This window comes from Rhinichthys klamathensis, unplaced genomic scaffold (assembly GCF_029890125.1).
Source record: "Rhinichthys klamathensis goyatoka isolate OS25496 unplaced genomic scaffold, OSU_Roscu_1.1 h1tg000323l_1, whole genome shotgun sequence".
In the NCBI taxonomy this organism is placed as follows: domain Eukaryota; kingdom Metazoa; phylum Chordata; class Actinopteri; order Cypriniformes; family Leuciscidae; genus Rhinichthys; species Rhinichthys klamathensis.
In genome coordinates this window covers 358047-430135 of record NW_026606839.1, presented here as the reverse complement: position 1 = coordinate 430135, position 72089 = coordinate 358047, and the positions used below count along the sequence as shown (strand labels likewise).

Here is a 72089-nt window from a genome sequence, read left to right as displayed (position 1 = left end):
GAACGTCTACTTGACCCGCCCTCAAACACACTGTAGTTGTAGCTGAGGCCTGAAAGAGTTTGGTTTGTGTTGTCAACATGTGGAGAAGACGCTGTCTTCTGTGCTGCGAATGCAAATCCACTTTGGATAAGGAGTTGGGCTCGAATTTATACTGTAAAACTGACGCCATCGCTACTGTTCGTATCACTGTGTGTGTATACAAGTGCTGAGGAAGGTTTGGATCTGAAATTCAGATATGGTAATGAGCGTTTTGTTTCCGACACGCGCTGTAAGCGGTGAACCAATCACAACAGACTGAGCCATCTGACCAATCAGAACACAGTAGGCTCCCAGAAAGGAGGGGTTTAGAGCGACCGAATCCCTGATTGAACCGTTTCAGACACTGTGAGAAAAGAGCTGATGCTGCAAATGCTGAAAATTAAATGTTTTTTGACCTTGAATGCAATGTAAAATTATTGTAGTAGACCTCCGCAACAAAATTAGGAACCTTTAAATTGTATAATAGCCCTTTAATAAAAAAAAAAAGAGTGCTATCATTGTTTCAACCCTGTAAACATCTCAAAAAAGGTTTCATGATCCTTTAAGAAGATATTTTATGCTCATGATTGGCATAGTACCATTTTCATCAACACATAGAATGTAATGCATTTATGAATTACGTCATGTCGGAATGCAGCGAGGATGACTCTACCAAACTACTCATCCATTGACGAGAAGCCAAACTACACCTCCACTGAAGCTTGTCTGAGAAACGCTGATATATTTAGTCTAAAATATTGCACAGGCAACTGTCAACACAATATAACATGAAGGTGCAAGTTTCCTCTTGTAGCCCAGTGACTTACATCAGTCTTCAGGAGGATTGAATGTGTTCTTGCTCTCCATTTGTGTTGCAGAAGTTTGGATTAACAACTACTTTGGCTTCACTGCAACTACTGGCTATAACTCACGGGCTAAACTAATTCTAATATTTCACAGAAATCACTGTATTTTAGTGCAATATTACATCTGCATATGTGATAAAATGCAAACGTGAGAACTGTTAACCGTTAATATGTATGTAAACTACATTAAGAAAAGAAACAAAATTTATAAATGGGCTGATGGGGGAAAATAAATAAAATTCAGCAAATGTGGATATGGCTGCTTAAGCTTTTGAACAACTTAAGATTCTCTTCCATAGAATTACAGTTTTGTTTACAATCACTAATAAAAGATAATAAAAGTTGGAAAATTTTGTTTGTGATAAGGAATGAAAATCTTATGATCACTTATGATCTTATATATTATATTATGATCTTAATCTTATATCTTATGATCAATGATTACTTGGTGAAGCAAATACAAATCGATTAAGGAAACATAATATCCCAATATTTATAAGGACATAAAGGGGCGTGGCCTGGTTGAGTTAGTAGTGTGTTGAAACTTGGGGTTAAAGTAAGGGGCGGGACATTTCCCAAACGCTCAAAACGCTTGACCAATCACGACACACTCCTCCAGCCGACCAATCAGAGCACATTGCGCTTTTCAGAAGGAGGGGCTTCATAGAGACAAGAACTAAACAGAGCGTTATTGAAAGACTGGGAAGAGAGGAGCTGCAACAATGTTAAATATTGGAAAAATTATGTTCTTTTTGAACATTTGAGGATGAAAAAATTACTCTAGTAGAGCCCAAAAACAAAATCCAGATAATAGTTCCTCTTTAAAGCTTGTTTTGTAGGGTGGTTCGGGCTGTGCACTCTTTCCTGCGCTTGAATACCAGAGATGATTGTTAAGGAAAGAGAGAGGTCTGCCAAATCACCTTTCACTGCTGACACTGTAATCGTTTCTCTCTCTTTCTTTTTTTCCCCCTCTCTCTGCATTTTTTTCTGATGTTTCTTCTACAGTCCCACCTCATCTGGCATTCCACATGTCAAATATATTTTCCCCTCTCCCGCTCTCATTCTCTCCCTCCTTGGCCGCTCTTTCACTCCAGGCCCTTCCTGTCATTCTTTACTGGGTTCTTTCAGCACGGCTTGTTTTATAACACTACATGTGGCTCATTCTTGTTCTTCAGAACATGCTGAACTCTGTAACTCTGAATGTAATGTTTAATTTAAGGAAGTACTTCAATAACAGGGTGTAGCTGAGTTTCAGATAAATGTCCGGTCAAGCTCAGACTCTTTATTCATTATAACTTAACTACAAGGGCACAATGCTACAATTTAGGGAGTATTCTTTTATCAGCCCAATTTTTACAAAACATTAAATAAAAGCTTGGACAAATGGAATAAGTGACCAATTAAAGGGATCATGAACTGCATAATTTTCTCTCAGGTCAAAGAGAAAATCCAAAAACATCAAAATAGGCGAAGTAATAGTCTATCCTGTCTTTGACCCTCTCTTTGTTTTAATGGGCATTCAAGACGCCCACTGCTATGATTGCTTAACAGTTTTGCATATTAAAATAATTTTCAATGTCCCAGCCATTACATGTGTGGAATTGTTTTGAAAACATAGTTACATAGTTGAAACATTTGCCAACAACGTGAAACATTTTTGCGTATTAAATATGCTTTATAAGTCTTGGTTGTGACAAATACAGTTTAAGTACTTGGAGTTACCACAGTTATAGTTGATAAATGATAACTTACGTTGTTTCATGTAAACGGAATTATGATTGAATCTACTGATATATCATTTGCCATTCTTATAAGCTATTAGTTCATCTTTTTCGATAAAGTAAAAAACTAATGACTGAAATGTTGCTGACCGAAGCTTTTAATTTATTCAGCGAATGGCTTAGATCAATAACAAAAGTGTTTTCTACATGCTTTCTTCCGTATCCGGGAACACTCGCATTAACCACATAAATATCCGAAACAGCGAATCACAATTTTAAGGTTTCCATTTCCATTTAGGTTTAATTTATTTAATTTAATTCATTTATTTCAGGTTTTAGTAAATTTAGTACTTTAGTACTTTAGTACTAAACTTATTTTATTTAGTTGTCAAGGCTTTCAAGTTTAGGTTTTTCATGAGAACCATTTTTAATATTTTTAGTTTTAGACCACTGTTTTAGAAGTTTGAAAAGCATGCCCTATGTTCAGGTAATTGTGATATTGTGTTAGAGGAAAACTAATAGGATTTACATCTTAAAAAAAAGAGATTTTTTTTTCTGTCCTTCTGATCTTCTTCTGTCTCACTGCTCCACTCTCCCAGGCCTCTTTCCATTACACTGCTCTTTTCTCCAGCATGTCTGAGTGATTCTTTTCCATTCATTTCGTAATCTTTCCTCTACTATCATTTCCGTTACTTTATAGTGCCTCCATTCTCTCCCTTTTCCCGTCCGATTGCACCTCACTTGTGTTCACGCCCTGGTGCAGAAACAGGGAACACTCCAACAGATTCCAGACGTTGATGATGTCACTGCTTTCCTTTAAAATGAACCAAACCACCGTATCAAATCCTGGAACTGTGTTTTCATCCTCTCTCTCTTTCTTCTCAGAGGACACGGTGTATATGGAGAGTGAGAAAGAGCTGAAGGAGTACGTCTTAAGTGATACTGGGAGAATCTACTACGGCACTGAGAAGCAGATCGGAGCTCGCACGTGGAACTTCGGCCAGGTGTGGAGACCAGAACAGAGCACTTTCTCTGGGGAAATAAAAACATGTTAATGAAAATTTCTTGTGAAAACCTATCTTATACAATCAAGAAAGCACGAAGCAAATCATAATTGACACATGGAGTCTCAAATAAAAATTTGACCACAAATGCCAATGGCGGGTGAACTTAGAACTTACTGGCCATGAAGAAATTACCTGCCGTGAAACCGTGTTTTGCATTGTTTTTGTAAAATATATATATTTTTGTCAGGGTGAATTGTTTTAGTAATTTCCCCTTTCCACAGCATTTATAACAGTCAGTGTTATTTTAGTATTATTAATACACTATTATAGTATTTATTAGGATTCTGTTTGAATTAGCTGTTGTTATTTTTTTTATTTTAGTTTAAGATTTAGTAATTTTGTTATGTGCTTTTGTCAATTTTATTAGTTTTTTTATATTTCTATTTAATTTATTTTTATTTCAGTTTTAGTTCATCTTCAACTTCAAGGCAACAATTTTCATTTAATTAAATTAATAAAATTAATTTAAGTTTAGGTTTTCATTTCAAAAACAATTTTTAATACCTTTAGTTTAATAATAACAACACTGATACTAGTTCGTTTTTTTGTTGTTGTTGTTGTATCACAAAAAAAATAAGTATTTTCAACTTATTCTCGCAAAAATCGCCCACTTAGACAGGAAAAAAACATCTTATCAACACATAAAGCACCAAACCACAGTTTGTATTGTCTTATGTGACATTTATGGTAAATCTGACATCAATTATACCACAATTATAGATTGCATTGAAAAAACAACGGGGAAACATTAACTGGGAAATTAGCAGAAAATGTGTGTCGACTTTGCAACCAGAATTTGTTTACACGACAAAGCTAATATTAGGGAGTGTTAATTTTGGACCATGTTTAGACCATTGAAAGTTGTCTCTCGGGATTGTCTCTCTCACAGTTCGATGAAGGAGTTCTGGAGGCCTGTCTGTTTGTGCTGGATAACAGCGAGGTTCCTCCTTCAGGTAGAGGAAATCCTATCAGTGTGGTCCGGGTCATTTCTGCCATGGTGAGTCCCACCTCGCCTGACAATATTAATGGAACACATCTAGTAAAAAGTGCCGTATTATTCTTTTTGTTATCAACTTTTTATTCAGTTTTAAGATAAACCGCACACAGTTTTATTATGTGCAAAGTAACATACATGTATATTTAGGCATATAATATATATTTATGAAAAACAATAACAATACTTAACACAATCTATTTACGATTGCTTTTTTTCACAGAAGCATGAGTGTGAAGACCTGTTTAAAGGCCCCAATATACTCACGCCGAGTTCGTTTACGTTGTTCGGTTAGGAGCAAAAAAAAGCGATATACTGTTAGCAAACATCCCAATGTTGCACACACTGCTGAGAGCGGCATTTAAATGAATATATAAATATGTGATGTGCGCTTTCCTCTCATGAACAAAAACACAGCGGTGAGAAAACAGCAGTTAAGAAAGCATCTGATCATAGCGATTGATCACAGCTCTGCAATTCATCACTCCAGTCAAGTCACGTTTATTTTCATTGTTTATTTAAAGCAAGCAGCTTTACAGTATTAAGAATGAAAACCCCTTAAGAATTACAACTTCAATTTCTACTCTGACGCAGCTCTCCAGTGTGTTCATGTATAACTCAGATCTGACTTCAACGGACTGAACAGAAGAAATGATCCAGAGTAGGTTCTGCGTCAAAGAAGGCGGAGCCTCAGAGCCACACCCACCTATTATTTAATCAAAATGGACCAATCAATTCAAAGGTGTTTTCCAGTAACTTAGCTTCAGCAAACTGTTCCGAACTACCGAAACGAACTTTGTTTTGGCCTGATTTAGTTCGAAATGTCGTCACATCAATTCGTACTTCAAACTGGCTTAAAGTATATCGGGGCCTTAAGTGATATGCTAAATCTGTGCAATAACAAGTAGCTTTATCCCAAGCCTCTATAGTAGAAACTTGTGCCTTATGAATCACAGCTTATGATCTCTCTATGAAAACGACTCTTTCTTTACAAAGACCCTTTACCCGCTTGACCTCAAGAGACCCTTGAATGAACCTTTTCTAGATCAATGCTCCGGATGACCTTGGCGTTCTGGAGGGAAACTGGTCTGGGAATTACGCGGGTGGAACGAGTCCCACGGCCTGGAGCAGCAGTGTAGAAATCCTCAGGCAATACCACAAAGAAGGAGGAGCGCCCGTCAAATACGGGCAGTGCTGGGTGTTTTCTGGAGTCACGACCACAGGTTTGTGTGTGTGTGTGTGTGTGTGTGTGTGTGTGTGTATGTGTGGAGATAACAGCCACATCCTTGTGGTTAGTGATTCAGGATTCCAGCTTCTAACATAAAAAACTTTGACTGTGAAAAATCACATGTAAGCATATGTATGTAACGCTCTCACCAAAACCCCTCCCTCCAAAGACACATCGGCCAATCCGATATCAACGTTTGTGATTAGCTTTGTAAGGGTCCGTTCACACAGTTTTCCATTGCACTATGATAATTTGCCATGTTTTTCTATGTAAACAACATGCGCTAGACAGACATGCGTTCGCGACTTTTGTCTTTTGCATTCTTAAACGTTCAAGCTTAAAGAAGTTCAACTTTTAGATAAAACGTTTTTTTCATTTCACTGCCCTGCGTCACACATTTTTAACCGCAAAAACGCTCTGTGTGAATGACCCCTAAAATGTGCAATTATTTAATACAAATGACTAAATAAAATAGTAATGTATACATAAATGTATTAATCTTAAAGTCTACACAAAATCTAAATGTTTGATCAGAGATCAAGTTAAATTGCTGTCCTCTAATCAAAGATTTTCTCTGGGGAAAAAAATGTTGCACATTGCAAACCATATTAGACGCATTAAGTCCAAACTTAACTTTTCACCACACCTGCCAATGGCAGATAAACTGAGAATATAACAGCCATAAATATTTGACCTAACACGAAACTGTAACCTGAACATAAAACTGAACATTTGTGATTAGCTAAAAATAAGTTTTATTTTTACTCTTTGTCTTTTTTCTGTTTATAGATTCTAGTGGCAGTACAGAAAATCAGATTTACTGTAATTAAACAAATGTTCCATAAATATTCAGTGAAAATTACTTACAGTAATGTGGAAAAAATAATAATGCATAAGTCAAATTAAATGTGTTATTCTTAGTCAACACAAAACGAAAATGTACATCATAGTCTTTTCTATAGCATGTTTTTGGTGTTATTGTGTACAAATGATCAATGCATTTCATTCCACATTTCAAAAACATTTGTTTTCATAAAAACTGATTTGTCAAGACACTTATTTCAGTGATATCTGTCAGGTAGTGAGGACATTCTATGAATGATACAAAAAAAATCTGCTTTTTTTTTTGGGTTGCAATTCCTAAAAAACTAGTAACTTCACAATTCACAAACAACTGAAAGACAAAAATAAGTCCTGAAAATTTCCTAAAACAGGCTAATTTATTGAAATTATGTTTCCAGCAATTATATTATGATGTTTTGCAAATCAAAAGTACAGGGTCACATTGTAATATCAGTGGATTTCAGGAGGGTATATGATGTCATAGGACAAAAAAAAAATGGTATTGTTTACAAATTGAAATAACCATCGGAATCAGGAGTCTCCAGTCACACACCATCTTTACAGCAGTGCGAGTGCTGTGACATTCATAGCTGACCCCGTTTAACAGTGGTGAACTTCAGCTTCAAATACTCTCGCCTGCACACTGTTCATTCCACACACAGACATTAAAGTGTTTGACTCTTGCACTCATTACTACTCGTCTTCAGTGAATTGCCTCAGGTTTCTCTCATTCTTTCCTCTTCCTAGTTTGACATAATTCACTCTACCATTCAAAAGCATCATTACTCCAGTCTTCAGTGTCACATGATCCTCCAAAAAATCATTCCAATATGCTGATTTGATGCTCAAGAAACATTTATGATTATTATCAATGTTGAAAAAAGTTATGCTGCTTAATATTTTTGTAGGAACCATGATGCATTTGTTTCAGGATTCTTTGATGAATAGAAAGTTTACAAGAAAAATGTTTATTTGAAATAGAAATTTGTGCAACTTTTGAATAATAGTATCAAAGTATAATAGTATCGTACTGACCCCAAGCATTTGAACAATAGTGTATATTACTATATTGAATCTCTACAGATAAATAACTCTCTCTATATATACATCTGTCCCAGTGTTGAGATGTCTAGGTATTCCTGCGCGCTCCGTAACGAATTTCCAGTCTGCCCATGATACGGATGTCTCCTTGACAACAGATGTGTATTTCGATGAGAAAATGGAACCGATCCATGACCTTAACTCTGACTCTGTATGGTGAGCATTTGTGTTTTTTTATGGAAGAATTAATATTAGGTGTGGGTCAGTATAAAATGATAAAATCCAATACTGCTGTTGTATCGGTCGGTCAGTGTTCCAACGATGCAGCAGTGATAATGGATTTGATCATTTTATACTGACATATATATAACTACACATAAATACTACACATTCTCTTATTTCTCTTTCTGTATCCCTGATTTCCTCTGTTTCTTCTGTTCCTACAGGAACTTCCATGTCTGGAATGATTGCTGGATGGCCCGTCCGGATCTGCCCCCTGGAATGGGTGGCTGGCAGGCCGTGGACTCCACACCGCAGGAAACCAGTCATGGGACGTTCCGCTGTGGGCCGGCATCACTGGCCGCTGTGCGCTCCGGACAGGTCTATTTGAAATACGACACACCTTTTGTGTTCGCTGAGGTGAGTCCAGACTCATGAAATTATCATTATATCCATAGAGCAGTCATCCACGTCCTTTCTGTCTACAAAAGTGCTCATTAGTTAGGTCAAATTGACTGCAAACAAATAAAAGTGCACATTCAAAGACAATTACTTGAAAATTGGTTATGATTTTCTTTTACCACATTTTATGGAATGTTAACATTTTACTAGAATATTATTACCGGCAATTTACCTTATTTCTGAATGCAATCATAAAAAGTGACTTACACACATATAGTATTAGTCGCATCAATGATTTTTTTTTCAACAATGCAATTTTGACACTTATGTGCACTTATGTTTAACACAGGTGCAACTTATTTTCTGGAAAATAGGGTTATTGCAATTGTGCATGATTTATTCGTGCTTGTTTTTCATTTATTAAAATATAATAACTTCCTCCAGCTTAATTCTTAAAAAGCCTACTTTTTTGGCTAACATCACCAGTGTTGTTTTAGTATTATTTGTGTACTATTTTATTATTTATTAATATTTTAAATGAGCTTTTATTTTTTATATTTTTCATTTTAGTCATTTTTAAATAGTTTTTTTATATTTCTATTTAGCTTTAACTTACATTTTAAGTTTTTTTTTCAATTTTAAACTTACACAAACTTCTTTACAGTTACAGTGGTTGCAATGGCAACTTTCCATCTAATATTTATTTTTTGTTGCTTGTTTGTTTGTATTTAAATGACTCAGAAATTATTTTGAATAATTTTAGTTACAACTAAAATATAACATTTTCAAATCCTAAATTGAATCAAGTTCTTCTCTCATTTCACTCCTGTGCTAGAGGACGGGCTGGCCCTGACGTGTTGGCATCCATGTTAAATATTTTCTTTATACCCTCCATAAAATCCTGTTTGAAACCTGCATTTATCCTGACAGGCATGTCTCTTTAAAGGATTCTCAGCTCTAAACCTGTGCTGTTGTTTTGGTGCAGGTGAACAGTGATAAGATCTACTGGCAGAGGAACCTCGACGGGAGCTTCAGTCAGATCCACAGTGAGAAGAAAGCCGTCGGTCACTGCATCAGCACGAAGGCTGTTGGCTCTGATGAGCGTGTTGACATCACAAACATTTACAAATATCCTGAAGGTGAGACACACATACATGCACACTTTCAGACAAATCAATCTCAATGACTCGCCCTGCGTGTGCCCACATGAAAAGACAACAGCAGGCTGTAAAACAGTACATAATGATGAAATAATGTGGTATTAAAATTATGATATATAATAATTATTGCATTTGTATTGGAACAGTTTCCCAGAGAAAATTGTATTAGATCAAAATGTCGATCGAAAAAGAAGTCATATTATGGAATATTACATTTTAAAATCAAAAGAAAACAGAGTAAAATGTATTTTGCTTAAAGAAATGAAGCCTATTTTGTCTTATCTTTAAATCGTTACATAATTTTAATGAAAATAAAGCACCCAAATTTGTATTACTACAGTAAATACATTTATACATACACATTTGATACTATAAATGTATTACTATAAATATATTCAGAATCTTACTATTATTTCTTCATATGTATTATTTATATTAAATCAAAAACATTTTTTTTTTATTTAACGTAAATGATAAATATAGATTTTATCATTGTAGGTACATACATGCAGTAGAAAATGTGTTCATATTAATAAATGTGTGTGTATATATACATATTTAATTTATTTATTGTATTGTTCTTTTTGATGGTACAAACTCGCAATTTTTCCGATATATTTAAGACACGGTTGTAATTATTATTTTTTTAATGGCGTAAACCGGCACAAATTGAGCACAAACGAATGGCGATTTGGACGACATGGGATGGAGTGTGACGTCACAGATTCAGAATTATATTGGTCATTTCTAAGGAGGGGAAATAGATACAGTTTATACATTTTAATGGCACAAACCGAGCACAAACAAATGGCACTGGTTTGGAGCGATTTAACCGACATGGGGTGGAGAGCGACGTCACACAACCAAAAAGAATTATGTTCAATATCTCCAAAACCAGCACAAACGTTCGTTTTGTGGCACAAATGTAGCATAAACGAATGGCATAGTTTTGGGGATTATTTCATTTTATGGGGTGCCAACTTCACAGAGTTTTATCCATACTGTAAATTCATATTCTTTGCCAATGCTGTCTTAGAGCAACCTACAATACAGAGCATGAGTTACTGGCAAAAGCCAGGACAGATGCAGCCAAGAACACACAATGCCCAGTTTAACTGGCTTAACATTCCACTGCCTTCACACCAAAATACCTGTCATTATCTCCAAACGGGTAGTTTAAATTTAACGGTGATCCACCCACAGGAAACAATGGCATCATTGTCTCAGTTAGAGAAAATATAAACAAATGAAACAATTAAACAGACTTAAAAGTAGGAGTAGACTTAAAGTAAGAGTAAAGAGCTGTGAGATGGATATGGATATGGATATATATATATATATTAGGGCTGTCAAATGATTAATCGTGATTAATCACATCCAAAATAAAAGTTTTTTTTACATAATATATGTGGGTGCATTGTGTATAATTATTTTATATATATAAATACACAAACATGCTTGTATATATTTAAGAAATATTTTCAAGTATATACTGTATATAGATTTATATATAATTTATATTATATATAAATATAAATATTTTATATATAAATTATATTTTTTTCTTAAATATACATGCATATGTGTGTATTTATATATATACAAAATAATTATACACAGTGCACCCACATATATTATGTAAAAAAAACTTTTATTTTGGATGTGATTAATCGTGATTAATCATTTGACAGCCCTAATAATATATATATATATCCATATCAATCTCACAGCTCTTTACTCTTCCTTTAAGTCTATATATACATATATATATATTAGGGGTGGAACGGTACATATTCGTATCGAACCGAAACGGTACGGGCGTCACGGTTCGGTGCACGAATTTACACGGAGAATACACGGTATAAAAATAAGTAAAACTCGCGTGCAAATTAATTAATGTAATGCGGAACTACCGTTAGATACGCGGGTTCTTTAGGGACACATAATCTGTACCATCGGCTTAGCTCTGAACGCGCGTTCACTTCAAACGTTGGCTTTTAACGCGCGTCCTATTCGCTTTGGACTAGCGTCGAACTAGACGCGATTTTGACGCTCTATTCGGGTTTGGTGTGACCACATAATGAAGGCTGCGATGTCAAGATGCAATGCTGGACTGTGTGTGTGTGTGTGTGTGTGTGCGCGCGCGCGCGAGAGAGAGAGGCGAGATCGAACTGTGTGTGTGTGAGAGAGAGAGAGAGAGAGAGAGAGGCGCGCGACCGAACAGTGGAAACATAAAAAAAACATACTCCGTAATTTTGTTCATACAGATCATTAAACCTGCAAAGTGTTTACTTGTATTTGTGTACACTCGCAATAAAACACAACATTGTGCACACTGTAAACTCTTGTCAAACTGTAACCTACAACTGTCACTCAACCAAAATCACACACACACACACACACACACACACACACACACACACACACACACACACACACACACACACACACACACACACACACACACACACACACACACACACACACACACACACACACACACACACACACACACACACACACACACACACACACACACACACACACACACACACACACACACACACACACACACACACACACACACACACACACACACACACACACACACACACACACACACACACACACACACACACACACACACACACACACACACACACACACACACACACACACACACACACACACACACACACACACACACACACACACACACACACACACACACACACAGTTATGTTGTTAATTTTTAATGTTAGTTAATATAATAATTAATAATGTTAATTAAAATTAAGGAAAACAAATATATTGATCTGAAATATAGCAAATTAATTTTAAATTAATTCAGGTACAATTACCAAACATATCGCAAGGTCTTTTTGTCTTTTCATTAATTTAATTAATAAACTAATTATATAAAACTATTGTCAGTGCACTACAAATAAACTGGTTCTATGCCTTTATATAATAAAACTTATTTAAAAAATACAATGCCTTCTGCATTTTTGTTTTGCTTTTCCCTCCATTGTACCGAAATCGTACCGAACCGTGATGTCTGAACCGAGGTATGAACCGAACCGTGACTTCTGTGTACCGTTCCACCCCTAATATATATATATATATATATATATATATAGCAGCTTATATCATTTAGTATGGGAAGTGTTGTGATCCCTGCTTAAAGTCCTCATTTAAGGCCTAATTTCTTTCCCTCATCAGACTCGGAGGAGGAGCGCATCGCTGTGGAGACGGCCTGCCGCTACGGCAGTAAACCCGATGTCTACTCCAGTCCCATTGCTGAGGACGTGCTGGTGGAGGTGAGGATGGAGGGAGAAGGTCCACGCATGGGAGGAGACGCTCAGCTGAAGATCGTGGTGAAGAACACGAGCTCTCATCCCCGCAGAACCACCCTTCACAGCCAGGTGGCGGTCATGTACTACACCGGCGTGCTGAAGGACACAATGAAGAAGGAAAAACTTAACGTGGAGCTCATGCCGCAGGAAGGTCAGTTAGTTTTAAGTGATTTCTTCGCGACTGCTAAAAAAATACGTTAAATATATGATATACATCTCATTGTCACGACACGCACACAAACAGATGGATCCAAGTGCAGTTTAAATAGGGTAATCCGTAATCGTAAAACATCCAGGCAAAGGGTCAAAATCCATACAAAGGCAGTCCAAAACAGAAAATAAACAGGAACAGATCTCCGAAGTGCAGTTGACATTGAACAAGGATTCCACGACAGTGAATGAAACAGACAGGGTATAAATAGGGAAATACAAACAATGTGAATGGGAACAGCTGTGTGCAATGAACAGTAATGAGTAGAGACAAGGGTTATGGGAAATGCAGTTCCTGATGTGGTGGTGAAGGTAAGGGGAAGATACCTCTAGTGGACACCCAGGGAACACCAACATACACTGTGACATACCCCCCCCCTCCCCCCTCTAAGGATGCGGCTACCAGACGCTCCTTTGAAAACAAACACAAAAGTCCAGGAGGGAGGTGGAACGGTGGAGGAACAGGGGGAGGGATGGGGGGCCAGGTCCATGGAGGGGAACAAGAACTGGAGATGATGGCTTAATGGGTGGTAGAACAGATCATTCATTGGGCCGGGGCGGATCAGAGCGTTCAGGAGTCCAGGGCAGAGCAGACTGTGCTGACGGCCAGGGCGGAACCTGCCATTTGGGAGACCAGTGCAGAACAGGCTGAGCAGGTCCTTTGGGCGGCCATGGTGGAGATGATCAGGGCGACGCAGGCTGTGCAGGCGACCAGGGGGGAACAGGTCCATCGGGCAGCCATGGCGAAGACGACCAGGATGTAGCAGGCTGTGCCGGCGACCAAGGCTGAGCAGGTCCTTTGGGCGGCCATGGCGGAGACGACCAGGGTGGACCAGACAGTTTAAGGGCCCATGGTGGAGACGACCAGGACGTCGCAGGCTGTGCAGGCGGCCATGGCGGACTAGACAGTTCAGGTGGCCCAGACAGTTCAGGTGGCCAGGGTGGACCAGACAGTTCAGGAGACCATGGCGGCACGGCCTCCATGGTCCTATCAAGGGACCTCCTGCCCCACCCCAAAATTTCCTTGGGGGCGGCTATGGGGTTATGGGCAGGAACAGACACCGGCTCGGGAACAGGAACAGACACCGTGGTGGAGGCCATCCTGTCCGGAGACCCTGGCTCGGCAGACGCGACGTGAACAGTCTCTGGCTCGGCAGACGTGACGTGAACAGTCTCTGGCTCGGCAGACACGAAGTGAAACACTGGATTGGTAGGTTGCATCAGTGGGGCCGGTTTGGGCGAGACACTGGGGCGGTGCCGACAGGGCGAGGCGAGGGGCGGCGCAGGAAGGCTGAGGCGCTGGGGCGGCGCCGGAGCCGGATGGGCGAGGCGCTTGGGCGGAGCCGACAGGGCAAGGCGCTGGGGCGACGCCGGCAGAGCGAGGCGCTGGGGTGGTGCCGGCAGGGTGACGCACTTGGGGATGGCCTCCAGGCCCAGTGGGATCGAAGACACCTTCCTCCGCCTCCGTTTACGAGAGTGCGGCGGTGCTGCAGCCTCTTTGGCCACCACTGGGGGTGCAATAGGGAGAGTGGACAGATCTGGGACAACTGAAGTCAGGTCCTCCCGGACCACCGGACTTGAGACCCCCGAAGTCGGGTCCTCCCGGACCACCGGACTTGAGAACCCCGTAGTCGGGTCCTCCCGGACCACCGGACTTGAGACGCCCGAAGTCGGGTCCACCCGGACCACCGGACTTGAGACCCCCGTAGTCGGGTCCTCCTGGACCACCGGACTTGAGACCCCCGTAGCGGCCATCTTACCTGGAGAGACGGGCGTATCTGGTGTTGCCCATTGGCTGCGATGGTGTAGGTTGCTAGTGAAACCCCAATAGTCCAGGATTTCAAGTCCCTTCATCTCCCACTGAGGCAGTTCATCAAGGCAGTTATTAAGAAGGTCCTTCAGTACTTCATCATTGTACCCCAGGCTTCTCGAGAGAGTCCAAAATAGCTGAGATAGACCACCCACCGACTAACCCTGCTGACGTAGATTCGTCAGATTACTGACTTGTCCCCTCCTCTCCTCTGCAGTGCTAGGGGGAAGAATCCGAATACCCATACTGCTGGATCTGTACATCCTCTTGGTGGAATCCTTCTGTCACGACACGCACACAAACAGATGGATCCAAGTGCAGTTTAAATAGGGTAATCCGTAATCGTAAAACATCCAGGCAAATGGTCAAAATCCATACAAAGGCAGTCCAAAACAGAAAACAAACAGGAACAGATCTCCGAAGTGCAGTTGACATTGAACAAGGATTTCACAACAGTGAATGAAACAGACAGGGTATAAATAGGGAAATACAAACAATGTGAGTGGGAACAGCTGTGTGCAATGAACAGTACTGAGTAGAGACAAGGGTTATGGGAAATGCAGTTCCTGATGTGGTGGTGAAGGTAAGGGGAAGATACCTCTAGTGGACACCCAGGGAACACCAACAGAAACTGTGACACTCATGAGTAAAGCTCATAACCATTGCTGAAATTCACCCTTCTGTCTATTTTACATCCTTTAGAAAAGCACTTAAAATTAAATAATTAATACACTATTAATAAATAAAAACATGTTTATTTCATACAAATGATAAATAAACAAAGAAAAAATAATGTTATTATATGGATTTTAAAATATTATATATATAATACATTATATAATACATTATAATTGTATTAAATATTTGATTTATTTATTTATTTAAACGTGTTAAAACATTCGGCAGTATACAGTATATACTCTCATGTATAAAGCTCATGATCATTGCTGATTCCTCTTATTTTTGTCCTTTAGAAAAGATCATTGAGTGGGTACTGCCTTACACGCAGTATCAGAATCAACTGGTGGACCAGGCCGCACTCATGCTGACCTTGTCTGGACGGGTCAGTGAGACCCAACAGGTTTTGGCCAATCAGACCAGCTTTAGGCTCCGAACACCTGATATCCGCATTGAGGTGAGACACCCAGAACCTTCAGCTGCATTTTAACACGTTACAGATGTTTACCCTCAAATTTGACCACAATAATATTTGTGCAGAATATTTTATTGCTTATTAAAATTGGTCTCATACTAAAACAAATGAGAGGGTTTGTAAATATGCTTTGCTTCTCGTTGTAGCCTATAGGAGAGGCGTATGTGGGCAAGGAGACGTCGGCGAAGATCACATTCACAAATCCTCTGCCCTGTACTCTGCGCAATGTGGTGGTCCGAGTGGAAGGACTGGGGCTGAGAGACCTCCATCCCATCAGAGTGGGGTAAGAACCTCAAAATGATTCAAGATTGCTCATCCTGACTAGTTAGAATGGAACATGTGCAGGATTCCATCGGAATTTTACCATTTGGAAACAATTCTGAAGGATTCTAATTTTCTTATAGCAACCCAACAAGAAGTAAATCCCATAGAGCATAATTGAACTAAGGCCTAAACCTGGCTTAATCTAAGCCCTGTCTGTGAAACTAGGCCTATATCTTTTTGACTGATTCAGTTTATTGCTCTTGTGTCTTTTTGTTTCAATAGTCACACATATAGAAGTCCTCGCTTTTCTCCCACCAATGAATGCGTTGACTTTCTCTCTCTCTCTTCCATGTTTTCTCAGTGATGTAGGCAAGCATGCCAATGTTACTGTGACGGAGCACTTTATCCCGACGATCGCCGGCCAGAGGAAGCTTGTGGCATCTCTGGACTGCAAACAGCTCTCGCAGGTGCACGGCGTAGCCGACATCAACGTTCACGAAAGCCAGTGAATTCAGTCTGCTGTAATGGACTGTATCCCTTCACGGTGTTATTTCAGTATCATCAGATCCTGTATATGTCATAACCAGTGTTGGGGACAGTTACTTTTAAAAGTAATGCTTTACAATATTGCGTTACTCCCCAAAAAAGTAACTAATTGCGTTACTTAGTTTTTTTTTATGAAAAGTAATGCGTTACATTACTTTTGCGTTACTTTTTCTCACCTGGGCTGAGCTTGCTTGTTTGTTTTTTAATGACAACAAAAAAAGTTCTATTTTTGGCATATGTAAAGGCCCTTACACACCAAAAGTGAAATGAATAAGCCTCAGGCTGAAGGAAATGCATATTTACGCCTGTACAGTAGAGGACGCCGCTCAAACAAACCTTTCAGCTGTGCTGCCATTCTGGATTAAAGAACAATGGGATACAGGAGAAGGAAGTTCAAAACTCTTATTTCTAAATCTAATCTAAAGTCATTTTTGCGTATTAGTGTGGTGGTTGAATTAGATCTTGAAGGTCAGCAGCAAAGACATTGGTTAATAAAGTGAGATTAAATACATAAAGTATATTTGTGTAATTCAATATAGTTAATTATAAAAGTTTTGCGTACAATTCTGAGATTGCATTTTACTGTTTTTATTCATTTTGCGGAATACTGAATGTTTTCGTGCAAGTGAGATGAGTAAATGCATGTTTACATTTAGTCTAGAACTAAAATAACCATTATGTTTACACAGTGCACACACACAACTCCTCCTCACTTTATTTCCCTCAACATGGGGACAGGAGAGCTGTCAGTCAATAAATGTGAAAAAGTAACTTGCGTTACTTATTTGAAAAAGTAACTTTTTTCATTGAAAAAGTAATGCGTTACTTTACTGGTTACTTGAAAAAGTAATCTGATTACATAACTCAAGTTACTTGTAATGAGTTACCCCCAACATTGGTCATAACTGTCTATTAATGAACTGTATTAACCATTCTTAAGTGCTTTACACTGAGCCACACGATTATTTCTTTAAGGTTAGACATCTTAAAGAAATAACCCTCTTTTTCAACACACTATTTTATGAAATACCTACTGTATGTGCCTGATTTTATATAGTTTATTTCATTTTACACATTATTTATTTTAAAAATGTTTTTTTTGCTTTGCTTCACTGTATATATTAACTGTTTGTTGGTTCAGTTTAGATGATCAAATGTTTCTGTTCACCACTGAAAAAACTAAGGCCTGTCGTATTACCATATATGAGTATTATAATTTTACTTATGAATCTTAATCTAAAAAAAATATTTGTAGCCAAACACATGTAGTTTCATTTTTAATTTTTTTGCCTTTCTGCTGCCTTATATTGGATATTGTTCACAATAATGGCTATTATGAATTCATTGAATGTGCCTTCAAGGAACTGAGTTAATATTGTATTCATATTGAGTTAATAACTGAGTTATAATATTATATAAAGTAAATATGATTTATTTTGCATAAATAATCTTATGCAAAATGCTGTTGTATCTTCACTTATGGTAATACTGCAAAGACTGTAAACTAACACTATTCATGTACACTTAAACTATGAAGACATATGAAGTTACTTATACTTCATGATATATTAGGTTTTTAAGAAGGATTTAAAGTTTTATGTACGTTTGTATTATTTATCTATGTAATGTATTTTTCTTTAACACATGACATTTTATTAACAGCATATTTTGATCTCTGTAGTTGTTTTTGAACATGTTTGGCCTGCTTGAACAAGACAAGACGTGTGTGTTTGATTTGGAAAGATGAAGTAAAACACTCCCTTTAGTGTTTGCACTTTAACAAATGTCATCTGTCTTCTTGAGATAACCTGTTGAAGAGTTTTATTAAACAATACAATAACACCAAACACTTGTGCATCACCTGTTCAACGAAAAATATCAAATCAGCCAGTCACATGGCAACTCAATGCATTTGGGGATGTAGACAGTGGCTGCATCGAAATCGCACACTTCTCTACAATATAGTGGGCGGAAAACGTGGAGAATTCCCTTTTTTGTAAATGAAGCTCAAGAGGCAAAGTTCCAGAAATTAAAATAAGACTTTATTGGACAAAGCCGAGATGACAGCCGGAATTTCCAAGGATCAGCATTTTTCCCTAAAAGTGATCGGGCAGACCAAACCATAAAAGTCATAGAAACTTTGAGGGATGGTAGTACCCACCTGTCTACAACGTCACCAAGGCTCGCTCCAATCGGCCTGATGGTGGCGCTACAACGATCGAAAGTCTGTAATGGCTCTTTATTGCTCTTTAATGGATCTCTGATTTGATAGTCACCGGCAAATTTTTGGGATATTTTGAATTTTTCGAAAAACCTACTTTTGCGAACTAGTCCTAGGTTTTCCGCGATGCACGCCAAAACGTTTGTGGCCACTTTTACTAAAACGTCTATCCCTAATGAGATCATTTCACCAAACTCGGTAAACTTATGTACGGGTTAGGTCTGTGGTCGTGTGAAAAAACCCCCACAAAATGGCTACAGTTACGCAACAGTCAGTCTGATTGACTTGAAAACTGGCATGTGGTGTCTTTGTCCAAGGTCCCGTGATTCTCTACGAGGACACTCACGGATCTCAAAAAACACTGGCGCCGTCGGCCAATGAATTTCGAGCGGCTGTCAGACAAGGTTAACGGAGGCCGATGGGAACGAAACTCACTGGGCCTGTTTGACTCACGGCCCTAGAGGCCTGTGATAAATTCAAAAGACATTGCCAACATGGGAGCCCTTTGTGTTTTCCACGTGCGTAAAGGATTGTAGGCCTGTATCACAAGATTTTTCGCACATGCCCACGACATTCATACCATATGGTAGAACTCCTCATTCTGAGCAACAGACCACCGTTGTAAAACGAATTGTTCGTTAAATATAAAATATTATTTAAAAAAATTACTTTCGCGAACTAGTCCTAGGTTTTTAGCTCAACCTCGATAACTGTTAAAAGCTTTAAAACTACTATATTTCCTTGGTAAAATGCCTGTATTGGCTGTAAATGGTATTTTCCATCTATGAGCTAAGTGGTTACATGGTTGCTAAATATAACATAATACCTTACAAAAGTGCTTAAAGGTAGGGTATGGGATTTGCAAAACGGCCGGCAGATTTTGAGAATACACAACTCAAAATGTCGTACCTTCTTTCCTCCAACGCTGGCCCTGACTCCACCCATTCGAAGAACATGGACGCGCAATCATGCATCTGCAAAACTCAGATGCCCGAGATTGCACTTACTATCTCTCTCTCTCTCTGTACCGGGGCGACTTGCACTTACTGTGACTGGGTCACGAGCTTTGAGTATTCGCACGAAGGGGACGTATGGTACGACCGTTTGATTGACGCACTGACTGTCCAATGATTCTAGGTGGTCTTGGAAATGATTGGCTGGAGTTTTTCGAGTCCTGCCCGTTCCACAGATGATTAAATTGCTTAATTTTCATTTCAGTGCTTCTAACTCAGTGGCTGTAAGTGGGTTAGGAATAGGATTTCAAGTGAAAAATGGTCAAAAAAGAAAATCACATACCCCACCTTTAAAGGACTTAAAGTGCTTGAACCTCGATAATTGCTGCTCGCATCTATATTTCTTGTCTGCTGTTTGGCAATGACCATGCAACTTTATTTTTTTAAGATTCACCCCACCTGCTGTTTCCCACAAATAAATCTCTCGTCTTCCTCTAAAATACTGGAATTCTGCCAGTAGACAATCAACTCTTTCCCAGAGTCAATATGCCTCTGAAAGACACATTTATTTTACACTTCTTTAATAATGGTTTGATATATTCTTTGGTAGTCATCTGTTTGATGGAAATCCCCTGACTTTACAATCACTGGTCAGTGGGCCACAATACTCTCAGACGCATTTGACCTTTTGTAATTATTGTTTCTCACAGCTTCATAATACTGCTGCTACAATTGTTTATTATATATTTAATAAATATTTTCTGCAAACACCGTATGTGACAAAAGAAGCATGTCCAAATTCACAGTTTAAAAGAATAGGCAAAACTACTTCCGGTGAGTTTTTATTTTTTACTATCCCATGAGGCCATAGAAGAGGATTTATGAATGGCAGTGACATGACGCAACCGATGCTGGTAGGTCACACAATGAAAGCATGCCGAATGTATAATTTTTTTATTTGCATTTATTTTAAATTGGATTAAAATACAAAATCATATTTGTGAGATCATGCTAGCTGTTTATCGTTGCATACTGCATACTGATTCACATGCTATTTTTACAATAGCAGGAAATATACAGTATATAGTATGCAATGAGTTAGTTTTAATGGGAATGCTCTGATGAAATCAGCTGCATTATTCTACCCGGAAAAGCTAAACTTTGAATCTAGCACCTCTTAGTGTTACTTAATTGTAATCACAAGAGGAATGAGAACTGCTTCCAGAAACACGTTTAAAAATAAATAAAGAGAAACAAATGCAGACACACTGTATTAAAGGTACAGCCTTGTATTGAGATATGCACGTTATAAAATACAGACAACCGTTTATAATGCAGAATGAAATAATTATGAAACATCTCTTAGTCAATATGACCGTCCAAACATTGTCAATGCATTCATGGCACAGGTAGCACGACTGTCTCAGTGCATGCTAAACAAGAAAACTGAATAAAATATAGGTTAGAAAATACAAATACAACCAGCTTACATTAAATTCTGCAGTACAGTCATTGAGCTTTTCCACGTTAAAGGCCACAAACAATACAATTTGATTATGAAGTGACAAGGTCTGAGAACAGCTTTGCCTTTACATGTTTCTATCAATCTGATCATCCCACAAACACAGGACAGACCTCTTTCAAAGATAGAAATGCCAACACACAAATCAATGTCCATCCTGTCTGACCATATTCAGTCTACCGTATTACAGATATTCTCAACGACTCGGTTGAACTCGTCCGGCTGATCGGCGTAGACGTGATGGGAAGCATCTTCAATCATCTGCAGAGAAAAGCCAACAACATTTACACATTTTTGTTTTTCCATGAATTTAAAACGTGCAAACGCTGTCCTTTCTTACTCACCGTGACACTGGTGAGGCTTTTGCCTCTGATCTGAGTGACAGTGTCTCCAGTCGAGCTGTCCACCCATGAGAGCGATCCGTAGAGCATGCTGACAGGTGTCGATGGTGGCAGCAGGTTCACACGCTGAACCATAGGCCTTTTGGCCCAGCCGAGAGACTCAGACATGGCTTTGAAACCCACCTCACCACTGACAGGGAAAGAGAATAAAATACACTATTGCTTCTACATCTGTAAAGAAATGCATCTCTAGAAAGTCAATGTAAAAGAGGCCATGTTATACCCTTTTACAAAGTCTTGATTTTGTTTCTGGGGTCTACCACAATATGTTTCAAGCTTAAATGTTTAAAAAACAAAAATTTTCACATATTTGACATTGTTGCAGCACCTCTCTTCCCAGTCTGTCAGTAACACTCTGTTTAGTTCCTGTCTCTATGAATCCCTCCTTCAGAAAGCGCATGTGCTCTGATTGGTTGGCTGGAGCAGTATGTTGTGATTGGTCAAGCGCTTCGAGAGTGTTTGGGAAATGCCCCGCCCCTTACCATAACGAGTTTCAACACACTACTAACTAACTCAACCAGGCCCCACCTCTTTATTTTGCGTATGCCTTGTACAGGAATTATTTAAATGAGGAATACTATATGACGTGTTCGTTCCCGGAAGAAAACTCAAGACTACAATGGAGGCGCTTCAGGGAGTTCAGAAACAGTGACACTGTATAGAGAATAACTCCCGCTGGAGAGACTCTGTGCTTTGCAACTTTGCAGACATTTTCATGCTCAAATAGCAACATCACACACTGAGTGGACATCCATGACATGCGGAGTCCCTCAAGGCTCAATTCTTGCGCCACTCCTATTCAACCTGTACATGCTCCCAATGAGCCAAATAATGAGAAAGAACCGAATCTCTTACCACAGCTATGCAGACGACACACAGATCTACTTAGCCCTATCACCTAACGACTACAGCCCCATTGACTCCCTGTGCCAATGCATTGGTGAAGTCAACGGTTGGATATGCCAAAACTTTCTTCAGTTAAACAAATACAAAACTGAAGTCATTGCGTTTGGAAACAAAGATGAAGTTCTCAAGGTGAATGCATACCTTGACGCTAGGGGTCTAACAACTAAAAATCAAGTTAGGAATCTTGGTGTGTCTCTAGAGTCAGACCTTAGTTTCAGTAGTCATGTCAAAGCAATAACTAAATCAGCATACTATCATCTGAAAAATATTGCAAGAATTAGATGCTTTGTTTCAAGTCAAGACTTAGAGAAACTTGTGCATGCTTTCATCACCAGCAGGGTGGATTATTGTAATGGACTCCTCACTGGCCTTCCTAAAAAGACCATAAGACAGTTGCAGCTCATACAGAACGCTGAGCAGAACCAGAACATGTGAACACATCACACCAGTCCTTAGGTCTTTACACTGGGTCCCAGTTACATTTAGGATTGACTTTAAAGTGTTATTACTGGTATCTTTTAATGGGCTAGGACCTCAATATATTGCAGATATGCTCACTGAATATAAACCTAACAGATCACTCAGATCATTAGGATCACATCAGCTAGAAATACCAAGGGTTCGCTCTAAGCATGGAGAGTCTGCTTTTAGCTATTATGCCAGCCGCAGCTGGAACCAGCTTCCAGAGGAGATCAGATGTGCTCCTACAGTAGTCACATTCAAAGCCAGACTCAAGACACATCTGTTTAGCTATGCATTTACTGAATGAGCACTGTGCCACTGTTCGTCCGACTGTTTTTACTGTACTGTACTTTATTTTATTTTTTATTCTAAACTGTTTTAATTTTTCTTATTTGTTTTGATTATTTTAATTTCTTCTATGTAAAGCACTTTGAATTACAATTGTGTATGAAATGTGCTAAATAAATAAACTTCCCTTGCCTTGCCTTGCCTTGCCTTGCCTTGCCTTGCCTAAAGAAAGCTAAAAATGTGAAAAAGCATAATAGGTATTCTTTAATACGACTGTACCTCGGGCTCTGGGCGTTACAGTGGTAAATGTATTGTGTCATGGTGTCGTCATCAAACAGACCCTCAAACTTCCTCTTGAAGTCAGGACGGAATCGGTTCACCAGCCCCGGACCTGCAGATGAAGATGTGATGTGAGCAAATGTGTATTTTTTCTAAGTGGAAATGAAGTCCTTTAGTGTTTTCTTGATTAACAGATAAACATCAACTTGAATTAAAGCAACTTGGCTTTTGTCAAAAGCCTAGACAGCATTTTAAGCAGGGCAAGTTTTAGGCCAGTATATTTGAATAACAAAGATGTTAATCTCATGATGCATTGTGATCAGCACAGTAAAAAAAAAAAAAAAAAGAATGCAGAAGAAGCAAGAGAAACGTTGATTATAATTATAAGTCATTTAAAGCTGCTGTAGGTAACTTTTGAAAAAATTTATTTGCTAAAACTGTCATTATGTCCTGACAGTAGAATATGAGACAGATAATCTGTGTAAAAATCAAGCTACTCTGGCTCCTCCCAGTGGTCCTATTGCCATTTGCAAGAAATACACGCTGCCGGTCAGAAACAACCAATCAGAGCCAGGAGGAATGTCTTAGCAGTGTCAATCACGCTCGTGTACGCGCTGATCACACCCCTCTCTTGCACAGCGCGAGCCGTCGTTCAAACTCAAGATTGCCGGCGTGCTGCAGCTGTGCTTATGACGGAGAAACAACCTAAACTGCCAATTCTCGAGTGACACCTGCTCATAAAACAAAGAGGTAAAAGGAAAAAGACCGATGACGATAAACAAGCGAAAAAGAAAGAATTACACAGAGCCCATTGACTCGGTGTCAAAACTCTAGCCGCATAACATGTAGATAAAATGTCACGCACTCTGCTAAGCAACAATTGAAACCTGCTAATTCACTAAAGTTACATGTAGGCTATTGCAAAATACATAATGATTTGAGGACCAAGTTTATAGTTAAAGTATGGGCAGGCCATGGTCAATGTAAAGCATATTGTTGACGTTTAGTCCCTAGTGAATGAGCCATAACTTTTTATCCGCTGTTATCGGTGGCCCTGTTTACTAGCCTGCGCGTTCACGACAGGCTCCGCTGTGGAGGACGAGCTGTGGAGGGAGGGCTGTAGCGCAGCAGAGAGCAAGGGGGTGGGACCTGGAAGTTGTGCTTGTTCAAATTTTCAGGCTAAGTCAACGTTTTCTCAAAACTCCCTGCTGCAGCTTTAATACTGAAAAGTATCAGTTACAAATTGTTCATTATTATTAATTTATTATGAAAAACAAAATGGTGTGTTTGAATATTCGTGTGATAAACAACAATGCGTCTGCATAGTTCCAGATCAGTAACATGATATTAATTTTTTAGTGGGTGCCTCTGTAGGAGCTAGAGACATCACTGCAGGTTCCTAGGCTTTGGAGCAGAGCATCATGGTCACGGTTCTCACACTCACCCCAGGGTCCAGCTGCTCTGATGACGGCCAGTGGGTTGAACAGGCTGAACACTGAAGCAAGAGCCTTCACCCAGCGAGGTGGCGATACCCTTTTCAGCTCTGACCCTTGACCTCCTGAGTCCTGTGACTGAGGCTGGGGTCTCTCAGGGAAACCCCACGCGTCCACCAGGATCAGGTGACTGACTCTAGTGGACAAAAACACAACTGGTCTCAGGGTCGTGTAGTTCAGTATATTAAAGGTTTCCTTCACCCACAAATTAAAATTCTGGCATTAATTACTCAGACTCATGTCGTTCCAAACCCGTTCATCTTCCGAACACAAATGAAGATCTTTTTGATGAAATCTGAGAGCTTTCTGTCCCTCCATTGACAGCTACGCAACTACCACTTTGACGCCTCAAAAAGTTCAAAAGAGTAAAATTAATCCATATGTGCTGATGCAATATTTATATAAAATTTATACGTTGTTTTATTATATATATATATATATATTGAAAAGTGCTTTCATTTCAAACTTCACTTTCATACAAAACATTTTTTTTCATAACATGTATAAATATTTTAAAGCGACTATAAAAAGGATCAGTAACATTTGTGTTCCATAAAATAGAATATGGGTTTAAAATGAAATAATAGTGAGTAGCTGACAGCTCTTATTGTAAACTTTTACTATTATTGCGCTATAATTGACTACATAAGCTTTCTTTGATACCTTTCTGGATATTGAATGGTATAGGACGTTGCTAGGTAACCACCCAGGCTGTGGCCCAATAGGATCATGCGTTCCAGCCCCAGTGATTGTCTCCATTGCTCTATTGAATTAACGAACTGCTCTTCGGCCAATGAGGCTTCAGATGGGAATGCCGGGCGAGAACTGCGCCCGAAGCCCAGCAGGTCAATGGCGTAGACGGGTCGAGAATGACACAATGCGTCCAAGTTACGGATCCAGAGGCCGACCCCCCCTCCAAACCCGTGGATCATCACTAGGGGCGTCTGAGCGGCTAGAGAGAGAGAACGGGACACAGTCAGACTTTTTTAAGTGTGCTAAATACTTTTGCAGCAACTATAGACGAAAATTAGAAACTCTACCTTGGTCTTTATGTTTGAGTGCGGTCTTATTGGTGACTTTAAGGGTCCATATTCTGTTTTGATTGGGCAAAGTCACAAATCTGGACCAAACGTTATTCTTGATACCTGGAATAAAAAATGTATCGGTAACATACATGAACTTAGAATGAACAATACTTCTTCAGCACTCATTAATCTTAGTTAAAATGAATTTAAACATTTACTAATACCTTTAATTAAAATCGAAGGTTAGATTAAAAATTAGATTAAAATCAAAGGTTGTATTTGTTAACATTAACAAACAATGAACAGCTGTATTTGTATTAACTAACATTAGCAAAGATTAATACATACTGTAACAAATTAATACATTAACTAATGTTAACTAATGAACCTTATTGTTAAGTGTTACCAATGTATCCTATACAAATTCTAAATATTAAAAGGGAACGGTGAGGATCTTACAGGCAATAATTTTTGCCTCTGCACTTTTCAATAAGGACATGGATGTGGGTCTCCAAGAGGGCCACCAGGACCAGTTCCCAGAGGTCGGCCTAGAAAGACAGACACATGTAAAGTCACTGGAGGGGTGAGAGCAATAGAAGGTCTATGAGACTGTCCACGCCTGTGTACATACAGCGTTACGTCATCTGCCTTTATACACAGTACAAGCCTGTCCCCTGCTGGCAATAAACCCAGTATTAATAATGCTTTGTGGCCACAATTCATTCGCAAGCACACAAAAGAAGAAAAAAAAATGTTTTAAATAAACAATGAATTATTATTAAATATTTGTATTTATGGTCTACTCTGAATTGTCATGTAAATAAAATGTTCATCTTACATTTAAACATTAATACTCCTATAAAAAATAATAAGACAGAAAACTTTAGAAGTAAATTATTTTAGGAACATTACATTATTATAAAATATTTGTATTTATGTTCTGTTCTGTACATCATATAAATAAAAGGTACCATTACCATTTTAATTTTAGTCTTACATTTAAAAATAATACTCCTATGAGCAAATAAGACAGAAAAGTTAAGTTATTATGTTAGGAGTATCACTTTAATATTCAATACTTGTATTTATGGTTTGCTCTGAACTGTACATCATATGAATAAAAGGTCCAATTAACATTTACATTTTCCTCTTACATTTAAACATTAATATTCATATACCAATAATAAGACTAAAAACTTTAGAAGTTTAGAAGCATCACTTTATTATGAAATATTTTTTTAATGGTCTACTTTTTTATTGGTCTATCATATAAATAAAATGTGCCATTAACATTTGCATTTAAATTTTTAGTCTTACAGACAGAAAAGTTAAGATATTAATTATGTTAGTAGCATCACTTCATTATTCAATATTTTCTATTTATAGTCTGCACTGTACATCATATGAATAAAAGGTGATGCTAACATTTACATTTTAAGTCTTAAATTTAAAAATGTATATGCTTATGAGATAATACAACAAAAAAATACGCTGTAAATTATTCTATATTGTTAGCTGGTTGAAAAACTGAGCCATGTACTGTGACGTAGGCTAATAACTCAGCATGACTTTGCATAACCTTATGAAATCATCCAACACAAGTCATACCAGCATGTATGATTTATTCTATTACTTCATTTCAGACATTCACGGCAGGGATCCTGAAAATAGTGAAATGTTAAACATACAGTGTTACATAATAGAAGGGCACTTCATGTTGTTACATGAGCGACTCATTGTTGTGTAATATGATTGTATTATTAAAACATATAGGGTACTTACTCTGTGTCAGTCTCGTCTTGCATTGTGGCGTTTGCAGGAGACATTATGAAGCATAATACAAGAACAATCCAGGACGAAAGACTGTTATACTTCAGATGTGTATGTTCACTACCGGATCTGTCACATACAGTCGCTTTAAAGGCCCGTGTTTGTGTTTTGTAACACTGACGTCAGCGCATTTAAAGGAGCCGGATCACAGAAATAAAATAAATGGGTGAAATGGCATGAAACGCACTGTTGTCTTAATACGTGAACATATTGGACATTTTTATGTTTCAAAACATTACTGTAGTAATGAGATTGTAAGATAAGGAATAATCTTAGCTCTGATCCATTTCCTGTAGCATTTTCTTGACTGACAGTATTTGGAATTTCATATTTATCTGGATAATTATGTTTTCTGGAAAATGTTAAACTATCAGCCAATAATTCTTTAGTTTCACAATTGTCTCTGGTTATTCAGAGTGGATTTGGAAAATTAGGCCCACGATAGAAAATTTGGTTTTGTAGTTATAATTGATGTATTTGATGTGTTATTTTGTTTTAGACATGTATTTTACAATCTAAGGAAATTGTATAGCAGATCATTTGGCTAAATTGTATTATGCTTTATATTAAAAAAATAATATTTCTATTTTTAATGTGATATATAGGGATGTCAAATCATATGTCAGTATTTTATGTCAGTCTGTTAAAGGAATTGGGTTTTAACGTCATTATTTTCTTTAATCAATAGCAATGTTCATAGTTTATTGTTGTTAATTAATATGATTATGTAATGTACCTGTTTGTTTTCTTGTACACGAACGCTTCACGAGCATCGGAACTAAAATTCACCTGCAGTTTCAATGGGGAACATTTAGTGGACGCACATCTGTCTCTCTCTGCTTACACGTCATTCATTTCCTTCCAGCTTGATTTCTAGGGATACTGTGCTCGTGTTGAGGAGAAATTATGTCTAACTCGGTATTTTCTGTCTTGTCGCGTTTTGTGGAGGAGTACAGGAGCAGCACCCCGAATAAGCTGAAGATGATCGACGCTTATATGCTGTATATTTTGCTGACAGGAGTGTTTCAGTTCCTGTACTGTGTGCTGGTGGGAACGTTTCCCTTCAACAGCTTCTTATCTGGATTCATTTCATGTGTGGGATGCTTCATACTGGCGGGTATTTACGCATATTTAATCATATATAAATAGAATCAAAAGTTATTGTTGAAAGGGCTTATATTGTATATTTGTCCAATTTATATATGTATGTGTGTTTACAATGCTAATTATTATTTTTTGCACCAAAAAGGCAAACGGTCATGTAAAACTTAATTTTTTCCCCAGTTTTTTTTTTAAATGTCTTTATAATTTCAGTATATAATCTATGCACAAATACATATACTACGGGTTCAATAAAGTTTGCAATATTTAATAAGTATATTATGCTCAACAATTTAGGCCTATCTGATAAAAAAACAGTACAATTGTGAAAAATTCATGCAATTTAAAATAACTTGTTTATGTTTTTTAATGTATGTTAAAATGGAAATTGTTTAGCTATTATTTCAGTTTTTAGTGTTTATATATATATATATATATATATATATATACACACACACAAACCATTTATATGGTAAAACAACTTATTATTAAAAAATAATAGCATATTATAATATAAAATAAATATTTATTAATTATATTGCATTGTTTTATCTTTATTTATTTAATGGGATTATTTAAAGATTATTTATTAAGATTATTAGATTAAAGGCAATCAGACAGATAAATATATATATAAAAAAATGGTATTGGTCACAAAATAAAAACATCCCAATGTTTTCTAATCCTTAACCACTTAAATAACCACCTACACCAAACAATGTTGATATATCCAGGTCTTGTATGTGTGTTTAGTGCTGTAGTAGTAAATTATAATTCATTGATAATTAGTGTCTTCGTGTTCTTCTGTCTTCAGTCTGTCTTCGCATCCAGATCAACCCTCAGAATAAAGGAGATTTCCTGACCGTCTCTCCTGAGAGAGCTTTCGCTGACTTCCTCTTCGCTCACACTGTTCTGCATCTAGTGGTCGTCAACTTTGTTGGCTGAATGAGAGCGTCTTACACCAGGTGTGTGTACAGCAGATGGTTGCGTTTTAAGAATGGTTCAAAATCACTTTTCATATGTATAATTTGTAAACTATTTAGTAAAATCTGTGTGTGATTCAGTTCCATTGCTATACGAGGTTCTGTTGTGCACAGATGAACCGTCTCATAGCTCAGAAAACAAAACAAAGCAACAAAATTGCAGATATGTATCCTGATCCTTTTAAAATAGACTGCTTGCTTGCTAAGCCAATTTCTCTAAAAACTCTCTAGCTGACAGATAATAAACCCTCTGGTGCCTTATATAGAAAAATGACCTGATACAGCAGTACATGCTTCCTTTTTTGTGTCATGCATTGTTTTTTTCTGTGCCTTAAATGGGACCTATTATGCAAAATTCCCTTTTATAAAGTCTTTAAACACATGTGTGTCAGCAGTGTGTGTAAACAACCTGCCTATAATGGTAAAATCCACCCACTCCCTTTTTTATAATCCCCATAATTCATAAACAGTCTCTCCAAACAAGAGGTTCCAGATTTCCAGAAGCCCCGCTCATGACTGCTGATGATCTGCCGTGTTAGCACAGATCATGTCTGCGCATTGTAATGCAAAAAAAAATTACAAATGGATGTACTACTGAACATAAGTCTCGATAGACTCTCAGCATCTGAGCCACTGAGGACACCGTAGTTGAATTTCATTTATGAAGAAAATGTGCAGAAAAAAGTCGTTAAAGTGTTATATATTTGCGCAAATCATTTTACGCCGGACTACTTCACACACGAGGGCCAGTGCCATGCTGGATTTCCCTAAAAGTCGTTTCTGAAAGATTTTTAGATTAATATGACAGTACATGCTAGTCGATGAGTTGAATCAACTTAACTCCACATCAACTATATACATTTGCTGACTAACTTTTTCAATAATTCACTAACTTTTCAGAAACGTTGTAACTTCTTCCTTAGTCTCTCCATCAGTGTCCGACATGTGGCTGAACACCACAACTGACCATTTCTGACATTTTAGCTGTGTGAAGCTCTCCAGTTTTGTTGTTGCTGGAGTATCATTGCATTTAAAGGCACACATACAACAATTGTGGCCAAATAGGGGCCAATTTGACAAGCGATAATAAATGATCTGTGGGGTATTTTGAGCTGAGATTTCACAGACACATTCTGGGGACACCAGAGACTTAGGCCCTGTCCCAAATGGCGCACTTAATGTGGACTTTCGGTCTCGTGGACTTAAATTGTGCGTGCTCCGTAGGCCGTCCCATTTAGCATTTTAACGCTCTGAAGTGTGCTCAGCAGCGCCCCCTTTGTACACTTGAAGCGGTCTTCCGCTTTGGATGCAGGCTCCACGCACTTTAACTACCCAGGAATCCTTGCGAAAGGCCAATCAGACAACGGATGGGAGGAGATTTCGCTCACGGACAATTGTTAACATGGCTGAGAAGAAAATATTTAAGTGTAATTATCATTACGGTTTTTATGACAAGTTTATACAAACATTATGATCATCGACCAGTGGTTGATGTCTCAAACATAGGCTAATAATAGCGAGCTGAATAATAGGATCGCATTATGATTCATTAAATAAATAGATCAGAATGTCAGGGCTTTACTGAGTCATATGTAAACACAACAACAATAGGCAGCATATTTCCCCGAACCTGTAGCTCCTGTCCATAACAACAATCAGACCGTCTTCCTGTTTCCGGCGTGACGATCGAGTCTGTCCCAAAAATACCTCTCAATGCGGACTCGCGCTAAGGGCCCTATAGGTCTGCACTACATGACGTCACCGAAGTGTGGACTCTGAGGAAGTCCTCAAGTCCGGAGTGTGCCATTTGGGACAGGGCCTTATATTACATCTTGTGAAAAGGGGCATCATGGGTCCCTTTTAAACTGTCATTGCTTTATTCCATCTTTCATTCCATGTTTAGTTTTTAATGTTCATGTTCGTTCGATGAGGCTTTCAATTAACATACGTTAATTTAGAAAAATGTAAACGTTCAATGTAAAGTTATCATCATGATACATGACAAATTACTGGAGCTTTAGGAAGAAATCATCCCAAAATATTTTCTTTAATTGTCTGTAAATGTATGTTTTATTAGTGCTGTCAAATCGATTATCTAACATAAAAGTTTGTGTCTGTGTTATTTTATGTCAGATGCGATTAATCGATTTGACAGCACAATTTTTTACATGTAACTTGTTTTCTCAAGATGAACTGGTCTGGTGGACCACCTTTGATGAATTATATTTGTTTTCCACAGATATGAAGACCAAATCCTGCAGAACAACTACAAACACAACAGTCTGTGGATCTCTCAATGTTAATATATGTTTTGACAGAATTGTCAATCATGATCAGTTCTCGTCCTGTTCCTTAATTTTTCTACTTTTGTAAAACTTTCTGAAAGTTACTGAAAGAAAATAAATGCCTTTAAAAACAATGCAGTGATCCTGTTGTGGTGTTTCTAGGTAACATATAGGTACTCACATCTGAATCTTTGTGTTTAAGATATAGTTTTAAAATGTATATAAAAATTAAACGAGCCTATTTTTGTTGTATTTTTTTATTTTGAGTCTAAATGAAACCAGAATCATTCTGACATTATGGTTAAAGTTACAAACAATGAAGCAATTCATTTTTGCAGACATCAGTGTGAAAAAAACACATTTTGTGTAAGGATTACAGGCCACAATCTATATTAGCATTGCACAATTTGTACTGAACACAATTGCAGTGTGGAACACAAAAGGTTAAACTCCCACATCTGGTTATGGTTTAGGCAGAAGTGAAAGTAAACGCAGATATTCCTTCTCGCAACAGCTGTCATTAGGAAAGAGGGGCTCCGACGGTTTATCACTCTCGAGCTCAGCGATGACTCTTTCGCTACTTCTAACCATTCTTGTTCTCGGTGAACTGCCAGGTGAGCTTTAATCATTCCTTTTGCAAAAACAAATATTGATAAGGCATTGAAACCATTTTCCTAAACTGTTAATTAGAGGAGAGCTTGGAAACTTGTTTAGAAAGCCGTTCTGCAGCTAAAATTGGTCATGGGTTTAAACTTCCTCTCTTTGGAGTATTATATTGAACTGTTAGCAGTTTTAAAACCCAGAATTGAAAAGTGTTCCTATAGTTATCTAGTAACTTTCATATGAAGGAAAAAGCTGTGACCCAAATTCCAAGTATTTGGAAGTGCGTCTAGTAGCTTTTCCAAACACAATGTTTTTAAGTTTTCATTTTACAAAAGAGTCTTTTGAAAATACAAGTGGAATTTTTTTTTATTTATTTATTTTTTATGCTTGATTGTAGTTTTTGGAAAAATTGACAGACAACAGCTTTTGGATGTTTTGAATGTCATAAGTTAAATGAAAGTAAAAAAAAAACTGGACTGAAAACGGGCCTATTGGCCACAGTAACAAACGGCCATTTTATGCAGCCATTGTAAGATATTTACAGTTTTCAATTATTTAACATGCCTAAAAAAGAGTTTTAGCTTTATATAGAAATTACAATGCTTTTTTGCTTTTATGAGTGTAATACCAGAAGCATTCTGGGATTATTATTAATGTTAGAATGAACCAATGTATTTTTTTGTGCAATCCATCTACAAGATTACATAAATGATTAAATAAGCAATAGTAATTTGAATATGTACTAATGATTTAAAAGCCATTCACTCTGTTCATCTGCATTCATAGACAGAGAAAGTATGCGTATCACTGGAGAGACTTTTTGAGTCTTTTGAGGTCAAGAAACAAAATGATATGATATATTTATATTAAAGAATATATTTGAATTGCCATGAACTCGTTTTTGTAATTTATTGCTGTTTATAGCCTATATAATACTTTTATTTGTAATATTGGTAACACTTTACAACTTACAAGGTTTAATTTAAGATCAGTTAATTACAATTGTGAACATTAACAATAAACAATCTACAGTTTTGATTAATCTAGTCAATCTCTGCATTTACTAATACAATTTTAAGATCAAAAGTTGTATCTGTTAACATTATTTAAAGGTCAATTTTTTTTTTTTAAATTAACAAAATGTGAACGAGTCAATGCATCATCGTCACTTCTTCCAAAAGGTGTTTGTCTTGCCCCTGATCCACTATGGTGAAGCCTACTATAAGTGTTATATTTTAGACCTAGGTGGTTTTCACAGGAAATGGTGTCTCGCCCATGTGTGTCTCGTCACCTTTATTTATGTAGCGCTTTATATACAATACAGATTAACCATACAGGGATACACAGGAAAATAATGATTCTATGATGCAAACAGAATTCAATTCTGTTTTAAAGCAGCTCTAAAAGGACAATAGTAAGCATTCATTATTCAGTTTAAAATCTGTTTAGTGTTGATTCAGTTTGGGTCTGTAGAAAACAATGATGTCATCGTCCAGCTCAGTTCAGCTCTCATCCAATAGTGTCAGTGCATTCAATAATTTGGCAGTATATTAAGTCATATATAGAGAAAAGTTGCTCCAGCTACTTTGACCTGTATCTGGTGTGGCAGAGGTTAGTTGTCAACGAGTGAGAAAGGTTGAGATGGAGCAGCTAAATCTCAAACCTCGGGAGTCACTCATTTAAAGAGGAGTGTCTGCTGGCATAAAAAAAAGATCGCGAGAACTTGTAATAAAACAAGAATCAACATCGGCTTGGCTTTTCGGAGGTGGCAAAAAAAAACCTGGAGGGATTTGCAATGAAGTGACAGTGACACACGGGATTACATTTGTATTATTCAACCTGTAAGGCATTTTAACTGGTAAATTTCATCATGTAGCTCTCCAACAGAGTTCACTGTAAAGCATTATCTTGTAAAAGCTCACATTCATCCATTCAAGTGGTATCATTAAATCTTGGAGCTTTTCATTATCTGTCCGTTATCTGTTTTTAGGTTCCTACTGCACCGTGACCACTGTAGGAGACCTGGCTGTGCTGGAGGGTCAGTCCGTCACTGTCCCGTGTCACTATAACCCGCAGTATATCAGCCATGTGAAGTACTGGTGCAACGGCTGGACGAAGGACTTCTGCTCCAGCCTGGCACGCACCGATGACCCCACATCAGCCCCTAACGCCAGGGGAAGGGTGACGATCGCGGATGACCCCTCGCAGCATGTGTTCACCGTGAGCATGCAGGACCTGACGGTGGGGGATTCGGGGTGGTACCGGTGTGGGGTGGAGCTCGGAGGGATCTGGGTTGCTGACAGCACTGCCTCCCTTTATATCAGCGTCATTCAAGGTGAGTTAAAGCTGCAGTCCGTAGTTTTTCCTCTTTGTCGCCATCTCTGTTCAAAATCTGCAATTGCAGTCATTCGCGGAATTATCAACTTTACGTGGGTTGTACTTCGACACCCTCGACACGGCACAGCGCGGATGAACACAATGTTTGAGTAGACTGTGAGGCTGTCAGTCACCGCGCCGGTGTGGATACTGGCATTCAGAATCACAGATTATACTTTTTGGAAGTATGACCAACATAATAATTTTCACCGGAAAATGTCTGAACTAGTGAGAAACATCCACTTTTGTTCTGGTTCTGACATTGCAGTAAATCGCGCTGATTAAATCCAACAATCGCTTATAAGTTATCATATCACGCAAAACCGTGCAAATTATACTTTGTTCTCAAATTGTTAATGTTAACAACGTCAGCATTGCGTGACTACATGTAATTTCCTTCCGATATGTATCCTTGTTTTCGCATGGGTCCGGTTGCAGTCTCTTCTTTCTGTAGCCACTCCGAAGTCCGAACGAAGTCTTTTGCATTTTACAGCGGGTGAATCTCTAGTTGTCACTGGTGATCGTTGTTTGAACCTTTCTGGATCCGCCATTAAATTGATAAGTTTGATTATATCAAGAGCTGTGAGAAAAGGCTATAAATCTCCACCTCCAGCATCCTCACACGCAATATAGCTTATACTAGCCGAGACTCTTCTTTATGTGTACAGATGTGGTGTAATGACTCAATATAGCCTACTAGCCGAGACTCTTCTTTATGTGTACAGATGTGACGTAATGACTCAATATAGCTTACACTAGCCGAGACTCTTCTTTATGTGTACAGATGTGACGTAATGACTCAATATAGCCCACTAGCCGAGACTCTTCTTTATGTGTACAGATGTGATGTAATGACGCAAAGACATGCTCGAATCTCCCGCGGAAATCCACCAGTACCACTGGAATTAAAAACATTATTACAAGCTTACCGCTTTGAATCGAGCTACGGCAAGCAGAGAGATTTGAACACTGGTTATGTATTTTCTCAAATATGTATTTTGGATAATTTTTAACCCAAAAAAAGCACGGACTGCAGCTTTAAGAAAATCATTTGATTTGGCTATGCTAAATCCGGCACACTACTCAAAATTACATCATAAAAATTAGCTAATTAGCAGAAGTTGGGCATTTTTTATGTTATAGTGATATATAAAACGTTTGCCTATACAATAGCTGATAATTATTTTAATGCTAGTGAATTCAACAAAACTTGAAAATGTTGTCCCCCCCCCCCCATCCCACCCCACACCCAAACTCCAAAAAACATAAGACCATTAAGAGGTTTGCATTGTGATTATTGTTTTCATGCCACATTTCCTTCTATATTTGTATTAATACAGAACAATCTCATTCACATTACTGCACAGTGGAAAAATGTATTTATACATTTAAAATATTTATAAATTATATATTAACATTTTATTCATCATTCTAATATTTCTGGGTACATCCTTTTAATTTATGGTAATTTCAAATAAGGTCAAATTTGACGATTTGGAGGGGAATTAAAAAAATGCTGGTTTTCCTAAAATACTTCCTAATTTCCTAAAAAACATGAAGAAGCACAGCTGTTTTTTCCCCAACATTGATAGTAATAAGAAATGTTTCTTGAGCAGCAAATCAGCATAGAATGATTTCTGAAGGATCATGTGACACTAAAGACTGGAGTAATGATCACATGAATAATTTGCATTTTAAAATATATTCAAATAGAAAAGTTATTATAAATTGAAATATTACTGTTTTTACTGTATTTTTGATTGAATACAATACATTTTCCAGGTTGTGAAAGACTTTTAAAAACATTCAAAAATCTTATAGACACCAAACTTTTGAACAGTAGTAATATAAATGTGTTTAAGTGTGTGTGTGTGCCCTTTTTAAATGCAAGTTTTTCTGCTGACTGTATTGATTTAAAACGATTGTTTCTCATATTGATATGTTGTCCATCTCTAAATGAGATCTATAAACCACTGAAGCGTTTGTGAAGGTGTCATGATGGCGGTGTAGTCAGCGTGGTGGTTTTGTTGCAGGTGTGTCAGTGGTGAGCAGTATGGTGAGTGCAGATGAAGGCAGTAGTGTCACTGTTCAGTGTCTCTATAGTAAGAACCTCAGGTAACTAGGCTACCCAGCCAACAAATTTATTTTTTACATTTATTTTCATGAGGCATATCTTGCACTAAATTCTCATTGCTGCAATGCATTAATAATATATATATATATATATGTATATGTGTGTGTGTGTGTGTAATAAAAATTTTGCACTGCAGGTCCAGTGAGAAGCAGTGGTGTCGCAGTGGGAACTGGAAGTCCTGCATGGTGACGGATTCTGAAGGAACATTCAGCAGTAGAAACGTGCTCATCCACGATGACAAGAACAGCATGTTCACTGTGACACTAACACAGCTGGAGATGAGAGACTCGGGCTGGTACTGGTGTGGTTCCGGTCAGAAGAACGGGCTTGTTCATGTGTTAGTTACACCACAAGCCACAACACGTATGTTGCACACATAGACAGTAAAAGCCTATTGCTAACATCACTACATTCTTACATTTTTTGTTGAAAGTGCAAAACTTGCTGTCAGGATGTTGAATACAGTTGCTAAGATGTTTTAAGTGCTGTATGGTTGCTGCCGCATTGCATTACTATGAACGTTCGTTTGGGAATAGAAAATAAAAAAAGGTAATTGCAACTTTTTATTTCGCAATTCTGACTTTAGTTACGAGTTTAGATGTAAATTCAGAATTGCAAGACAACCTCTCAATTTTGAGGATAAAGTTGCAGTTGTGAGAATTAAAGTCAAAATTGCGAGATATAAACTTGCAATTGCAAGAAAAAAGTCAGAAAAAAGTTTTTCAATTCTAATGATATTTTTTTTATCTCACAATTCTGACTTTTTGCAATTCTAAGTTATTCTATTCTAACACTTTCCTTAGCATGTAGCTGTGATCTCATTGTTAAATTGATGTTGATTTACAAGCAAGGGACCAGAATAACTCGCGTGAATGTACACAGTTTTGTTTAACTAAATCACTAACACATAACTATCTAAAGTTAAACAAACACATACACACAATCATGCATAAAGATTGGATAAAAATGGAAAGTGAATGGAACCGGAACCAGAAACAGGGAATGAAGCCATGAAACGAGTTATTTAACCGTCTGAACAGAACCATCAGTTTCTTAGTTCAAAGCACCATGTTAAGAATGCCCTTTCAAGGTTGAAATAACCCAATATGGTCGTATCAATGGCAGAAATTAATTCCACATACCATAATTAGTCAAAATAGAGGTATTACATGTGTATAAACGTTCAGAAATGTTTGATTATTTGGCCATATTTGATTTGACCATTAGGTAATTCGTGGCACTATGGCGGACGAGCACCTCTGTGATTTTTCATGTGTAGGGACCCACTAACTCAGTTCAAGTTAGAAATTCCCCCAACAGCCAATTGCGAATGGGTCTACAGGCCAGGTCCAGGATCACCTCTAATAATAAACCTCTGTTTAGTTAGTTAATTGTACGATACCTGCTTTGCCTTAGCTGTTGAAAAGCGTACGGATGCAGTCACTCATGTCGTGAGTCAATGGTGTTGAAGTTGCAATCAATTTCTTCCGTGTTGAATGAAGACATTTGAATGAACTTGCGATGTTAGTCTGACTGTTTAAACATAGCTGGTCTTAGTCGAACAGCAAAAGGAAGATGTAAAAAAGAAGGGGATCTGTATTGGGGTCTTTAACCTCTGAGGATGCTCTCTCCTCATACATAGGTGTCAGTGAGCCAATGGTAACTTAAAGGGTTAGTTCACCCAAAAATGAAAATGAAGTCATTAATTACTCACCCCCATGCTGTACCAACCCTGTAAAACCTTCGTTCATCTTCGGAACACAAATGAGTAATTATACTTCGGGGTGAGTAATTAATTACTTAATTATCATTTTTGGGTGAACTAACCCTTTAAATTCGGAGGGAAAGTTTACGACTCTGTCTTCAAGCATGGTCATTTGCATATGTAACTGGATTGGGTGTTGATGCAGAGACCATTAAAAACAACTGTTCTTGTAATACTAATACGTTGCACATGTATTAACATATAATATACACAATCAATTAGATCATCAAAATAAAAATTCGTAGATACCAAACATGGTCAGGTTACATTAACTGGTGGTTCCATTATAAAGCATGCATAAAACAGTGCAAAATACACTATATAGGACAGTAATAATCATACACACAATGTTCTGGAGAAATATGCTCCTTCAAAGATGTTCTATGAATGAATGAATGTGGAAGATAGGCATTATAGGCAGTGTGTGTGTGTGTTTTAATAGAGGTATGGAGTGAGATTTGACTCTTTCACATTCTTTTTGGTAAATGGCTGTTAGTCGCCTCATTCATGCCTCATTTTGTTCTTGGTTAAGGTGTTTTAAAGATTGTTAAATATAACAAATAATAATGTCTAATTGGTCCAGCAGTTACAGACGAAAAGTCAGAATTGTGAGATAAAAGGTCACAATTAGCTACCTTTTGTTTAACGTGGTGGAAACAGGCTTCCATACATCACTGATCTGAAGTTAAACTCTACTGAATTTTGTCCCATTTGTTCTGTGTCCTTGTGCCAGGGGCCACAGTGTCTCCTGTCCAGTATCTGGAGACAACAGTCCGGGCTCCGTCTGTAATGGGCACAAATGACCCTCACAGGTGACCTCTGTATATTTCCTCATGACTGTTTTCACAGCAATGCTTTCAGCAATGAGCGATGCTGAGATCTGTGTCACATACACTCTTAAAAATAACTGTTGTCTATTGACATTGATGGTTCCATGAAGAACCGTTAACATCTATGGAAATGCTCCAATCCACAGAAATGCTTAATGCTTCTATACAGTGGAAGAATTTTCTTTAGATTTTTAAAATGTTCTTCACACTATGAAAATAACGTTTCTTTTAAGAACTGATTACTGAAAGGTTCTTCTATGGCATCGCTGTGAAAAACCCATTTTGGAACCTTTATTTTTTATAATGTATGAATATTCTTTTACCATTAGTTGATATTTGGGTAACACCTTATTTTGATGGTTCCTTTTGAACAATCTTTTGGCTACAAGTAACTATGCAACTACATGTCAACTAACTCTCGTTAGAGTATTAGTAGACTGTCTGCTTAATATCTGCTATCTCTTTTTTGTGATGTGATAATTGTTTATTGTGATAAGTTTGCAACTACTTATTCTAACCCTATACCAGTCTACTAATAATTTACTAACACTAATGAGAGTTACTCAACGTTACTTATAGTCAACAGAATGTGTTAAAGGGACCATCGAAATAAAGTGAACCCGATTTTGACCAACACTAACATTGGTATTCGACTAACACATCATGTCTGTTTTCAGTCGTCCTGTTTGGGAGTCTCCTCTCGTGGTGTGTGGGGTAGTACTTCTGGTCATGACTGTGTCTCTGGCACTTTGGAAGTTGCGGAAACAGTATAGTACGTTTTTTTGTTTTTAGTGGCTTAAAATGTTATTGGTTACTTACAAACTCATCTGGAACTTTAGTCCATTCTGATTTCTAAGCTTAAACAATGTCTCTGGATTTGTAGACTACCTGTTTTCCATCAATTAACCTCATTTAGTTTGAGGTTGTGTTCTCATTTTTCTGTGAATAATGCTTCACAACTATTTTTTGGTTTCATTTTGCAGAGAAAAAGCAGAAGCATCAAAGGACAACGATAATCGGACAAACGAACGAGAATCTCACAGTCAGTGCAATTTATCTCTGTTATCTAACAGACAAATTACCCAATTTACTTTCTTCATGTGTGTAACCTCTCTTTGAGGATGATACATTTGTGCACGTTATTATGAAAACGGAATAAGAAATTAAAAATGTTTACTTTTTTCCCTCAGAATTGTGAGATATAAACAAGCAATCAAAAAAGGGTTATTGCTACTTTTTTCCTCACAATTTCGAGTTTATATCTCACAATTCTGAGAATAAAATAATTCAAAAGGTATAAACTGACAATTCCGACTTTTCTCGCATGCGAACTCGCAATTCTGATTTATTTATATTTCTGAGAGTTGTGAGATAAAAAGTCGCAATGATCTTTTTTTTACTTTTTATTCCATGGTGGAAACAATCTTCCATAGGCCAATATGTTATCCCAAAAATGTGTCAGTTTGGTGATTTGTGGAGAATAAAATTGGCATCTGATGGAGCATGCTTTTCCCTTAATTATTTAGCTTGAAATAAGTATTGTAGTTATTAAATATTTGCTTGTTTATAAATAAAGAAGGTTTCAATTGGTTCCAGACAGACCATTAAATATGACATTATAGTGTCTTGGAAGCAAATCTGGATCCTTATCTTTCATTCAAAACTGCCACAGCCTTGATCTCTCTCTTATTGATTACTTTAGTCTCCGCCCACTCCTCCTGCACCAATCAGAACACTTGACTGCTTACTAATCACAGCTGCACTGGTGTAATGGAGGTTATAAAGCTTTTTATAAAGATTTTGTGGTGACCAGCATAGATCTCCATAATAAAGGCTAGATGTCTTACGGCGGAGTCTCTATCGTCATCACCGGCGGCCATCTTGTCACAGGCAAGCTTTCTGGCGGGCTCTGTGGTACCTGATGTAAGATGAGTGATCAGCACGAACACAAATACTCTTATCTCGTTGAAATCTTGACGGATTTACAAACGGTTTGGTTTATTACAAACGTTATTAACGTGGCTATACTTCTGGATGATTATTTATTGATACACTTATTATTCATAAGTGTGCAGTGTCATAACTGCATCTCTGACGTTTATAACAAACCAAACCGTTTGATAATCGGTAGAAAATTGAGCAAGTTATGGTTATTTAAAAAGTACATGCACCCTTAAAACAATGTTACGAGTGAGCGAGCTGCCTGTGACAAGATGGCCGCCAGGTGCAGACGTCGACCTCCATTGGCCAGCAGCGCGGATGACACATCTAGCCTTTATTATGGATATCTATGGTGACCAGTGTAGGTTTAATGATGCAAATGGTGATGACAAGTTCTTCCGGATGTGTTATTTGATAGTATTCTACTTGTTTGCAGATGTGTCCATGGACAGAAGGAGACTACAAGAACACATCAGTGATTTTCCTAAACACACCAGCTCAGCAGGTCCAAATGCTCTAACAGGAGCCTTATGGGAAACAACTCATGGACATTCTGATGATGGAGAATTTAAAGTGAACTGATGGACACTTATGACTCAAGTTTTTTTTAACAACTCAATGAAAGACCCACAGAATCGAGAAACTAGGGTTATGTTTGACATTTCTTCACATTTAACAGTTAAATAGAGCATAATCTTTCATTTCAATGCATTTTTCATGTTGTGTACTGTTCATGTTTATCTGTCTGTAAATAAAAGTGGATTCATGGCATGTTGGAAATATCGTAATTACGAGATTCCAACTTGTATACTCAGAATTTTCTGAAAGCTCTTACTTGTACCATGTGTCTGCTGTACCACCTGACTGCTGCAGATACATTTTTGGCGTTGATAGTGTTGCCATAGAAACACATAAATCCGAGTCCACGAGAACAGCTTTGAGTGGAACGCCACGGATTGTCATCTAGTGATTGACCCTTCGCTAAGCCCCGCCCTCCTTAGTTACTGTTGCTACGCCTGTCAAGCTTTCGTGGCTGCCACGTCTATTACAGTGTGAATGCACCGGTGTCAGACATTCCCAAGGAGATAATTAGTCATTTTTGCCGAACAGGTGAAATATCTGAGAGATCTAGACAAAAGGGACCGCAGTATGCTTTTGAGGGATATATCCACGACATAATATGCAACCGATTAGAGAATAATTTCATCAAAATTGAAGCTAAAGCCTATAACGTGGTCCCAGCGCAAGCACTAGCAGCCTAGCACCTAGCTAGCAGCACTAGCGCCTCCTTAGCAGACCATTCACATGGGAAACACACAAATTGAGGAACAGCTAGCTATGTTCATGCACAGCAGAGTAAGTGAAATGTGAAAATAATCTAATAATTACAAATCAAACAGCTTATCCATCAATCTAATCAACCGGGAGAGCCGCGATCGGATTGGGGTAAAGTTATTCAGGGGTAACGTTAGTAGGCCGTCGATTAACAAAATGCTGAAATATATTTTAAAGTATGTCAGTGAGCCTCCGTCTTGCCTTTAATCGTCTTATTTTACGTTCAAATATACACTCACCGGCCACTTTATTAGGTACACCTGTCCAACTGCTCGTTAACACTTAATTTCTAAGCAGCCAATCACATGGCGGCAACTCAGTGCATTTAGGCATGTAGACATGGTCAAGACAATCTCCTGCAGTTCAAACCGAGCATCAGTATGGGGAAGAAAGGTGATTTGAGTGACTTTGAACGTGGCATGATTGTTGGTGCCAGAAGGGCTGGTCTGAGTATTTCAGAAACTGCTAATCTACTGGGATTTTCACGCACAACCATCTCTAGGGTTTACAGAGAATGGTCCGAAAAAGAAAAAAACATCCAGTGAGCGGCAGTTCTGTGGGCGGAAATGCCTTGTTGATGCCAGAGGTCAGAGGAGAATGGCCAGACTGGTTCGAGCTGATAGAAGGGCAACAGTGACTGAAATAACCACTCGTTACAACCGAGGTATGCAGCAAAGCATTTGTGAAGCCACAACACGCACAACCTTGAGGCGGATGGGCTACAACAGCAGAAGTCCACCGGGTACCACTCATCTCCACTACAAATAGGAAAAAGAGGCTACAATTTGCAAGAGCTCACCAAAATTGAACAGTTGAAGACTGGAAAAATGTTGCCTGGTCTGATGAGTCTCGATTTCTGTTGAGACATTCAGATGTTAGAGTCAGAATTTGGCGTAAACAGAATGAGAACATGGAACCATCATGCCTTGTTACCACTGTGCAGGCTGGTGGTGGTGGTGTAATGGTGTGGGGGATGTTTTCCTGGCACACTGTAGGCCCCTTAGTGCCAATTGGGCATCGTTTAAATGCCACGGCCTACCTGAGCATTGTTTCTGACCATGTCCATCCCTTTATGGCCACCATGTACCCATCCTCTGATGGCTACTTCCACCATGTCACAAAGCTCTAATCATTTCAAATTGGTTTCTTGAACATGACAATGAGTTCACTGTACTAAAATGGCCTCCACAGTCACCAGATCTCAACCCAATAGAGCATCTTTGGGATGTGGTGGAACGGGAGATTCGCATCATGGATGTGCAGCCGACAAATCTGCGGCAACTGTGTGATGCCATCATGTCAATATGGACCAAACTCCCTGAGGAATGCTTCCAGCACCTTGTTGAATCTATGCCACGAAGAATTGAGGCAGTTCTGAAGGCAAAAGGGGGTCCAACCCGTTACTAGCATGGGGTACCTAATAAAGTGGCCAGTGAGTGTATGCATTATGAACAAAGACGATCATTAGTTATTAACTTAGGCCCTGTCCCAAATGGCACACATATGCACTTACGGTCTTGTGGACTTACAATGGTTGCCGTGTGCGCGTGTCCGTTAAAGGAACACGCCGACTTTTTGGGACTTTAGCTTATTCACCGTATCCCCCAGAGTTAGATAAGTCCATCTCCGTGTGTGCTGTAACTCTGTCTGACGCCCCCACCCCAGATAGCACACGTACGTCTGCAAGATGTCTGTTAAAGATCCCTTCATCTGGAAAGCATCTGCTGTTTACTAACATCTGATAGACATCTGTAAGATGTCAGTTTAACATTCATTCTAAATCATTACATCTTAAAGACATCTTCTAAACGTCTATTTGACATCTGACAGGAAACGGACGTATTGCAGATGAGCAAACACTCTAAAAAATACGTCTTCCAGATGTAAACACACACATCAAATAGACTTCTCTGTGATGTACGTGTGCTATAAGGGACCGCTAGCCTAGCTTAGCACAAAGACGAGGTAATCGGCTCCAGCTAGCATACTGCTCCCAATAAGTGACAAAATAACACTTTCCTATTTACATGTTGTGATTTGTATAGTCACAGCGTTTACAAATAACAAGGTCACATGAGACACAGCCATCTTCTAACCGCTTCATTTGGAAACACAAGGGGGATGGTTTCTTCACTGTACCTGTTGTTTTTGGAAGCTTCTTATAAAAGGTTACCGGTGGTAGACATTTGGCACAGAGATATTTATGGGACTGATTCAGAGGACAATATTGAAATATGTTGGGACTCAATATGGGCTAACCTCAAACATATTTCTAAGAATCCTAATCATCAATTGATTCATTTCAAGATGATTCAGAGGATGTATCTCACTCCCAGGAAGCGTCATTCAATGAAGCTTTCCACCTCCCCTAAATGTGACTTGTGCTCTAGTGGGTGCATAGGGACATATATGCATATGTTTTGGGATTGCCCTGAAGTTAATGAATTTTGGAGACAGGTCTCCATTACGTTGAAGGACATTTTGGAGTTGGATATATCATGCTGTCCGAAACTCTTGCTTCTAAATGAGGACTCCTCTTATACTCTCTCTTTAACTCAGAAAAAGTCACTTTTTTGTGGACTTACTGCCGCTAAGAAAATGCTTGCCTTGCGCTGGAAACCCCCACATTCTCTAGCGTGGAGTCACCGGATGCATTCTTTCTTGGACATTGCGAACATGGAGCTCTCAGTGGCAAGATTGCATGGAGCTTCTCAGAGGACTATTTCATCATGGTCAGGTGTCATTTAAAAAATGAAGGAGCGTCTTTAAAATATATATCTCATGTTCTTCTTTTTATTTATTGTATTTGGTTTTTGATCTATACTGCTCTTAGACTATGTATCCTCTGAATGTAACCTTGGGAGATGGGGGTGGGGTTGATACGGTCGCCTTGGGAATTTGGGAGGGAAAAAAGAAAAGAGAATGTGTTCAGAATGATGTTTATTTTACTTTTGGTTTTGTACATAACATTCTCTACTCAATAAAAATTTGATAAAAAAAAAAAGCCATCTTCTAACCGTATGCATACTGGGAACTGTGTTCCCATGGACAACTATGGATGTTTTCTTACTAAGAGCTGTTTATTAAACACAGTGAACGAAATGTGTGAATGATTTTAGAAGCCTACTGAGTGTCTCAATCTTGTTATTTTTGTATGGTCATGTTTTTTATCAGCATTTTTCCATTATTAACTTCTGTACAGAAAAAGTGCTTCATTCACATTTAGTTTCAAGCTGTATTGAAATGTTTATTTGAGGTTGTTTTGTCACCTGCTGTCTATTCTTTTGCTTACAAGTGTTAACCACAAACAACCCATTTCTGCAGTGACCCAATGCAGTAGTTCTATAATTGTAAAATGAGAACTACAGTCTGGGAAACATCGCTATACTACCCAGTAATACCAGATGGAAACGCTTTTATATTGACCGCATTGCACGTAAAGTAAATAATTATTTTTCAGAATAATTTTAGGCTTCTCGTCCAAGTGATGCATTTGTGATTTTTGTAACATTTGCAATCAAGCATTATGACATTTTATTGTAAATCAAGTTTTATGACAAGCAACTAAAGAGCACGGATGCAGGAAGTGAGAGTCTAATACAGCTAGAGCATGGAATCATAGGCACACCCTATGTGATAAGCTTTCTGTAGTATACAAACAAGGAAAAGACGTACGCAAAGATGATGCAGAGAGAAGAAACATTGCAACTTTTTGCCAGAAGGAATGTCAGTTTGAAGAAGTTCATTGTGTTTTTCCTTTGGTTTATAACAGGCAAGTGTTTATTCATTCATACGGTTAGTTCTGCTGCATGACATGCTGTACTCCATCTAAAACTTTTTCAAACAGCATTTTACAATATTTATTTTATAATTACAGACTTTTAATAATAGAGAAATTACTTTGTCATGCCACTGGACTATTTAAGATTAACCTAGTGAAGATAAAAAGTGCCTTTGAAAGAAATGGTGACTAAATACTGCATTTTACCTTATACATTCATATTGATTTTGACTTGATCTTGATTTTAAAAAAGCCCAAGCGCATGTTTGGTGTTGCCTATATATTGCATTTTTACTGATCCTTAAAAAAAATGGTGTGGTGCATGTAAATATAAATATTTTATGTCATTAACATTGACAAGTCAAACTAAAGTTGATCTTTTCTTCGCTCAGGTCCTGAATGCACAACAGGATCAGCAAGCAGAGAGTTAACGGTTCAGACTGGAGGATCTGTCGTTATTCCATGTTATTATGACAGGAAACACACAGAACACAAGAAATACTGGTGCTTTCATGCAAAATCGGCATTTAATTACTGCTCTATTCTGGCATATGCTAATGAAACCAAAGGAAAAGTGTCAGTAATGGATCATCCAGATCAGAGTTTCTTTACTGTGACTATGAGAAACCTGCAGCGTGAAGACACTGGATCTTACTGGTGTGTTGAGGAGATTGGAGGAATATTTCAAAAAGATGAAACAGAGCAGCTTCATCTCACAGTTCAATCAGGTTTGAGATGAGTTTCACATTCAGATGAATAATTCTGATCCTGATTCCTAATAAATCTCAATGACTTGTGTCTGTGTGTTCAGCTCCTGATGTGTCTGTGAAGAACAGCAGTGTATCTGGACATGAAGGTGATAATGTCAGTGTCCAGTGTTTCTACACTTCTGGATATCAGAATAAACTCAAACAGTGGTGCAGAATTAAAGACCAGAGCTGTTACACAGTGGGGAGGAATGACACATCCCAGAATTCATCAGTCCAGATCAGTGATGACGGGAGAAGCTCCTTCACTGTGTTGATGACTGGACTGAGACTCAGTGATTCTGGATGGTACTTCTGCTCTGCTGGAGATCAACAGGTTTCTGTTCAACTCACGGTCACTGGTAAAACTCATTCACTAATCAAATCTATATAGGTATCCCTGCAGGACAATTAAGGAAAAAATGCTAAAATACATTTGCATCTTTTTCTGCATTCAGACTTCTCTCTTGAAGATCCACATGTTCCTGTTCTCACTGAACTAATACCAGGTAATACAGACTCTTATTTGTGGTTATGATAAATTCATAATAAATAATTGTATTATTTTATTCTTTGACGGCGTGATCACATAAATATTTGAGAGCAACCAGTTAGCTAAGTAAAATATTAATCAGGATTAATATTTTCTGTCATGGCCTGATTGATTAGAAATGTATGTAACACTTTTGATTCTCCACTTTAGACATTCTTACATTGCAACTACATGTCAACTAGCAATCATTATTAGAGTATTAGTAGACTCTCTCTCTCTGCTTAAGATCTGCTAACACTTTATTTTTCCCCCAACAGACGTTCTACTGACTATAAATAACTTTGCAACTTCATGTCAACTTATTCTACTCACCCTAACCCTAATCATAACCCTAACCATACAGTCTACTAATACTCTGAGAGTTAGTTGACAAGTTGCAAAGTTACTCATAGTTAGTAGAATGTCTAAAGTGGACTATCGAAATAAGTGTAACCAATTTATTTACATAACAGTTGAATTCTTTGTATTTCTAAACATTTTGTCTATTTTTAGCAAGTGTTGTTGACTTTTCTTTCCTTTTCCGAAACCAGGTAATATAAGTGATCAGATAATAAATAAAAATTTGCTTTATTCCCACTTTTTTCTGACAGAAACTGTAAGCACAGACACAGAGAGGAGCACGTTAGTATTAAGATGGTTTCATTATTCAATTATTGAAATACAATATGAGCAATGTAAAATTAAAATAAATGTGATTAAATCTACATGATGCGTCTTGTTTAGCCCTTATATGTTCATCTTTGTGCTGCTGTCATATCTTTCTATATTCTCTCTTTCAGAAGGCACGTGATGGAGCGTTTCTGTCTGTCACAGAAAGGAAAGCTTTAAGTTCTGCCAGGAAGACTTAATTACTACGTCCCTTATTACCTTCACATCTATCCAATCATGTCCATATACTCGCTGTATAAAAGATCAGTACTTACACATGTTTGAGTTCGCAGATGCTGACGCGACAATTACCTCCACCCTCCCCCATCACCACCAGGACGGTCCTGTCCATACCTCCCGGAGGGGTCGGCTGCGTCCCTGCCTTCGTCTTCAGGCAGGAAATGCAGATCCGCTACCCTCGGATTATGAACGCCAAAGAACTTTGTAAATAATTGCTTGCTGGGCTGTCAATAAATGAATGCTTTGTTACATCGTTATATCTCCCGAGTCTTTCTGGTAGAATTATAGATCACAGGCTGTTCTCTACATTGACCAGAAGGACTTTTGTGTGTAGATAAATAACAGGTTTTGTGAAACTCATTAGAATTGTATTTGTTACTGACTGTTAAGGTTAAGGTTAGCAGTTAGAAGACTTTTGTTCTGCAGTAGGAAGTCCTCAGGCTTGGGCGTCGTGACGTCATTACTTGGCGTGGCGGCCATGTTGACAGCTTCGCGAATGTAAACATGCAGCAAGTCGAACGAGGAGAAGCAGCAGAGTTGGGAGAAAGAAAAGAAAAAAAGATGTTAAAATCCCTAAAAGGAGGTGGAATTTACCGGGATACGTTAAATAGGGAAGCCAGGGACCGGTATGTGGACAAAATCGGCACTTTTAACGGTTTGGATCCATATGAAATTTCCAACAAAGAGTCGGCAAACAGTGGGAACACAGTGATCCGGACAAAGGTATCTTTAAGATGCGCTCCACCTAGCTGCTAGTTTAGTAATCGTTACTGCTAACAACCATTGACACATGTACTATGTGTTTCAAAACTGTAGTTAGTAACGTTAGCTGTCAACCCTCCCGTTTTTTCCGGGTTTCTCATGTATTTGAGCTCTTTTCCCGCTGTCTTCCCGTTTTAGTATTTTCCTGTAAAATATCCCGTATTTTAATACTCTAATAACATTAACGTTAGCCCTTCCATCGGACCTGTCAGTCTCTGTACTGTTGTCCTGTTGCTACCCCCTTGCCCTAAGCATCGTTTTGCTTACTAACTTAAGTTTTGCTTAAAACAGCTACTAACTACACTTTTGAAACACATAGTTAAAAGTATGTTACATGTGTGAATGGTTGTTAGCACTAACTATTTACTAAACTAGCAGCTAGGTGGAGCGCAGCTTACCTTTGTCCGGATTAAGTTACTGTGCTCCCACTGTTTGTTGGAAATTTCATATGGATCCAAACCTTTAAAAGTGCCGATTTTGTCCACATACCGGTCCCTGGCTTCCCTATCCCGGTAAATTCCACCTCCTTTTAGGGATTTTAACATCTTTTTTTCTTTTCTTTCTCCCAACTCTGCTGCTTTTCCTCGTTCGACTTGCTGCATGTTTACATTCGCGAAGCTGTCAACATGGCCGCCACGTCCCAGAATGCAACGCGGCGCCCAAGCCCTATTGCAGTTTATTTTGGCCAGCAGGAAGTGATGGTCTGATTGACATATAAAGTGACCAACCACAGTTCATTTTGTTTTTAAGTGTCATTTAGGCCCGTGGTTATCATAAACCAGTTACTGCAATAATTAAATAATGGCATGACAGACTAACTTATAGAAAATAATTAAGCACTGGTTATTTTACAAACCCAAGTGGAATGTAGAGTTTTTCTAGTTTACTGACTCCAACTAAACTCTGTGACAGTAACCTTGTGAATATATAGTTAATCTAGTGCACTGGTGTGGACTTCAGGTGGACTACAGGTGGACTAATAAAAAATAAAAAAAATAAAAATGTGGCTTTAGTCCCAGCTTTACACAAGTTCTGCCTGTCTTGCCCTTTTGTGTGCAGTTGTCATAGCCTGAAGCTGTCCACCTTATTTTGCATTGCGGAATAATCTGTTTTCTGAATGTGCAAGACTTCTGATTCATTAGCTGCTAAATAACTATAAGAATGACAAAGTGCAGTAAACAGTAAAACTCTTTGCGCTATAAATCAGTGCATTTCTGATTACAATAATGAAATAATATGATAACAGTTTGCAATTTTAAGCAGCATTGGCTATTTTTGTACAGCTCAAATGACTAGACTTGGATGACACCCATAAGCTTAAACACATTCAATTTACAAGCTGCGCACTTCCGTTAAAGACACAGGGGATACGGTTGGGTTCGCTGCAGGACTTCAAATGAACACCGTATGAATTTTGTATGTTAATCTTGAGAGACATTTAGCAGAACCAGTGTAACTGCAAAATGTCTGTTTCTGTCTACCTGCACAACTAACAGAGATGTTCCCACAACTTTCACTTACATTTTGTAAATGTCTTTAAATAACTTTTATAGAATGGTCTTTTAACATTATTTGATATGCATTCTCATGATGTTGAGAAAAAACGTTGAGGTTCTTGGAACGTCTTTAGGCTCACTATTGGCCAGCATCACACGCATCGCTCACATGACCAGCGTCGGCCAATAGTCTCCCGTGCAACAGGCCCGGGTTCGATTCCCGCTTAGAACGGGCGTTCGAACTGGAGGGGTTACACAATCTCTGGCCACTTTGAGTGTAGAAATGATGGGGCACATTATAGAGTTCAATGAAGAAATCCAGTTTTATTTGGCCCCAAGGTTGAGTTGGCCAAGGCAAAGACTCCAGTGGAGGCGGGAACAAGCTGCTCAATGTCTTTGTCCAACCCTGGCCACCATACAAGATCCCTACAGCGCTGCTTCAGTTTGACTATGCCGTAATGGCCCTCATGCGCCATGTCCTCTGAGCTTAGCAGGGATAATGACAGTGTCTACGGGACTAGCATGTGTCATTTCAGCATGAAAAATCATGTTTTGCTCGGTCATACGGCTGGATATCTGTTGTGACTTGAGCTCAGGGCCGGCCCGAGGCATAAGCGAACTAAGCAGCTGCTTGGGGCCCCCCAATCGAGTCGAAAAATCTATTTTTTAGATAACTTAAACAAGTGACATAAATGAATGAATTAATATGAATGAATGAATAATTAAAGAAAAAAAATCTGATTTCATGATCAATATATAGCCTACCTCCCTACAACTGCTGCTGTGTCTGCCAGCGTTTAAAGGGGTCATATAATGCCATTTTTGTACAAGCTAATATGATTCTTTAGGGTCTAAATTAAAAGTTTGTAATATACTTTAATTAAAAATTCTCATTAGTATTGTAAGAAAACACTTATTTTACCTGGTCAAAAACAGCTCTGTTTTCAGCACGCCGTTTCAGTGCATATGACTTTAAATGATCATGAGCTTTGCTCACCCCGCCTCTCTGTGCTGTGCGTACACCGTTTGTAACACAATAACACAATAATAACCATAACACGTTGTTCAGTATAAACGTGGGATTATGCATTATATTGAGAACGTCATACATAGAAAACATGAGAGGAGCAGCTGCAGCTTCTTAGCAAAACCAGCTTTATACCTCCTCGTTTACAAGCAGTCTGGTGTGTGAAATGATTCGCGCAAACATGAGAGCATTGACGTTGCTCGTGGGGAATATTCCCTTCGAAAACAAAACTCAGCCACTGCGTCTTCGGCGGTTCGGATTTAGGAACATCAAAATGACTGTGTTCGTTATTACACCCAAGAACAGAACACCACAATCGCTTAGACGCCATTCTGCTCATAGACAGTGCTCCAGCATATCAACAATGACCGCGCCGGTCCGCGCGGACTATGATTGACAGCTGGCTCACGAGCGAGGGCGGGTCTGTGTTGAAACGTGGCTGTCATTCAACAATCGTGGGAGGGGCGTGCGAGCTTGTGACGTCACACGGTCGAACGACTCGATTTGAGGCAGGGGAAAACATATAAGGAGATTAAAACAAAACCACTGGATGGATTTTTATCATTTTATGATGGCTGTGTACAGGCACTGCCAACACACATTTCAGTACAATCAACTTGTAAAAGTGCATGTACCATTATATGACCCCTTTAAGTCATGCGCATAATCTAGACACCTCGCGCATGCATAGACAATTCGTGCGCAACTGCGCATAGTCGCGGACTCGCGGTAATGTTAAGGCATGTCACAAAAAAGGAGGTATCCCTCTGGTGCCGAAAATAGAACTAAGAAAATGACACAGGAGGAGAAAAAAAGAGCAAGATAAAAGTATGTTTGCATGATTACTAACGGTATGTTTTGTGCAGCAATTGACCCATTCCTATCTACGGCAAGCCCCGAGGGGAAAAATACATTGCATACACATATACAACGAGCGCCAGTACATCGTAACCGGTGTTATAGTAACAGACTTTGTTGGATTCTGTCATGTACAATCTAGTCTCAGCCTCAGACGTCACGCCCACGGAACGTTGGCTAAACGTCTGATGCATATGGTACACTTAACTGGAAACACTTCAGGAATGTCGAAGTCGTCATCTGATTGGTTGAATTTTATCGGATTTCCGGGGGGTGCGAGTGTCGCGTTTATTTTCGGTCTGCCGGGAAACAAAGCGCAGACGTGTGATTGCGGAAGAAAAACTGTTGTGTTTACATGAGTGACAATGAGCATTTATCAAGATCAGCTAAACGTAGGATTCTCAAAAGTATGCGAGGTTCACGGCGTAGACTCTTTAAGAGATGTCCAGGAGTTTTGTTTGAGGCACTTAGTGGAGACAAAAAGAGATATTTTAGCCTGTTTGCCGACGGGATTTGGGAAGAGTATTATTTTCCAAGCCTGGCCGACCCTTTGTCAGCATTTATAAGGATTCCCAGCAGATCCAACTTTACTAGTTGTGTGTCCCCTCCACATAGCTGTCAACCCTCCCGTTTTTTCCGGGTTTCTCACGTATTTTAGCTCTTTTCCCGCTGTCTTCCCGTTTTATTATTTTCCCGTAAAATATCCCGTATTTTTACGCTCTGATTGTGTGAGACGTACATGCTCGGGCAGATTCGGCTTGAAGTCGTTCATCCTCGGATGCGGCGCCGCGCGCGCTGTTACAAAAAAAGCTGTGCACACAGCCAAGCGAAATGGGGTCTTGCCGGTCTTGCGCACCCAACGCGTAATCTTTGCCGCGCTCGTGCGGACGCGTCAAGTATAAACAATTATACTCCGTGTGTCAGCGCGCGCTTTGATCGGTAAAGGAGCACAGACCTCTCCCTAATCATCTCCAGCAGCCCCCGAAGCACCACGTACCGTTTCCCTCGTAAGCTGATATTAGTATTTAAACATTCTCTGATAAAAAATGTTTAAAAAATGACACACTTTCTCTAATACACACACACACACACACTGTCTCTTTCTCTCTCTCACTCATTTGTAGTTATAAACTCTTTAGACTTTTAATGATTAGTGCTTTATTTTTAAAGTTTGTGGTGGGTAAGAATCGTGTAAAAAAATTCCCTTATTTTGGGGATGGATTCCGGGAAATCTCCCTTATATTCAATGTTCAATGTTGACAGCTATGATCTATTATGGAAGATCAAGTGAAATACCTAACTGTGAAGGGGATATCAGCCGCGTTTGCGGGCAAACATGAAACAACAGACGCTGACATCGCAGCAGGCCGATTCAGTATTGTGTTCGGTTTTCTTCTCCTCCTTTGATTTTCTATGCTGAGTCTTGCTGACTGACTTGTTGCACGCCGGTCTGTTGTTGTGGGGACATTTCCACGTGACGCTGAACGAAACGAACTGTAATTGGTTGTTTGACATGTCGGTCAAACGGCCTTATGGGCGGGCCTTGGCCAAAGAAAGCTGCTATGAGTTCCAGACCTTCAGCCGTCAGTCTGAAGGTCTGGCTACGCGAGACTATGTACAATCTAACAAAGTCTGTTACAATAATAATAATTAAAATAAAAAAGATTTTGTGGACAGTTACACTGTATTGAGACAGTTGAGAAATAATAATATTTTTACAGTTTCCAACAATAATTGTCATTGTTGAACCCTTGCTCTTATTATGTTTTTGATTTCTCAGTTTTCTCAAGAGTTAGTAAAAGAGTAAAGTAAAAGTTAAAAAAAATATTTCATACAAATTTAATATAATATAAATTTAATATAAATTTAATATTTATATTTAATACATAAATACAAAATAAGTATTTATTTTGTATTTATACATAACCTCACTGTATTAATTTATAATGTATCATTATTGCGTGACATTTGTGTCAATAATCGTCAAGCACAGGTGACTCCGTGTAGTGGGAGGGGCCCCCAAATCAAATTCTGCTTAGGGCCCCCAAAAGGCCCGGGCCGGCTCTGCTTGAGCTGGCCAGGCATTTAGGATATACTGGCGGACAGAAGAGTGGGTGGAATCAGCAGTTGACTCTTCTGTGAGTTCCTCCAAGGACAAGAAAGCTTTGATGGATGCACACGTTGAATAAGATCCTTGTCCTCAACCATGACAGGAGGCAATGGGTGATGGTGGCACGGGACGGACGTTTGTGATTAAGATCATTAACTTTTCAATTTTTTAATATTCATTTTAATATCAATTAAACTGGCATAGTACTATAATACTATTATTATTATTAATAATTATAATCTTTTCTTGATTTCTCTTAGTTTTTCCCTAACAGACATTATACTGACTATAAGTAACTTTGCAACTATGTCAACTTATTCTACTCCTCATAATCCTATAATCATAACCCTAAACATAGTACTACTCAAATGAGCATAGGTTGACATGTACTGAAGGCACTCATAGTTAGTAGAATGTCTAAAGTGGACTATCAAAATAAAATGTTTATCTGTGTAAAAGAGTTGAATTCATTGTTAAACATTTTGTCTATTTTTGCACGTGGTGTTTTCTTTAGTTTTCTAAAACCAGGTAGTATAAGTGCATCAAATATTTAATAAAATGTGCTTTATAAACAGTAAACAGAGTTTAAATTTTTTTTTAAATGTGCCCTAATGTTGTCATATCTTTCTATCTATTATCTCTTTCAGATGGCACATGATGGAGCGTTTCTGTCTGTCACAGATCAGACTCTTCTCCACATTGACCAGAAGACATTTTTTGTGTGTGTCTAGATAAATAACAGGTTTTGTGAAACTCATTAGATTTGTATTTGCTACTGTTAGCAGTTAGCAGACTTTTGTTTTGCGGTAGGAAGTCCTCATGGACTACTTGCACTGAGCTTAGAAAGTATAATTGAAAGCATATGTTAAACATGCGATTATTTCACCACATGGTGTCAATGCTCGTCTAAACTAGTGACTGCGATGCTAAAGTGTGTGAGACCTGATGAATAACATCAGTACAAACATTTATATATTTTAATTAAATATTGTTATATGTAATGTACATGTTTATGCCCAAAATGCTGAATTATTAGATTGAGATTAGCTAATTAAATATTTAACATCATTAAATTTATGGCACGTACTGCACACCATCACACACAAGCAGTCCTTTTTATCAGTCAAATAAAATTAATTTAAAAATGTAAACTCAACAGGAATTAAATAATATCGGTAGAGATAAAAACACTGTTAATGAGAAGACGAGCACTGGACTGCTGCAGGTTAGTGGGGAAATATATTTATTTACTATCGAATGCTTGGAAAGAAAATGTATTTATAGGAACATTTCAGCAGGTTCAAGATAATTCATGTTAACGCATGCGCTGAATGCTGTTACCGGAAACTTCTGAGTTCTAATAGTAGAATGTTGAAGAAGTTGTCAAAGTCTTCTGATGTAATATTGAAGTTACCCTTGTACATGGCATTTGTTGTAAATAAAGCATTAAAAAAAAAGTTGTGCAAGTCGGCTATTCTAGTAGCCAGGATCCAGCGACGCAGACAGGAAGAGACGGTCTGATTGACACACCAACCACAAGTGACCAACCACAGTTCAGTTTGATTAAGTGTCATTTAGGGGCGGGGTTATCTGAAATCAATGACTGCAATAATTAAATAGTGGCCATAATTGAAAGCCAGCTTTACACACTCTCCGTCTGCACTTCCCCTTTGAGCAGTTTCCTGAGACGGATACTTTCCACCTTATTTTGCAATGTGGAATAATCTGTGCACCCCTTATACACGTGGTCCAAGACATTTGAGAGCATTTCCTCCTCCGTCTATGATAATATGAGGGCAGAAAGCAGAAGATGAGCAGTTGAGCTGCTGTGCTTCAGTGAAAACCTCATACAGGACACATAAGCAGAGCAAACGCAATGGCCGCGTACGAGAAGGCAAACATATTCTACATTTCAATCTGGTTTTGGCTCACTTTAGGTGAATATTTTATGTTGTGCTGTGTTTGTTTAGTGATATTTATTGTAAATCCTGGATATTATAATGGTTTGTGTGTTGTTTAGGTGTTGAATGCTTTAGCGGTTGGTCAAATCATATTGTAACTATTAAGACTGGAGGATCTGTCACCATCCCATGTCATTATGATGAGAAAAACCCACCGCAGAAGAAATACTGGCACTCAGATATTGATCAATCTAATACATACACAAACACAACAGAGGAGAATCTGTCAGTAATTGATCATCCTGATCAGAGTCTCTTTACTCTGACTATGAAAAACCTACAGAACAAACACACTGGATTCTATTATTGTTTAGTGGAGACTGATGGACAGCTGAGTGCTAGATTTCAACTTTATATCCAGGTTCAGTCTGGTATGAGATTTTTATTATGGTTTTAATCACATTCTAATGTCAAATCTGACTTCACACATACAGTACTGTATGTATTTAATAATCTCAAATGACTCTGATTTCAGCTCCTGGTGTGTCTGTGAAGAGCAGCAGTGTATCTGGACATGAAGGTGATAATGTCAGTGTCCAGTGTTTCTACAATTCTGGATATCAGAATAAACACAAACAGTGGTGCAGAATTAAAGATCAGAGCTGTTACACAGTGGGGAGGAATGACACATCCCAGAATTCATCAGTCCAGATCAGTGATGATGGGAGAAGCTCCTTCACTGTGTTGATGACTGGACTGAGACTCAGTGATTCTGGATGGTACTTCTGCTCTGCTGGAGAGGCACTGAATCCTGTTCAACTCACTGTAACCGAGGCAGAACCAGGTAAAACCTATTTCATACTGTATTTAAAAACTGAAAAGTTAAAACTCAATCCATAATTATTACAATAAAGTTTTTGCTGTTAGAGAAAAAAAAACTTTTGTTTTGACCACAGACACCGGCACTGAGAAGGACAAGTAAGAAACAAATTCTCATTATTGTGGCTTATTCTTTTGCAATATCTATACTTCACATGTCTATAACTTTACATAATCAATTTCCAGTCTTCCTTCTGAAAAAATATATGTGAATAAAAATATTTTCTGTAAAGTGAGGGCTTAAATGTGTCCAAGTTAATGTGACAGAGAAACATATTCAGCTATCTCTTGATAGTGTGCTATTGTCCTTTATCTTTTCAGATGGCGTTTCTGTCTGTCACAAAACTAGAGTTTTCTCCACATTGAGCTGAAAGAAAACTGCTTTTGCTTTACACATTCAGATCAGATTAAAGATCTGTGAATGTATTAGAATTTTCGAGCAGAGATCAGAAGACTTTGACAACTACTTTACTTATTATTAGAACTCAGAAGTTTCCGGTAACAGCATTCAGCGCATGCGTTAACATGAATTATCTTGAACCTGCTGAAATGTTCCTATAAATACATTTTCTTTCCAAGCATTCGATGGTAAATAAATATATTTCCCCACTAATCTGCAGCAGTCCAGTGCTCGTCTTCTCATTAGAACTGTGAATTTTCTTGAATGTATTAGACGTCTACATTTGCTAAATGCCTGTCTGCAATGTATTTTTATTCACTATTTTTCTCCAAATGTATTTTTTTTCTTTTATCAAAAGCAAACTATAAATGAGGAACATACCAAATACGACTATAAAATAAAAATAAATGTTTTCCATTTAGCCATTTTTTTTATAAATATGATATAGTACTGACCGCATGCAGTAATGTAATTTTAGCCAGTGACAGTATTTGCATATGTCATCATGTTAAAGGGGTGGTTCAGAATTTTGGGCATCGGGCCTCATTTCCAAGTTAGCCTTAGTGTTATTTATCAGTGGAGACAGTTTTCAAAAAATGTCATCCAGTCGTTCCAGTTGCATAGTTCGCCGGTGCTAGGCTAGCGCGAGTCAACGGTAACTGCTAGCCTGCCATTAAAAACAGTTTTACCCAGTCCACAGTACACCAAAAGCAGATCAATTATAACACCAGACTATCGATGTAAATGTCTGTTGAGAGAATAATGTTAAAAATCAGCATTTGATTGGACAGACAATCTGAGGAGAAGCTGAAGTGCAGAATGATGTCATTAGAATTGTTGGTTGTAGAGAGAAACTATAACTTTTAAATGCATAAATCTTCCAAATGTGAATTGTTTTGAACATACTTAAAAATAACCTTAAGTCAAACATATTCACCCAAAAAAATGAAGTGCCCAATTTCCTCAGCTAATACTGAATATTTGTATGCCACGTATCATGTCATCTGCCTATGCAAGCCTTGTTGGATGTGTTCCCACTCAGTTATTCTCAACTAACACTGCAGACGATGTGTGAAATATGTGTGAATGTTTACAATAACAGAAGCACTGAGAATACCCTTGTTTCTCCTTTTACCATATCTGAGGCTGTTACGTCTTGCATTTGATCAGCATACAAAAAACAATAGAAGCTTTTTCTCTATTGACTTCTATACAGAAAAGTGCTCCATTTCTATACTTTCACATCTTGTTTTCAAGTCATATTAAATTCTGTAGATATGTTTTTCTTGGTCATATATTTCTTTGACCCAACCACAAAACAGACCAAAAATAACCCGTTTCTGAGGTGACATACTGTACCTATAATTGCAAAATGAGAACTAGAGAAGGAAGCATGTGAATCCAGGAGCGGAACAGCTTTGACATTCACTGCATTGCACATTAATACTTCTCATTTCACCAGGTGACACATTTGTAACTTCCGATGCAACATTCACAGAGAGGCTTTTTGACAAGCAACAAGAAAGAACGAATGCAGGAAGTGAGAAAGACTGTAGAAATCTATGATGACTTTAGACTTTATGCTCGTCTCCTTGAGTGAGAAGCTGTGTCTATAGTATTAACCTAAAAATTTAAACTTGCATGGAAATGATGAAGATAGAGAAAGAAGAAACATTGCAACTTTTCGACAGACCGACAGTCAGTTTGAAGAAGTTCATTGTATTTTCCCTTTGGCTCATAACAGGCAAGTGTTCTCTGTTTGCTTACAATTAATTTTACACAAGTTTACATATCTTGCTGTATGACATGCATTTTGTAATTCTTTTATACATTTACCGCTACACAGGGCCGGCGCTCCGCACACGCACATCACGCGCTGCGCGTAGGGCACCAAGTGCTTGGGGGGGCACCAAAAAATCTGGGTCGTGAAAAATCATCACAATAGGCTACTAGTATAAATAACAAATAAAATATGTCTAAAGCATGTTAATCTACAAAAGCAATACAAAAGTAATATAGGCCTAGACCAAATTAGTCGAGAAAAAGGTGAATCTCATTTTTCGTCTCCCTCTGGTGCCCCCCCTTCCCCACCTCCCAGTGGTCTGTTCGATTATGCCTCAATCAATGTCAAATTTGGCAGACACCGACCTCAGACATGGCCTCGGAAAGGCACCAAGAGTCGGGGGCGAAAAAAGGAAAAAGAATAGACAGCGGGATGATACTCGCGCGTCGCTTTGCAGGTAAGACAATGTTTTAAATAAAAATGTTAGTTTTGTAGCGCGGGCGCCCTTGCGTCGTGTATGCATGTCCAGGGGGCGTCGCTAGTAGTGCAAATGATCCGGGGCTTTTTTAGCCCTGCATGTTGAATCTTTTATTTTAACGGGGGTCCGGGGCTTTCTCCCCCGGAAATTTTTTAAACTTGGGCTGTTTAAGATGCAGTTAGTTTGTTTGAGAAGAAAAGGAAGACCGCTTAGATACGTTTTTTCGTTGTTGTTTTATGCGGATAATGCGTTCATTTTCAAGAGGCCAAGGCCCAAGGGCGACATCTGTTGGTGAAACTGCAATTAGAAAAAAAAAAAACCACAATCTCAGTGTTTGTATATTTTCATATTCACAGAGTTGTCAAATTATTAGGGCTGGGAAAAGATTAATCGCATCCAAAATAAAAGTTTGTGTCTACATGATATATGTGTGTGTACTGTGTATAATTATTTTGTATATATAAATACACACACATATGCACGTATATATTTAAGAAATATTTGCATGTATATACTGTATATATTTATATATAATTTATATTATATATAAATTTAAATATTTTATATATAAATAACAAATATTTCTTAAATACATACATGCAAATGTGTATTTATATACACTACCGTTCGAAAGTTTGGTGTCAGTGAGAATTTTATTTTTATTTTTTGGAGGAAAGAAATCAATACTTTTATTTATCAAGGAATAGTTAATTTGATTGAAAGTGACAGTAAAGACATTTATAATGTTACAAAAGTCTTTTGAACTTCCTATTCATCAAAGAATCCTAAAAAAAAAAAAAAAAAAAACTACAACTGACAGACCAACAACTGTTTCAAAATTTGATAATAATAATTAATGTTTCTTGAGCATCAAATCCTCATATTATACTGATTTGTGAAGGATCATTTGACACTGAAGACACTGACACTGGTGATGCTGAAAATTCAGCTTTGATCACAGGAATAAATTACACTTTACTATATATTCACACAGAAAACAGCTGATTTACACTGGAATAATATTTAATACTATAACTGATTTTTGTTGTATTTTTAATCAAATAAGCGCAGCCATGGTTAGCAGAAGAGAATTATTTTAAAAGTATTTAAAATCGTACCGACCCCAAACTTTTGAACGGTAGTGTATATACAAAATAATTATACACAGTACACACACATATATCATTCATGTAGACACAAACTTTTATTTTGGATGCGATTAATCGCGATTAATCTTTTCCCAGCCCTACAAATTATGTACAGAATTATTATATTGTGCTTCATCAGACTAAGAAATTCTGAATGGTTGTTATTCCTTGGGTGGGTGAGGGGGTGAGTGGGGTGGGGGGGCACCACCAAGCATTTGTGCTTAGGGCACCCAAATGGCTAGCGCCGGCCCTGCCGCTACATAAAAGTCAAACTAAAGTTGATCTTTTCTTCGCTCAGGTCCTGAATGCACAACAGGATCAGCAAGCAGAGAGTTAACGGTTCAGACTGGAGGATCTGTCGTTATTCCATGTTATTATGACAGGAATTACACAAAACACAAGAAATACTGGTGCTTTCATGCAAAATCTGCATATAATTACTGCTCTATTCTGGCATATGCTAATGAAACCAAAGGAAAAGTGTCAGTAATGGATCATCCAGATCAGAGTTTCTTTACTGTGACTATGAGAAACCTGCAGCGTGAAGACACTGGATCTTACTGGTGTGTTGAGGAGATTGGAGGAATATTTCAAAAAGATGAAACAGAGCAGCTTCATCTCACAGTTCAATCAGGTTTGAGATGAGTTTCACATTCAGATGAATAATTCTGATCCTATTCCTAATTAATCTTAATGACTTGTGTCTGTGTGTTCAGCTCCTGATGTGTCTGTGAAGAACAGCAGTGTATCTGGACATGAAGGTGATAATGTCAGTGTCCAGTGTTTCTACACTTCTGGATATCAGAATAAACTCAAACAGTGGTGCAGATATAAAGATCAGAGCTGTTACACAGTGGGGAGGACTGACACATCCCAGAATGCATCAGTCCAGATCAGTGATGATGGGAGAAGCTCCTTCACTGTGTTGATGACTGGACTGAGACTCAGTGATTCTGGATGGTACTTCTGCTCTGCTGGATATCAACAGGCTTCTGTTCAACTCACGGTCACTGGTAAAACCCATTCACTACTTAGACCTACAGGAGTTTTTGATAAGAAAAAAACAAAAAGTTGTTTTCATTTTTTTCTGTGTTCAGTATGTCTCCACACGTTCCTGTTGTCACTGTTTTCTGAACCAAAAAAAGTAAAGTAATATAGATTAAATAGATTAAAATGGGGATCAAACAGAAGTTACAATAGCCTTTCCTTCCCTATTACCACGTATATCCAAGTGAAACGGCTTCTCAAACAAGAATAAATGTAGGGCGGGACTTGATTTCTTTTAATACGGGAATTGATTGTATGGTTGTGGTTTGCTATTGGTGGATCTGATGTGAGTGACAAGACAAGTTTTGGTTGTGATTTTAAAATCGTATGGTGACAAAATTATAATAAAAAATGTAAATTTTTCTGCAATTTTATTCAACAGCAGTTGTGACCACAGAAGAATTTAACAAAAATAGGTTAGTAGCTAATTCAAATATGAATCAATCTCAAATATTGCTTGAATATAAGATTGATATTGTATCATGGACCTAATAAGATGCTTATGTTACTAGTATATGTGTTATGATTCCTGTCTTATGTTCCCCTTGTCTTGTGTGGACTTTTGTAATTTCCTGTCCTGTGCCATGTTTTGTAGTCCCTTGTTGTTCTTGTTTATTAGGCTCCCCAGGTGTTTCTGATTAGCCACGCCCCCTTGTTATCTTGTTTAGCTTGTTAATCTCTGTATTTAAACCCTGTGTCTTGTATCAGTGTTTGTGGGTTCTTGACTTTGTAATGTTTGTTCTGTTCCTGAGTCCTGTTCCATAGTCTGAGTCGTTGTTAAAGTTTAAGTCTAGGCTTAATAAAAACACTTCTGCACTTGGATCCTGCTTTCTGCTCTGCATCATTACAATATGGTTTTTAATTTTCTTTCTTAAAGGGTTAGTTCACCCAAAAATGAAAATTATGTCATTAATGACTTTCCCTCATGTCGTCCCAAGCCGTAAGACCTCCGTTCATCTTCGGAACACAGTTTAAGGTATTTTAGATTTAGTCCGAGAGCTTTCTGTCCCTCCATTGTAAATGTATGTACGGTATACTGTCCTTGTCCAGAAAGGAAATAAAGACATCATCAAAGTAGTCCATGTGACATCAGTGGGTTAGTTAGAATGTGTTGAAGCATCGAAAATACATTTTGGTCCAAAAATAACAAAAACTACGACTTTATTCAGCATTGTATTGTCTTCCAGTTCTGTTGTGGATCCGCGTTCAGTGCCGCCGCTGACGTAAGACGCTGCTGACGTGTGTCTGGTGTGTGTGTGTGTGTGTGTGTGTGTGTGTGTATTCTGGTTCTGTTGTGGATCCGCGTTCAGTGCCGCTGCTGATGTAAGACGCTGCTGACGTGTGTCTGGTGTGTGTGTGTGTGTGTGTGTATTCTGGTTCTGTTGTGGATCCGCGTTCAGTGCCGCTGCTGATGTAAGACGCTGCTGACGTGTGTCTGGTGTGTGTGTGTGTGTGTATTCTGGTTCTGTTGTGGATCCGCGTTCAGTGCCGCTGCTGATGTAAGACGCTGCTGACGTGTGTCTGGTGTGTGTGTGTGTGTGTGTGTGTATTCTGGTTCTGTTGTGGATCCGCGTTCAGTGCCGCCGCTGACGTAAGACGCTGCTGACGTGTGTCTGGTGTGTGTGTGTGTGTATTCTGGTTCTGTTGTGGATCCGCATTCAGTGCCGCCGCTGACGTAAGACGCTGCTGACGTGTGTCTGGTGTGTGTGTGTGTGTATTCTGGTTCTGTTGTGGATCCGCGTTCAGTGCCGCCGCTGACGTAAGACGCTGCTGACGTGTGTCTGGTGTGTGTGTGTGTGTGTATTCTGGTTCTGTTGTGGATCCGCGTTCAGTGCCGCCGCTGACGTAAGACGCTGCTGACGTGTGTCTGGTGTGTGTGTGTGTGTATTCTGGTTCTGTTGTGGATCCGCATTCAGTGCCGCCGCTGACGTAAGACGCTGCTGACGTGTGTCTGGTGTGTGTGTGTGTGTATTCTGGTTCTGTTGTGGATCCGCGTTCAGTGCCGCCGCTGACGTAAGACGCTGCTGACGTGTGTCTGGTGTGTGTGTGTGTGTGTATTCTGGTTCTGTTGTGGATCCGCGTTCAGTGCCGCCGCTGACGTAAGACGCTGCTGACGTGTGTCTGGTGTGTGTGTGTGTATTCTGGTTCTGTTGTGGATCCGCGTTCAGTGCCGCCGCTGACGTAAGACGCTGCTGACGTGTGTCTGGTGTGTGTGTGTGTGTGTGTGTGTATTCTGGTTCTGTTGTGGATCCGCGTTCAGTGCCGCCGCTGACGTAAGACGCTCCTGACGTGTGTCTGGTGTGTGTGTGTGTATTCTGGTTCTGTTGTGGATCCGCATTCAGTGCCGCCGCTGACGTAAGACGCTGCTGACGTGTGTCTGGTGTGTGTGTGTGTGTATTCTGGTTCTGTTGTGGATCCGCGTTCAGTGCCGCCGCTGACGTAAGACGCTGCTGACGTGTGTCTGGTGTGTGTGTGTGTGTGTATTCTGGTTCTGTTGTGGATCCGCGTTCAGTGCCGCCGCTGACGTAAGACGCTGCTGACGTGTGTCTGGTGTGTGTGTGTGTGTGTATTCTGGTTCTGTTGTGGATCCGCGTTCAGTGACGCCGCTGACGTAAGACGCTGCTGACGTGTGTCTGGTGTGTGTGTGTGTGTATTCTGGTTCTGTTGTGGATCCGCATTCAGTGCCGCCGCTGACGTAAGACGCTGCTGACGTGTGTCTGGTGTGTGTGTGTGTGTATTCTGGTTCTGTTGTGGATCCGCGTTCAGTGCCGCCGCTGACGTAAGACGCTGCTGACGTGTGTCTGGTGTGTGTGTGTGTGTGTATTCTGGTTCTGTTGTGGATCCGCGTTCAGTGCCGCCGCTGACGTAAGACGCTGCTGACGTGTGTCTGGTGTGTGTGTGTGTGTGTATTCTGGTTCTGTTGTGGATCCGCGTTCAGTGACGCCGCTGACGTAAGACGCTGCTGACGTGTGTCTGGTGTGTGTGTGTGTGTATTCTGGTTCTGTTGTGGATCCGCGTTCAGTGCCGCCGCTGACGTAAGACGCTGCTGACGTGTGTCTGGTGTGTGTGTGTGTGTGTGTGTGTATTCTGGTTCTGTTGTGGATCCGCGTTCAGTGCCGCCGCTGACGTAAGACGCTGCTGACGTGTGTCTGGTGTGTGTGTGTGTGTATTCTGGTTCTGTTGTGGATCCGCATTCAGTGCCGCCGCTGACGTAAGACGCTGCTGACGTGTGTCTGGTGTGTGTGTGTGTGTATTCTGGTTCTGTTGTGGATCCGCGTTCAGTGCCGCCGCTGACGTAAGACGCTGCTGACGTGTGTCTGGTGTGTGTGTGTGTGTGTGTGTATTCTGGTTCTGTTGTGGATCCGCGTTCAGTGCCGCCGCTGACGTAAGACGCTGCTGACGTGTGTCTGGTGTGTGTGTGTGTATTCTGGTTCTGTTGTGGATCCGCGTTCAGTGCCGCCGCTGACGTAAGACGCTGCTGACGTGTGTCTGGTGTGTGTGTGTGTGTGTGTGTGTATTCTGGTTCTGTTGTGGATCCGCATTCAGTGCCGCCGCTGACGTAAGACGCTCCTGACGTGTGTCTGGTGTGTGTGTGTGTATTCTGGTTCTGTTGTGGATCCGCATTCAGTGCCGCCGCTGACGTAAGACGCTGCTGACGTGTGTCTGGTGTGTGTGTGTGTGTATTCTGGTTCTGTTGTGGATCCGCGTTCAGTGCCGCCGCTGACGTAAGACGCTGCTGACGTGTGTCTGGTGTGTGTGTGTGTGTGTATTCTGGTTCTGTTGTGGATCCGCGTTCAGTGCCGCCGCTGACGTAAGACGCTGCTGACGTGTGTCTGGTGTGTGTGTGTGTGTGTATTCTGGTTCTGTTGTGGATCCGCGTTCAGTGACGCCGCTGACGTAAGACGCTGCTGACGTGTGTCTGGTGTGTGTGTGTGTGTATTCTGGTTCTGTTGTGGATCCGCATTCAGTGCCGCCGCTGACGTAAGACGCTGCTGACGTGTGTCTGGTGTGTGTGTGTGTGTATTCTGGTTCTGTTGTGGATCCGCGTTCAGTGCCGCCGCTGACGTAAGACGCTGCTGACGTGTGTCTGGTGTGTGTGTGTGTGTGTATTCTGGTTCTGTTGTGGATCCGCGTTCAGTGCCGCCGCTGACGTAAGACGCTGCTGACGTGTGTCTGGTGTGTGTGTGTGTGTGTATTCTGGTTCTGTTGTGGATCCGCGTTCAGTGACGCCGCTGACGTAAGACGCTGCTGACGTGTGTCTGGTGTGTGTGTGTGTGTATTCTGGTTCTGTTGTGGATCCGCGTTCAGTGCCGCCGCTGACGTAAGACGCTGCTGACGTGTGTCTGGTGTGTGTGTGTGTGTATTCTGGTTCTGTTGTGGATCCGCGTTCAGTGCCGCCGCTGACGTAAGACGCTGCTGACGTGTGTCTGGTGTGTGTGTGTGTGTATTCTGGTTCTGTTGTGGATCCGCGTTCAGTGCCGCCGCTGACGTAAGACGCTGCTGACGTGTGTCTGGTGTGTGTGTGTATTCTGGTTCTGTTGTGGATCCGCGTTCAGTGACGCTGCTGACGTGTGTCTGGTGTGTTCGTGTGTTCGGGTTCAAATAAATATGGCTGGGCAAAAAAATGCAAGTCTTCCTCTGTGTGGAAATCCTTAGACATGTTTGCGAAGATTGTTTTGTTTCCAGCGTGCGTCTCCCTCAGACTGTAAACGAAGCTCGGGCGCACCAGACACACGTCAGCAGCGTCTTACGTCACACACACACACACACACACACACATACACACCAGACACACGTCAGCAGCGTCTTACGTCAGCGGCGGCACTGAACGCGGATCCACAACAGAACCAGAATACACACACACACACACACACCAGACACACGTCAGCAGCGTCTTACGTCAGCGGCGGCACTGAACGCGGATCCACAACAGAACCGGCCAAGAATACAATACTGAATAAAGTCGTAGTTTTTGTTATTTTTGGACCAAAATGTATTTTCGATGCTTCAACACATTCTAACTAACCCACTGATGTCACATGGACTACTTTGATGATGTCTTTATTTCCTTTCTGGACAAGGACAGTATACCGTACATACATTTCCAATGGAGGGACAGAACGCTCTCGGACTAAATCTAAAATACCTTAAACTGTGTTCCGAAGATGAACGGAGGTCTTACGGGCTTGGGACGACATGAGGGAGAGTCATTAATGACATCATTTTGGGGTGAACTAACCCTTTAACATTTAGTCTATTTCTCTGTGTAGTCTTTTTTGCCTTTTGGTTTTCTAATTAGATCTGTTCGAGTTAATTATTGAACTTTATATTATTTCTTTCTCTTCTTTAGCAACAACAATCCAACATCAAGCACTGAAGATCAGCAGAATAAGTATTAATACTCATATTAAAACATGCAAACAGAATATAACTTTTAAGTAACCAAAATGTATGCAAGTGTGATTTTAAGTTTTTAAGGTTAATTGTATGCAACATAATTTATTTTCATTTTATGACTGTAACTGGTGTGTACAGTAAAACAGCAACTGCATCAGTGAGGCCATCTTCCTCTTTTTCATGCACTGTAACCTACGTCTATTTTAGTTTTGCAACATGGCACTTGTGAAATGGTATAAAACTAAAACTAAATGGTTGTTAAAAGGGATGGTTCACCCAGAAATGAAAATTCTGTCATCATTTACAGAATTTTAGAATTTGAACAGCAAAAAACAAACATTTGAAATAAATTGAAACCAATAATAATGGCAGCATTTTGAACTAAATATCCAATTTGATGTCAACAGAACGAATCCCACGATCACAAAATAAATGTCAACAGAACTGATGAAGTAATATGTTTGCGAGTGACAGAGTTCACTATACAACTAAGAATAAAAAGTTTTTAAAAAGTTGGAAAAATGCATCATAAATTTAGTTTCAGCTATTGTCATGACAATGACAGCAAAAACGTGGTAATTTTGTATGCATATATAATATGAACCATTTGTATTGTTTATTCTCACAGGCATTATGGGTATCTGGAGGTGTGGATTCCGACGGTCGTGTTGTTTCTGCTGTTGGTGACTGTCGTGTCAGCTGTAAAACTGAGAAAGAAGAACAGTCAGTATTGATTTACCTTTCTTATTATATGACATTTTCCATCAGCCATTCAGTGTTTGATCAGTTTTGCACACTATTGTTCAAAAGTTTGCAGTCCTTTTTTTTTTTTAAGATATGAATATTTTTTTTCTCCTGCAAAAATGAATTGAAAAATTGAAATTAATCAGAAGTCAGTTTAAAACTTTTATAATGACACAAAATATTAATTTCTAATTTTTTTAATAAAAAAAAAAAAATTTGTTATCAGAGTTTCCACAAAATATGAAGCAACACAACTGTTCTCAACACTGATAATAATCAGAAATGTGTCTTGAGCAGCAGATCAGCAATGATTTATGAAGGGTCGCAGTATAGTTTTTACTGTATTTTTCATTAAATGAATGCAGCATTGGTAGAATACGAGACTTATTTAAAAAAGTACCCCATTGAGCGCTTATAAACTTTATGCTGATGTCCAAGAACTGTGCAATGGAAAGACTGATAGCATCATTTGTTTTCTCACTAACAGACATAAATAACACCAACATTACAGAGGTGAACCGAGATGGAGACAGTGACGCAGTAGGTTTGAGCTGACAACCGATTTGAGTTCAAACTCATAACTGAGAGACTCAGAACAATCAGAAATGTTTATAATTATTCACAGGGAAACGGTGTCTGTTCATCATCAGCGGTTGCAGAGAATGACGTGACTTACAGCTCTGTGACAGTACGACCTAAAACTAAAGCAGTGAGTGAATTCACAAGAACATGCACAGAGATTTGTCCTGTAATGTAATTGTCAGTATTCTTCTTAATCATCTTTCATATCTCCAGTTTAGCCCAGTATCAGTGGAGGACGAGGTGACCTACAGCTCTGTGCACAAACAGTGAGAAGTTACAGGTTTGTTGATGTTAATGATCACAGGATGTTTTACACAGACACTGAACATGTGAATCTCATTGTTTAATTTCTTTATCACAGGTGCATGTTCCTGAGCAAATATGAACACACCAACTTGAAACAAGCTAACATTTTCCATGCATCATTACAATGCAAAGCAAGCAAAGTCTCAATTCATGATAAAATGATATTAATATAACTATATCATGCTTTATAATGTACAGTCACTTGTGGTGGCACAATGTAAATACATGTTAATGCAACTTGTCTATAAAAATTCAGTTAAAGGATTTCACCGTAAGCGTTATTTAGGAATAGGTGTGTAAATTGTTCATTGTAAAAAGCATAAAGCATTCATAATATATTTGCAAATTTGTAATGTGCTTGCTTTAAGTGTGACAATAAAATAAACAAAACTTTGGCATATTATATTTGCTATATGGCTATTGTTCCTTAATGTGTGTTTTGCAATTAGCAAGTAGTCTAGCCAGTCTAATAAGGGTAATATCTTATTGTAGAAATAGGTTTTTAAGATTAAAAAAAAAAATGAATGACTAAAGCATAGGCCTATATTATGGTGGTGGGTTATTGTTGATTATTTGGACAGGCCCCATGTCAAGATGTACAAATACCCACACTTGTGGTCTTGGCCACTTGATAGTGCGTGTGCGCGACAGGAAGTTAGTGTGCAAGACCGTCCCTGGTCTGAAAAATGCCATGCGCCGTATGCTTAACCCACACTAATTCCACACTATCTATGAACTTTGTCAGTAATTACTCACCCTCATGTCGTTCCAAGCCCGTAAGACCTTCGTTCATCTTCGGAACACAAATTAAGATATTTTTGATGAAATCCGAAAGCTTTCTGATCCCCCCATAGACAGAAACGTTATAACCACTTTCAAGCCCCATAAAGATAGTAAAGACATTATTAAAATAGTCCATGTGACTCCAGTGGTTCAACCTTAAAGGGATAGTTCACGTAGGATCACGCATCATAAACATGACCAGCGTCGGCCAATAGCGAGCCTACATGGTGACCAGTGGTGGACGAAGTACACATACCATGTACTTGAGTAAAAGTAAAGATACTCAAGGTAAAATATTACTCAAGTAAAAGTAGAAGTGCTGCCTTTAAACATTCACTTGAGTAAAAGTACAACAGTATTTGCCTTCAAATGTACTTAAGTATCCAAGTACTTTGAATTTTTTTATGGCTATAATGTCCAATTACAATTTGTCACAAGACTCTTGCTTAACTCAGTCTAAGTGAAGACTAATGTCACTCTTGGCACACCAATCTATTAATGAAATGACATTAATTAGTCTGATATATATATATATATATATACTGTATGTATATATATATATATATTTTAATTAAATTATTTTTTGTGTGTTTAATTTTGGAGGGAAGGGGACTGTTCCAATAAGGTATAAAACATTTAGAGTATTAACTGTATATATTTTTCTTCAGAGCCTATGGTCATAATTATTAACATCTTAATGTAATGATACATTCACATAAACCTGCACAACACCATTAAATATATATATATATATACACACATACACATACACACACACACACACACACA

The 72089-nt window shown here is 38.8% G+C and overlaps 5 protein-coding genes across 6 annotated transcripts in view; 4 read left to right on the top strand and 1 right to left on the bottom strand.

The window, feature by feature from the left end:
- tgm1l1 (transglutaminase 1 like 1) overlaps positions 1-16920 on the top strand; it is a 26962-nt gene extending 10042 nt beyond the window's left edge. Inside the window, exons 5-14 of the mRNA XM_056271626.1 lie at positions 3491-3609; positions 4562-4669; positions 5712-5889; positions 7856-7994; positions 8225-8417; positions 9385-9538; positions 12782-13066; positions 15910-16070; positions 16235-16371; positions 16714-16920. Coding sequence (XP_056127601.1) covers positions 3491-3609; positions 4562-4669; positions 5712-5889; positions 7856-7994; positions 8225-8417; positions 9385-9538; positions 12782-13066; positions 15910-16070; positions 16235-16371; positions 16714-16861 — 1622 coding nt within the window. The 3' untranslated portion in view covers positions 16862-16920. The remainder of the gene's footprint in view (positions 1-3490; positions 3610-4561; positions 4670-5711; positions 5890-7855; positions 7995-8224; positions 8418-9384; positions 9539-12781; positions 13067-15909; positions 16071-16234; positions 16372-16713) is intronic.
- Positions 16921-21345: 4425 nt separating this feature from the next.
- abhd4 (abhydrolase domain containing 4, N-acyl phospholipase B) lies at positions 21346-28392 on the bottom strand. Of its 2 annotated transcripts, XM_056271628.1 has the most exons (9): positions 28231-28374; positions 28057-28109; positions 26908-26996; positions 26464-26568; positions 26087-26375; positions 25375-25559; positions 23931-24042; positions 21939-22125; positions 21346-21855 (listed from the first exon to the last, which is right to left on the bottom strand). In XM_056271628.1, the coding sequence occupies exons 3-9, from the start codon at positions 26945-26947 to the stop codon at positions 21766-21768; spliced, it is 1008 nt and encodes a 335-aa protein (XP_056127603.1). In that variant the 5' UTR covers positions 26948-26996; positions 28057-28109; positions 28231-28374; the 3' UTR covers positions 21346-21765. The 2 variants fall into 2 exon arrangements, with proteins under 2 accessions (XP_056127603.1, XP_056127602.1); XM_056271627.1 differs by lacking the exon at positions 28057-28109 and having other exon boundaries at positions 28231-28392.
- A 698-nt stretch (positions 28393-29090) lies between these two features.
- dad1 (defender against cell death 1) lies at positions 29091-32781 on the top strand. The gene is made up of 3 exons (XM_056271619.1): positions 29091-29395; positions 30194-30344; positions 32602-32781. The coding sequence occupies exons 1-2, from the start codon at positions 29185-29187 to the stop codon at positions 30322-30324; spliced, it is 342 nt and encodes a 113-aa protein (XP_056127594.1). The 5' UTR covers positions 29091-29184; the 3' UTR covers positions 30325-30344; positions 32602-32781.
- Positions 32782-33212: 431 nt separating this feature from the next.
- Positions 33213-70920, top strand: pigr (polymeric immunoglobulin receptor). Its single transcript, XM_056271709.1, is given in 18 exon segments — positions 33213-33261; positions 35241-35585; positions 37660-37741; positions 37897-38123; positions 40259-40337; positions 41033-41127; positions 41339-41397; positions 42733-42756; positions 42759-42869; positions 47792-48140; positions 48224-48520; positions 63871-63904; positions 68839-68880; positions 69514-69608; positions 70117-70169; positions 70255-70338; positions 70425-70491; positions 70573-70920. Coding segments are annotated over 17 exon segments (2082 nt in total). The 3' UTR covers positions 70482-70491; positions 70573-70920.
- On the top strand, positions 57541-59036 carry LOC130105557 (polymeric immunoglobulin receptor-like). Its single transcript, XM_056271611.1, has 5 exons — positions 57541-57789; positions 57873-58184; positions 58289-58597; positions 58710-58731; positions 58954-59036. Exons 1-5 carry the CDS (start codon positions 57729-57731, stop codon positions 58979-58981), a joined length of 732 nt encoding a protein of 243 aa, XP_056127586.1. The 5' UTR covers positions 57541-57728; the 3' UTR covers positions 58982-59036.
- Positions 70921-72089: the final 1169 nt, after the last annotated feature.

What these genes read in the sequence shown, in the direction of transcription:
- LOC130105557 (XM_056271611.1), top strand. Translation starts at nt 57,729, where the DNA reads ATGGCCGCGTACGAGAAGGCAAACATATTCTACATTTCAATCTGGTTT. An exon ending in TGTAACCGAGGCAGAACCAG is followed by an intron (nt 58,598 to 58,709) that starts GTAAAACCTATT and finishes TTTTGACCACAG; the next exon opens with ACACCGGCACTGAGAAGGAC. An exon ending in ACCGGCACTGAGAAGGACAA is followed by an intron (nt 58,732 to 58,953) that starts GTAAGAAACAAA and finishes TTATCTTTTCAG; the next exon opens with ATGGCGTTTCTGTCTGTCAC.
- abhd4 (XM_056271627.1), bottom strand. Translation starts at nt 28,274, where the DNA reads ATGTCTCCTGCAAACGCCACAATGCAAGACGAGACTGACACAGA. An exon ending in ACCATTCAATATCCAGAAAG is followed by an intron (nt 25,560 to 26,086) that starts GTATCAAAGAAA and finishes TTTGTCCACTAG; the next exon opens with AGTCAGTCACCTGATCCTGG. An exon ending in AAAGCCTCACCAGTGTCACG is followed by an intron (nt 21,856 to 21,938) that starts GTGAGTAAGAAA and finishes TTTTCTCTGCAG; the next exon opens with ATGATTGAAGATGCTTCCCA.
- dad1 (XM_056271619.1), top strand. Translation starts at nt 29,185, where the DNA reads ATGTCTAACTCGGTATTTTCTGTCTTGTCGCGTTTTGTGGAGGAGTAC. An exon ending in GGGATGCTTCATACTGGCGG is followed by an intron (nt 29,396 to 30,193) that starts GTATTTACGCAT and finishes TTCTGTCTTCAG; the next exon opens with TCTGTCTTCGCATCCAGATC.